The sequence below is a fragment of the Anastrepha obliqua genome, chromosome 4 (assembly GCF_027943255.1).
Source record: "Anastrepha obliqua isolate idAnaObli1 chromosome 4, idAnaObli1_1.0, whole genome shotgun sequence".
Taxonomy (NCBI): Eukaryota; Metazoa; Arthropoda; class Insecta; order Diptera; family Tephritidae; genus Anastrepha; species Anastrepha obliqua.
Window position 1 is genome coordinate 63,620,067 of NC_072895.1, and position 72,089 is coordinate 63,692,155.

At 40.1% G+C, this 72,089-nt stretch overlaps 1 protein-coding gene across 1 annotated transcript; it reads right to left on the reverse strand.

Annotated features, from left to right (window-relative positions):
• Positions 1 to 16,513: 16,513 nt before the first annotated feature.
• LOC129244015 (polycomb group protein Psc) lies at positions 16,514 to 43,116 on the reverse strand. Its single transcript, XM_054881591.1, has 5 exons — positions 41,927 to 43,116; positions 31,408 to 32,592; positions 29,990 to 30,080; positions 20,982 to 21,185; positions 16,514 to 20,781 (listed from the first exon to the last, which is right to left on the reverse strand). Exons 2-5 carry the CDS (start codon positions 32,528 to 32,530, stop codon positions 16,671 to 16,673), a joined length of 5,529 nt encoding a protein of 1,842 aa, XP_054737566.1. The 5' UTR covers positions 32,531 to 32,592; positions 41,927 to 43,116; the 3' UTR covers positions 16,514 to 16,670.
• Between the last annotated feature and the right edge of the window lie 28,973 nt (positions 43,117 to 72,089).

Genomic DNA, 72,089 nt, shown 5'->3' on the forward strand with positions numbered 1-72,089 from the left:
TGTATGTATGCGGAGAATTAGTGAATGTTTGAGTGTCTGTGAATGGCTCTTGTCCCGAATTCACCTAATGATGCCCAAACATACGCGGGGCTTCTTTCGCGTTCATTATTTCCACAAACGCGCACCGACAGGTCAGGTTTCAATTCCCTCCTTGTTAGTGCTATTCGCGTTGGGGTACTTATTATTTCGTCTTCTGTGCGCATGTTTTTAATATTATTCGTTTCGATTAACTTATTCGTTTCACCATTCCATCACGAAGCTTTAATATTATACTCCTTGTGGCAATCACAGGTTTACTCATACTGCGTGCCTTTAATTACTGGGATCCGAAGATGGTATCTCGTAAATATTTTTGCAAATATACATACATACATAAGCACTATATATCAACACTAGCAAACCCGGCCCCCTTCGCTGGGCACACTAAAATAGAATAGATATGGTTTAGAACAGAAAATATATGATTTTCATATTATTTATTTCTTTATTCTTTATTCAAGCGCTTTGGCATAAACAATATTTTTTGTTTTTCTATTTGTTTTTGAGTAAATATAAAATATAAATTGAAAATCAGGAAAAAAGATGATTGTTTTTAAATGTCAAATCAACGCATATGAATAAACAATCGTCTTTTTTCCTGATCCATTGGAGCTTTTTTAACCATTATCCATTTATATTTTTCAAAAAAAAAAACGAAAAAAATTTTTTTTTCACGAACACATAATTTCATTCGAATTTCACATTAAATTCTCAAATTTCGTAAGAAATTATTCACTGTTCCAAAATCCACTCCAAAAAAATTCACAAACAATTTTTACATGTTGCACTTACGTTTTTTCCTTATGGCATCCAAATCAGAAAGAAATATAGACCCATTGTAACTCACACTGTCAATTTGACAGTTCAGTTCCGCCCCAAGCGTTAAAAAAGTAAGCGACATTATGGATGGTTCAAAAGAACGCTGTACCCGTTGCCAGTGCTCCGAATTACAACCAAACTTTACGAAACCCATTTTCAATACTTACTTAACAATGTGCGTAAGTTTGGTTTAATTCGGTGCAAAGACACGGCGGGTCCACGTTTTGGCATATATTTCGAGACCCTAGTCATCAATAGGTATGAAAATTACCCCGTATTAAAGCACTTATCAACAGCTTTCATTTGATACCCATATTGTACATACACAACCAAAGGTTACCCGGGTCCACGTTTTGACCTATATCTCGAGACCCCAGTCACGGAGCGGCATGAAAAATACTCTGTACTAAAGCATTCACCAACAGCTTCAATTTGATATCCATATTGTACAAACACATTCTAGGCTCCACGTTTTGGTCTCTATCTCGAGACCCTAGTCACGGAGTGGCATGAAAAATACTCTGAACTAAAGCATTCACCAACAGCTTCCATTTGATACCCATATTGTACATACACATCCGAAGGTTACCCGGGTCCACGTTTTGACCTATATCTCGAGACCCTATCTACCAATAGGTATTCAAACTATACGGAAATCATCTTCAATATCTACTTAACAATGTGTGTAAGTTTGGTTTAATTCGGTTCAAAGACACGGCGGGTCCACGTTTTGGCATATATTTCGAGACCCTAGTCATCAATAGGTATGAAAATTACCCCATATTAAAGCACTTATCAACAGCTTTCATTTGATATCCATATTGTACAAACACATTCTAGGGTCCACGTTTTGGTCTCTATCTCGAGACCCTAGTCATGGAGCGGATGGAAATACTCTGAACTAAAGCATTCACCAACAGCTTCCATTTGATACCCATATTGTACATACACATCCGAAGGTTACCCGGGTCCACGTTTTGACCTATATCTCGAGACCCTATCTACCAATAGGAATCCAAACTATACGGAAACCATCTTCAATACCTCCTTAACAATGTGTGTAAGTTTGGTTTAATTCGGTGCAAAGACACGGCGGGTCCACGTTTTGGCATATATTTCCAGACCTTAGTCATCAAATTACCCCGTATTAAAGCACTTATCAACAGCTTTCATTTGATACCCATATTGTACATACACATCCGAAGGTTACCCGGGTCCACGTTTTGACCTATATCTCGAGACCCTATCTACCAATAGGTATCCAAACTATACGGAAACCATCTTCAATACCTACTTAACAATGTGTGTAAGTTTGGTTTAATTCGGTGCAAAGACACGGCGGGTCCACGTTTGGCATATATTTCCAGACCCTAGTCATCAATAGGTATGAAAATTACCCCATATTAAAGCACTTATCAACAGCTTTCATTTGATACCCATATTGTACATACACATCCGAAGGTTACCCGGGTCCACGTTTGGACCTATATCTCGAGACCCTATCTACCAATAGGTATCCAAACTATACGGAAACCATCTTCAATACCTCCTTAACAATGTGTGTAAGTTTGGTTTAATTCGGTGCAAAGAGACGGCGGGTCCACGTTTTGGCATATATTTCCAGACCCTAGTCATCAATAGGTATGAAAATTACCCCATATTAAAGCACTTATCAACAGCTTTCATTTGATACCCATATTGTACATACACAACCAAAGGTTACCCGGGTCCACGTTTTGACCTATATCTCGAGACCCCAGTCACGGAGCGGCATGAAAAATACTCTGTACTAAAGCATTCACCAACAGCTTTCATTTGATACCCATATTGTACATACACGTCCGAAGGTTACCCGGGTCCACGTTTTGACCTATATCTCGAGCCCTATTTCCAAAATAAAATATAATCCATGTTACTCGTGGATAATGTAGCTTTCGAATGGTGAAAGAATTTTTAAAATCGGTCCAGTAGTTTTTGAGCCTATTCGTAACAAACAAACAAACAAACAAAGTTTTCCTCTTTATAATATTAGTATAGATAAACATTTAGTTCCTTCAAAAAACTACATATTTGCTGATTTGAGGTAAGTACTAAGGTCGAAGCTTGCAGAATTTTATGTATTGTATTATAACTCAAGAAAAAGGCCTCGTATTTTAAATTGAGGCAAATGCTGAAAATATGCTGGAGCAAACTATTTTATTACAATATAACATAAATTTCGAGAGCTAACTCTGAGAGGCGTCATGTAGCAAAAGGAATAAATTGTCTGGTCTTCTCTAACCAAAATAACTTCAGTATCCCTGCTGAAGGCAAATGAAGAACCTGGCAGTTTTTACAGATCACAAAAATGCGTTACCTCTCGGCAGTCAAGAATCAACCGCCTTAATAAACATTACATTATTTTATTATTTACAGATACCTGTAAAATTTAGAAAAAAAAATTTGTTTTTCAAAAAATGTTAATATAATTCTTTAAGAATATGTCAAAAAATTTTTAGAATGTAAATTTCACTATTTCTTATATTATAGGTCGTCAACCGTGTCGACTCTTATCTTTGCGTTCGAGCGCTGGGAGAGATATAGGTATGTAATCAAACTTTATACGCGTTTTTCTCAAAACTATATTTTTCGAATGGCCGTACATGATAACTCGAAAAGTTATTAACCGATCTCCCTCAAATTTTGCACACATCTTTTTTATGATATTACTTTCTATGTGAATTTACAATTTGAAAATTTTTCGAAAAAATAATTTTTTCGAAGCAAAAATAGTAGGAAAATTCGCCTCAAAGTTAATTTTTTTTAAGCATTTTATTCCGCGAATTTTTAGTTTTTGTATTCTGGTCACTGACGCCGATGCTACAATGCCCGCCGTTTGAGAAGCCCCGCTGTGACCTTCCTGGAAAAATTAAGGGTACATCCGCATTTTAAATGATTAAAATTAAAAAAAAAATTGTATTATTTTAATGTATAAGTAAACTGTATGCCAATTTTGAAAAAAATATATTGACTTCTTCATTTTAAATAATTTTAATAAAAATCAAGAAAAATATGGCCGTTTGCAGGTATCTGCTCCCTTAAATACAGGGTGGCTGATGAAAGCCGCTACCAAAAAAAAATTGAATAACTTTTTTTCTTTTTAAGTTATCTGTTCCATTTTTGTTTTAATTTGCAGATTGATCTTTAAAATTTATTAAAACGGATAACTGGGACACGCAAACAAGAATTTGGATAGTCCGCCGCTATCACGCACTGGAGTCCGTAGTTTTGGTACAGAGAGAGTACAGGCGGATGTTTGGCGGCGATCCCCCGAGCAGATGGACCATAATGAGACTGGTGAATAATTTTGCTGAGCAAGGAACAGTCGCAAGAAGGCCTTATCATCGAAACCCACCAGTTCGGACGGAGGAAACGATCGCTGCTGTAGCTGCAGCTATACAAAGCAATCCAAGGGTTTCAACAAGAAGCTTATCTGCTCAACTTGGTATCAGCCGACAGTCTTTGCAAACAATAATGCACAAAGATTTAGACTTATTTCCCTACAAAATTCAAATGGTTAACAAACTGAATGCAGCAGACTTGCCGATTCGCTTGGAATTTTGCCAGAAGATCCTGCAAATGGTGGAAGAAGACCAAAACATGTTAAACTGCCTTTTCATGTCTGATGAGGCCCATTTCGATTTAAACGGCAATGTGAACAAACAAAATTGTCGAATATGAGTACTTCTAACCCACAGATACTCCACGAGACGGAATTGCATCCTCTTCGCGTGACAGTGTGGTGTGCGGTTTCTTCACGCTGTATTGTGGGGCCTTATTTTTTTGAAGAAAATGGTCACACCGTTGCGGTTACTGGAGACCGTTATTTGAAAATGCTGAAAGAATTTTTCTATCCAGAACTACGCCGAAAGAGAATTCCTTTCAACTCTGTGTGGTTTCAACAAGATGGGGCAACGTCTCACATAGCCCAGACTGTTATGACAGAGTTGCGACGAAAATTTCCCAATAAACTGATTTCAAGAAACTCCGAATTTCGTTGGCCCCCCAGGTCGCCTGACCTTACTGCACCTGTCTTTTTCTTGTGGGGTTTATGTAAACAAGAAGTTTATAAAACAAAGCCAACAAATTTGGATGAACTAAAACAATCCATTTGGGCAACAATTCCGGCTATTCCTGTCGCAACTCTCAAAGCAGCAATGAACAACTTTTTACTAAGATGCCGCACTTGTGTCAACGAGCATGGGGGGCATTTAAATTCAATTATTTTTAAAACTAGTTAAGCTACATTTAATAAAATTTAATGACCTTCAACTTGAAAAAAAAAAATAAATGAATTCCATACACTAAAAAAAAAGTTATTTGAATTTCTTAATGTAGCAAAATTCATCAGCCACCCTGTATTTTAATGTTAGACATAAAATGCCAATGATGTTAAATTGAAAGGCGTTGGCGGACATTTGATCTCGTAGTTACGTGAAATAAAGCGTCCTGGTAACTTGGTTCGCAATAGGGCCAACATTTTATGCTCTGTGTGGTAAGTAACACCATCCTGTTGAAGCCATATATTGTTCGAGTCCATGTTCAGGATATAAAAAGCTCGTTATGGCATACATATGTCGCGCTAACGTTCATCGTTCACCGTAACTGTGTTACCGGCATCATTTTTGAAGATGCAATGACTTAGCCAGCCCAAAAGTTCACAGTACACAGAGAGTTGTTGTGGATGCATAGCTTTTTTTAATGACATGTGGACTTTTAGTACCCGAAATCGGCAGTTTTACTTGTAACGTATCCGTTTAAGTGAAAATGTGTCTTATCGCTCAATGCGCAATTCGCGAAATACATTTTTTGCCGTTTTCATAAAGAGCTTGCGCGTTGTTCTACTGAGTATCGCTCCATGACTAAATTTGTTAAAGCCTATACGTGTTGTTTGAAAAATATGTAGAAAATAATTTAACATACAACAAATAATAGCTGTCAAAGATCTGCAACACCCTTGAATGTTCTTTTTCTTGATTGGCGTGATAATCGCTTACGCGGTTTTGGCCGAGTTTAAGAAAGCGCGCCAGTTGTTTCTTTCTCGTGCTAACCGCCGCTAGTTGAACAAGCCAAGTCCTGCTCCACTTGATCTTACCAACAAAGAGGAGTCCTTACTCTTCCTCTGCTACCATCAGCTGGTACCGCAGCGAATACTTAATCGGAGCATTTGTATCCATTCGGACGACATGACTCCGCCAGCGAAGTCGCTGGATCTTTATTCGCTGCGCTATGCTCATGCTGTCGTAAAATTAAATCTCAGCTGTTCAAAAATCTTCCGCAGTATCTTTCGCTCAAACACTCCAAGGGACGTCTCATCGGATGTTGTCATCGTCCACGCTTCTGCGTTATACGTTTGGACGGGCATGATGGAGTGTTAGTTTTGTTCGTCGAAAAAGAACTTTATTAGTTAATTGCCTACTTAGTCCAAAGTAGCACTTGTTGGCAAGAGAGATTCTACGTTGGATTTCAAGGCTGACATTGTTATAGGTGTTAATTTTGGTTCCTAGATTAACGAAGTCTCTTACAACCTCGAAACCATAACTGTCAACAGTGACGTGGGTGACAACTGTTTGTTTGATGACAGGAGGTACTTCCTTTTGCCCTACTTCACCACCAGACCATTCACTTTGCTTCTTTGTGCAGTTTGGAGAAGGCAGAACTAACAGCGCGATTGAATCACTCTATATATTAACACTCCTTAGAGAGGACACGAAACACCAATTGATATGAAAAGTTGTTCCTGATAGCGGTAGCTCCTCGGCATGGTAATGGCAAACCTCCGAGTGCATTTATGTCATGAAAACGTTTCTCAGGTAGCATCAAAGTGTAGGTCCCTCCATTTTTAGAAAACATCAAGACACACACCTAAAATAGAAAGAGAAGCTCATCGAAATAACCAAGAAGGGTATAAACGCCAATTCTATATAATTGTACATATATCTCATTAGAAGACAATATTTTTTTTATTTCTTCTTGGTGAGTAATAGTAAATTTCAATATATAAGGTGAAGCCCAAACTAAACAAGGCTGAGCTAATATAGAAACGACAGAAGCTTTGTTCTGATAACTTCGAGTTTATTTATTGAAAATAGTCCCCTCTGACCTCGATACACTGTTTTGCGCGATCTAAAAGCTTTTTAAAAGAGTGTTTCAGGTCATTGATCGGAATGTCTTTCAGAAGGTCGGTACAAGCCTTTTGGATGGCCTCTACGGTCGGTAAACGTTTTCCTTTCATGGCCAAATGCAATTTTCCGAATAGGTAGAAGTCACAGGGAGCCATATAAGGCGCATACGGTGAGTGATTGATGGTTAAAATGCAATTTCTATTGCATCGATTGCATTATCATGCAATACGCGCCAGCTTCCTCCTTCACGGTATTCAGGACGAATTCGATGAATGCGTTGCAACACAGGCTTCAAAGGGACAAGATAGAAAATTGTATAGACGGTTTGGCCAGTTGGAACGAACTCCTTGTAATCGTAAAAACAAATGACCATTGACTTGATTTTTGACTTCTTCAAACGCGATTTGAGTGGTGGCTTCTCTGGGGCCTTCCATTCGGCACTTTGTCGCTTATTTTCAGGTTCATGTTGAAAACGCCACGTTTCATGACCAGCTACAATGTTGTAGAGGAAGTTCTCGTCTTTTCTCGCCTCTTTAATGAGGTTTTTCGAATGTTGAATTCTGAGCAATTTTTGATCTTCAGTTAACTTGTGCGGAATGAAACGAGCACAGACCTTTCCTAAGCCCAAGTGATCAGTTAAAACGCGATAAATTTACGAACAATTTCGATTGAGTTTTCGGTGATTTCTGATTTTGGGCCATCTCTGAAACGTGTAAAACACTCATGAACTCTGGCACGAGATAGACAATCATCGCCATAAACTTTGTTTATCAATTCAAATGTTTCGGTAAACGTTTTAGCAATTTTAAAACAAAATTTGGTATTAGCTCTTTGTTTGAAACTCATTTATGTATGTAGCGATGACACAAACATACTGAAACTTTAGACACAATAACTTCGCTTTTACTGGAAGTCAGCTAGGTATGTAAATTCCAACGCACTAACTCATTAAAAAGATGGCGCCGACAAAAAATTTTTATGTCGCCAGTCTTGTTTATGTTGGATTTCACCTTGTATTGCGCAAAAATTCAGTCTATATGACCCCCTGGAGCCCTATCCGCATTCGCCCCTGAACACCAATAAAGTTAACTGCGATATCCGGAACCTCTCCTGCCAGCGATTCCCACTTTGAAAAGGGTAGGAAATCAAGAAGTCAAATCCTCTCCCAATGAACAAAAATCAAACTCTATATGCATACTTGATTAGTCACATGAAAAAGCGAAGCGAAACCGAACTAAACTTTTGTGGTCGAACATGACCGAAGCCGAAGCCGGAGTTCGGTCGTTTTCTAATTACAATCTTCTATGTACAAATATACATTATTGGATGTATAAAATAGAGATGGAATAGATTTCAAATGGACAGCTCTTCCGAGACACGAATGTTAGTAGAGTGTTCATCTAATATCTGACAAGAAGTAAACTTAGGTTAAAGTAACTTAGAGATTCACAGACAAATCTGCATGCCCCCTGCTAGCTGCGATGGCCCCTGAGTCTTTTCAGTATCAAACCAAAGGGTGATCAGATTCGAGGTACTTTTTAAAATTGGGTATTTTTGACAGATCACGCGTGTTTACTGTCAAACAAAATATGTACATAATTTTTTTCAGTATTCATTGGTATTTCATCATGCCAAGACTTACGTCTCAACATCGTTTACAAATCTTACAATTGCATTACGAAAATCGACGCTCTATGAAAAGTGTTCATCGCGCGCTCAGGCCAACTTATGGTGCTCAGTGGTGAAGTCAATTTTTGGCTTAATGGCTGCGTTAATAAGCAAAACTGCCATATTTGGGCTGAAGAGCAACCCAAAGACATTCATGAACAGTCATTACATCCTTTGAAAATAACTGTTTGGTGCGGCTTATGGACTGGATGAATCATCGGCCTATATTTCTTCAAAGTCGAGGTTGGCGCCAATGTAACAGTGAATGGCGAATGCTATCGCGTTATGGTAAACGACTTTTTGACGTCGGAAATTGAAGCCCGTGATCTCCACAACATTTGGTTGCAAAGAGACTGCGCTACTTGCCATACATCCCGTGAAACAATGGATTTACTGCGTCGTCATACCGGTGAGCGATTTATTTCTCGTCTCTCGATTGGCTGCCAAAGTCGTGGGATATCACACCTTTGGACTTTTAGTTGTGGGGTATGTCAATACTAAATTCTTTGTGGATAAACCACCTTCGATTGAGGCATTAGAAACCAATATTACTAAAGTTATTCACAGATACCTACCGAAGTCCTCCAGCGAGTCATTAAAAATTGTTGTTTACGGATGGCCAAATTACTGTGCAGTTGCGGCCAACATTTGAAAGGGATTAACATTGAAAAATAAATGTCATGAATGGTTCTACACAAAAGTAATACCGATCGCCCAGTCAATTTGAGTTTTCATTGTTTTATTTCAATTTAAAATCCGATACCTCTAAACTGATCACCCTATGCTTCATTTTCAGCATATTATTTTATTATTTATTCAAGATTGAAAAGAGAAAAATTAGAGATAATGTTCATAAAAAGCAGTTGAACTAAACCAGCTGGAACAGTTCTTCCAAACATTTTTTTTTGTTTTTGTTTTACGCAAATTGCAACCCACACTCTCCAATTATTATTTTTTTGTTCAAATTAACTGTCTGATGCTTCACTTAAAGGCACTTACTTTTTAGGCAATTTTTCTTAGTCTCTTCTTCTAAAAGTTCTTATTCAATGGAATGAGCAGAACTAAATGGATCTCATTATTTCCACACTACGAGTAATCCAACGGCATTTTACTTAAGTTGAAGTTGTGTTAGCAAAGGGGGAGCTTCTCCCCTATTTACTCACAGTGAGTCACGGCTGAAATCGTTTGTCCCACAGTTAAGCCAGTTAGGTGCATGGGATTTATGATATAATTCTCTCAAGGGAATACCACAGATTTGTATTTATGCATGTGATATGAACGCACATTTGTAAAAGAAGTTTATTTTTATATTTTATACTTTAGAGAAAATGTATGTAGTCATATACATATACGAGTATGTTTATATATGTACGTAAATAATACATATGCATATAATAAACATTCTATGCGACGATAGCAATTGTTCCTCTTTCAATCAATTTACCAAATGTTCGGAACTAGTAATAAATCGACAGATTAGAGTTAGTACGCTCTATATCCTTTTCTGGATGGTTGCTAACCAGTGTTAAATTCGAATATTTTATAAAAGATCTGTGGGCGGGATATGTGCTTTAAAAAGTAAAGTGAAATTATAAATTTAAAATGAGCGTGTTCATCAATTTTTGTTAGATTGTTAACACTGTCACTGTCATCGAGAGACCAGTAACACGAGTAATTTCGCACAGATGATTCTATCGAGCGAACTGTGCGAAAGACTAAATCCCAACATCACTGATTTCCCCTTAATGGTGTGGTTTTAGACTTGGTAAATAAAGCATTGACAAAATATTCACAGCATGCCAAATCTTGGAAAAGACCTGCGGGAATAGACTTGACAGACATCACACCACCTCTTTGTCGATTTCCAAGCTTCCTTCTATAACAGGAAAATGGGTTGCCTATATGCTGCTATATCTGGTTTTGGTAACTTTGCAAAATCAATAAGGCTGTGTAAAGCAATACAACCAGCTCCGACAAGGTTGGAAAGAACCTCCCCGAGCCGTTTGATACCAAGTGAGGTTTCAAACAAGGCGACTGCCTATCGTGCGACGCTAAAGATGCTAGAAAAGATAATACGAGTGACAGAACTGAACCGAATTGGCAGTATTTTACAAGAGCGTGCAATTACTGGCATATACCGATTATTTCGCCATCATCGGCCTTAACAACGACACTGTTAGATTTACCATTTCTAATCTGAAAAAACGAAGTATCTTCTGTCAGCGCATTCGCGCCTAACCAACCCCGTCACTGTTGGCAGTTATAAAACTAGAAAGTGGAGGACATCGTCCAATTGGGTCAACAGGACGTTAGCCTTGAAATTAAAGGAAATCCCTCTTTCACCTGCTACTTTGGACTCAGTAGGCAATCGAGTATTAAAATCCTCTCTCGACGAACAAAACGCGCTCCTTATAAGTCCCCCATCACGCCCGTCTAAAGATCCACAGGCTCCGCAGGCTAAGTCATGCCCTCCGAATGAATACAAACGCGCCGGCTCCGAAAGTATTTGATACGATGTCCGAAGGTGGAGCCACAGGAACCAGTAGGTCTGCACTGCATTGGATGTGTCAAGTGAAGAAGAACTTGGTTCCACTTGGTTTTTGTAACTGACATCGGTTACCAAGCGAGGGGAACGACTGGCGCGTTTTGTTGCTCGCGTCCGAAATCGCGTAGACGGTTTCTGCGTCAATGAAGAAGATTAATTTTTACTTAAAGGGGATCCTCTATGTTGTCCAAAACCCTTGCAAGATAATCAGCCCTTTCAGGCAATTCATCGCAGACTGTTTTTCGTAGAAACTAAGAAATTGTAATCATACAATTCGAATAGCTCCGAAAGTACATTCGAAATTCGTAGAGTAACATTCACTGAATGCACTCATAACGTCAAATTTTAGAGTTTTGTGCAATTTTTCTACGACGATGTGTGACTAGCGAACCAATCTGTATTAATCCTGTATTAACTAAACTATAAATAAAAAGAAATTTTTTAAGTTATGTACTTTTATGTGACTTTCACAGGTGTAAAGTTGTAACAACACGCCAGCAGTATGTCACTTTGTTGGAGGGGAAATCAATTATTGCATTGATACTGCCTTCGAGTTGTAGTAGAGGAATTTTTCTTTAGTGGGGGAAATAATTTTTATGTGTGTCCCATCCACACACAAAATGATGACAGGAAATCTATATTTTTGATGTAATTGCATTTGCCGTTTTTCATTGGCACTCATGTCGAGATTTACCCACTGAGGACATAATCGTGTTTGTAGTGACGCCAATACGTCTTTTAGCGCATAGCTAAATGTCGCCTACCCCATTGGCATGTCGATATCTTTGCCAACTCTGTGCTGATGGCCTCCCTCCGCAAGAAACCATGAAACAGAGGATAGTCGGAGAACTGGAGTTAAGCACGACGACCTTGCTGAGCTCGCGCTGTCTTCAATAAAACTCAAACGTATATAAATGCAGCTTTATTTAACCGATAATTTTTGTTAAACCTGTTTTAAACCGTATTTAAGTAAACTTTTTCTTTAATAAAAAGCAAAGCACTTACATTGGTTCCATATCAAGAGGGTTGCTTGCATCTTTCAATATTTTTCGCTCAATTCTGAGACTCCGTTTGCCTCTCTCACTTTCCTTCTCCATTAACACAGCCGCAAATGTCAAAGAATACATTTTAATTTGAAAATTCAGCTAACTTGACAAAACACTTAAACATTATTTGCTAAATTGTCTCGTTTACATTGAAGTGAGCTGTTGTCGAAATATCAAAATTTGGCATTTGAGTTTGGCAGCACTTTTTTCGTCTGCACATGGAACCCACGGTTACAATTTTTTCGTATTCTTAGTGGTCATTCTATGATAGGGCTGAGTATTAAATTGAATTAGACAATATGATAACTACCTTCATGTTGGAGCTATTGAAATCAGTAAGTGTCTCCAAGTGTTATATTATAGTATCTGTCGCCAATCAGCTAATTTTATAGATCATAATTCGGGTATACATTTTAAGCAAATGCGACTGATTTATTTTTGAAGAACCGATTTTTCGTTTTTAATGTTTTTTTAAAGTAAAATAATTCCGAAATGTTGTGTTAAAATTCCAAGAAAATCAGATAAATACTTACGGAGATATATGACTTTAACCGAACTAGTCTAGCTGAGGAAACTTTAAGGTTTCCTTTGGGGCACAAAAGACCATTAGGTCGAAGTGCAAACCTCATTCATTCATTAAGGTTTCCTTGACATTTTCCTACAATGGGTCGGATCTACGAACGGGGAATGATTTTTTAAAAAAACTTTTCAATTGGCAGAATGCTGAACACTACCGAGTTTAGATACTCTGGAGAACTTAGAACTTATTGCTGATATGTCACACACGCGCCGATCGCCACGTATTTCCTAAGAGGTAATGCACTTTTAATGTTTGAATAAATTCTATCAACAACTATTGAATATTTCGCAGATTGTTTCATATTAGATTACATATTGAGGAATTATCGTAGAGCATGCAGAGGTGAGCTGACTGGCATGGCATGGGTTTGTGCAAAAATCGGTCTCAACATGCTTTAGATGGATAATAATTTTTGAATGTGAAAAGAAGTAGATTATCATTTCCAAGCGCATAAACGTCGTATAGATAATTCAGTTTCCAGTGGTTAGTATAGAGGATATGCTTTCTTAGTAAATAACGAAACAAAAACCGAATTATCTGCTTTATGACTACTGATCGTGCAGCCTGGGGGTTTTCGCTTTTGACTTTACATCAGAAAACAAAGTGAATATCTATCGGCCATAATTAGGGCTCTCAGTAGAATCGCGGTTGTTATCTTTTGGCACCTTTCTCTCCCACCTTTCTCTCCCAGGAGAATTTTAGTTATGTGGAGATACAAGGTTTTTGTTAAATACAAAGGATTTAAAAAGGTCTTTAAGATGTCAATGTCTTTGAGTCTTTACGTATATGAATAATATGAACATTTTTCAAAGTCTGATCGATCCACCAACGAAAATCATTCTATCCACAACAAATAACTTTAAATAACTATTCTTTGAGTCCGACCGAGTTATTTGCAGGTTAATATTTTTATGACCGACACACGATTTTTACTGCTTCGTTCTTCAACGTTTTTGAATTTATATTTAGCCACCCATAAATCGTGAGTGGTCTTTTGCGCTTATCTTTCCGTTTCCCCCAAGTGCTCAATGAGATGGAAATCTGAAGATGGGGTTGTGGCAGCCTCATTCAATTATCTACAAACGAAGTTTTTGTTGTTTTCGAAGTATATTAAGAGCATTATCCTAAATAAATACATCCATTTGCCCATGTTCGAGTTCGAGCATGCCCAGATTCCTGTATATGCTTACTTACCGAACCTATTACCGCTAAAACATCTCCAGACCATGAGTGATCCACCACGGAATTTCATCGTTCTGTATATGTTTTCATCCTCTAAGCCAACTTGATTTTCCATCCATGACCATATGTCTTCATCTGACTCTACCCGATTATTTCAATTATAAAACCTGTTAGCTAACTATTCGACCATAACGCCATAGCCGTAATCATAACCATAGCCGCAACATTACACTTCTCGATTAGTCATGCCGTAACCATAAACAGGTGATATTGAAGTAGAATTCATGACAACATTTGCATCACGGATAATTTTCCACTCATTTCTAATATTCAAATTGTCGCAAATATCAAAACAAATGTAAAGTATTGTATTTCACGGGTGTTTACGGTTACGAGGAAAAACCAAAATTTAATAGATACATATGGTTATGGTTATGACGTTACGGTGCGGCACCTATAATCGTTTACAGTGATACCCATATGTTTGATTAGAACAGCTAATTGCTATGGTTACGGATATGGCTACGGTACGGCACCACTATTTGCAGCTTTAAGCGTGCCTTTCAGTTTCAAATGTTTTATTGTTTCCCTTACCTTAATCCGTTATATTTTACACATCTCCGAATTGTTTTGTCACTGACGTTGACTCGGTCGGCTTTTTAAGTACTTCGTTGGTTTTCACCCTAGTGTTTGAGGCTCCTAAAACGATTAGGCGTCTGGCTATTCGGTAAACTGCTGGAGATAGCTTCTGCGGACGACAAACAACGAAGTACTTTTCATAACTATAGCGCAAGGATTTTCGACAAGTTTTAACACTTTATGTAATTGGTAGATGTTCGGTGGGTAGATAGCGAGAGCAAGGGAACCCTCAGTTCCAATGGAGGACCAGGTACAGATTGGCCTGTATGCGCGTGGTACCAGTAACAGGCGGAACTTCGCAAAGTGGTAGGGCCAAATAAGAAAAAAAACATATATTCGTAATTCCAATCTTCGCATTGAACACAAAAATCGTTCGAAATTAACTATGTACTGACGTTTTCACACACTTAAGAGAACACAGGAGGTATTACAAAGATGATAGATTACGAGGTTTGGCCATCCGAAGCAAAATTGTGAAAATAACTTTATCTGTTACAACGTAACGGATTTGACAGAGAGAGATAGACGAATGAAATGAAAACCAAATGTGTAAAATGAGGTTCTTTGAATACAACCAGTCGTTCTTCAGACAGCAACGAAGTCATATGAGCACTGGCTGCCTTGATTTTTTTGTATATCCCCAATAAAATCCTAAGTTTTGCCGACCTCTGTTGTGAACAAGTCGCTGTCACGCTTCCTGTTACGTCAACAATCCTTCAAAATCGATGCTAGCATGTTAAGGGTCGGATGTTGGCCACACCTTCCATATTCTCTCCACCGTTAAATATTGCATTATCATAGTACCGCTATTCGATTTTCAGTGAATTCGATAGAATCAATCGTTGAGTTGACAGCATTTTAAGTTGTATTAATATATTTTTCTTACAAATAACTTTTTGATTTTTTTTCTTTTCCAATGTTTACTTAAGTAGGTTCATTGTGCTTTAACCCATAGCCAAAGTTACTCTCACAATCTCGCTTCGGATGACCAAACCTTGTATTCAATCATTCTGAGCAAAATCTGCTTATTTTCACACATTTCTCCCTCGCAGCCCTCTAAAATGACGTCACGGCATAAATATTTTCAAAATTCCATTTTCATCTACGTAATCTTGTATTCACATTTTTCTTTTCGTTCCATTTTTTCACTGGGTTCGTGTGATTACCCATGTCTTCTTACCTTCTATTTTGAACTACAAACGTAAACATGCCTGTGTAAACATAGATACTCGCTTGCGCAGGGGTTCTACAGGGGATGTTTCCCTGACTTACAAACTTATGCAGCAATGCTAATGCAATAAAAACACAAATGGAATTTCATTAATATTATTGATAATTTAATTCATTTATTGAAATTCATCCAGTTCCGCATCCATACGAAAATAGGTTTCTTTTTACACTTAAAACTACTGATAAATTTGATAAATTTTGTATTTAACACACACACATATATGTATGTATACACATATTTATAATTCTTCGCAATTCTAAAAATAGTATTTATGTATGTATTTGTGTGTAATATGTATGCACACATTTTTATAAAAATACAAATCACTTTTCTTTGTGAATCTTCAGTCAGGGACGGGGACAGGGTAGCTGGTAGTCTTAAGGTGGACATAGCATAACTATTATTTTATTTTACACTGCGCTTACGGCTAATCATTCTTTACATTGTATACTTTCTGTTTTAATTTTCGTTAGCGAAAACGGTGGTTACGGAACTAACAAGAAGCTTTCAAATATAAATAAGCGACTATAGTAAATAACGAAAACAAGAACCAATTAAACATAAACAAATTTCAACTTACTGATAATACTAATTTTAATCTTATACTTACATATACATAAATAGCAAAAAACAAAAAATACTTCATTTTAAATGATGACAATGATTAGGTAAAGCTAGCAAATGCATACGGAATTCAATTTCAAAAGCGCTGCTCTAATCATTTCCCACATCGCCATCTTCACCTACGCATTCACCTTCATTTGGCCTTGGTCGCATTTGTGCCGTTAGAGCTATTGCTATTACTGGCAGCAGCTGAAGTTGTACTAGTGTTGACGGGGTTCGATTTTGAGGCCGCATTGCCGCTACCTATTGCTCCTGGCGATGCTCTCGGAGCTGTGGCAGTAGCTGCTTTGCCGCTACCTACATTGGGAATATTCTCCAATGTTTTCTCAGGCGCACCATTCTTCAGTTTGTTCATGAAGTCATTTATTGCCTCGGCGCGCTGCATTCGTGAGAACTGATCTAACATGAATGCCTGTTGGTAGCTGTAGTGGTGACTTAGCTGTTGCGCATTCGCATACGGATAGAACATGCTCCCGGGCTGTGCGGCGGCCGCTGCTGCCTGGACCTGGGCGCGTAATAGCTTGCTGATGTCGGCAGTGGACACGCCGCCCAAATGTGAAGGCATACCGGGTAGTCCTGCTGCTAAAGCGGCCACTTGAAGCGCAGTGGGTGGCAGGTTTTGCATGGAGGGCAAGCTCGGCAGGGATGGCATTCCTGTGGGCATGGGCATACCAGGGTGTGGTGGATGCATCATTTTGTTAACACTGCCGTTTGGCGATGAAATGGGTGACGGAGTAGCACCGGATTTAGCGTTCGATGTCAATTTAGAAGACGACTGATGCGCAGGCGAAGGAAATTTGTTCGGCTGCAGTGTGCCACCTTTTGTAGCAGTCAAGATGTTGGGGCTATGCCCGTTTTTCGGCTGCTGATGTGCGACTTGCGGTTGCGGCTGTTGTTGCTGGGCTCCTGGTGATTTCTTAGGCGGCGAGACCTTTTTATTGGCGTGTACTTTGACCGCCACTCCGCTTGGCGCCGAGTAGGTGCCGATTATATTGGCTGACGTTACCTTTGGTGGCACGATTTCAGAGATGGCCGATGAGGGATTTTGTCTTGGCAATATGGGGCGGAACTTTTTACTCGCATCAATTACGTTGGTACTGTTGGGCGACTTGTGTGTAGTCTTGCCATTTGGCGACGAGTTCATATTCTTCTCCGGACTTTGTATAGGCGATTTCTTCTCTGTGCCCGACTTATGCTGGTCCGATTGCGGTGATTTTAAAGGCTCACACACTTTCAAATTGGACTTTTGTTGTCCACTATCATTCGCGTGCTTTTGAAATGTCTGACCTGGAGTAGAGTTAAACTGCGGCGACTTTGATGTAGAGTTTTGGGAAACAGTTGTTGGCTTGTTCAAATTACTTTGTGCATTGCCGAAAGTCGTATTCATGCTACCTTGCGATTTCTGTGACATTTGTGGCAAGCTCGCGGATCCATAAGCGACAGACATACCCTCCATGGTGTCGCGCTTCGTAGGCGAACTCGATGTGGATGGCATAAGCAGTTTAAGCGACGATGAATGATGTGAAGGAGGTAATTTCTGCGCTGGTGGCGAAGCCCGTTTGCTTTGCTCTACAGCCTCGGTTGGTTGATCGGGCAACTTGAGGATTTCAATGTAGTTATTTACAGGGCTTTTGTGTTTCGGATGTGAAGCATTATTTGCCTGCGATTCGCTATCCTCTCGTGTAATAGTAATTGATAGCGATGACGGAATGTTTATGTTGCATGAATTGAGCAGCGACTTCACTTTAAGTTGCTTTTCTGGCGGATCTTCGGGGCTGGGGCTGCGCGCGAAAGGATAAACACGCTTGGGCGCCTGCAGTTGGCTGCCGTCCGTCGACTTTTGGTTTCCGCCGTGGGAAGGCGAGCTATTTCCAGTTGTAGAATTTGAGTTTGTATTAACATTAGGACTGTCTTTTTTGGTTGGAGGCGCCGGAAATAGCCCGGCCATTTGATTGTTTCCTCCTCCTAATATACTTTGTAAGTAGCTGCCGGTCCCGCCAGATGGACGGGGAGTGTACTTGTAAGTGGGCACAGTGGGAATATTGTAATTGGGCATATACTGCGGGGAGCTGGGTGAATAAATTGGCGAATTGGGTGTATACATGGGCGTGCGACAACCGGGTGGTACCTCATTGCCTTTTGTCTTGGACGCATTATATAGCGCAAGATTTAAGTAATTATTCGAGTTATTGGATTTACCATTCTTCGAACCCGACTTATTAGCGTTGTTCGCCCCACCAAGACGTGATTGATTCACATTTTGACCCTGCTGCTTACCAGTTACTGGTGCGGGCGGTGGCCCCATTATAGTGGATTCTGCGGTTATTGTTGTGCCGCCTGCAGTAGTCTTTGGACCATAAACCTTACCTGATGACTTTGCATTGCTGGCAATTGACTTAATCTCGGTACCCGCATCCTTCAATAGCTTATTGACGTCACTGGGAATATTGGCGAACGGGTTGGGGCGAGTAGACTTCGGCAGTATCGGTTGGTAACGTTTTGCAATCGGTGTACGGTTACCAGGAGGGACCATTTCTACGCGCGTGAATGTCTGCGTTGGTAGTAAAGAATTGATTTTATGCACCGCGGCACCCACTTTTCCCGAGGGCTTTTTTGGTGGCACACCAATTGGTGGACGCATAATTGCTTGACTGTTAGTGGTAGAGGTGGACGGCTTGGCACCTGTTGACGTTGTTGTGATTGGGGTCCCAACATACGTTGTGGTATTCAAGGTTTTGGCTGTTTTTGGTGCTGCCATAATCGCTTTATCATTTGAAACATATCCCGATTTTGTAACAGTTGACACACTGGTTTTTGATGTGTTGCTAATGGGGTTTGGCGGCAGCTTAATTTTGAAATCGTCTGCAGGAAGTGGAGGCGACAATTTTGGCTTCTTGGCCACATTCTTAACAGGCTCCCTAATCTTACGCTTAGACGGCGCGGTAGGACCTTTGAAAACGGTACCACTTGCTATTTTTAGAGGGTCGCGGACGCTGCTTGTTGGCGATTTCGTAACCACTTTATGTATGGGACATATTTTTGGTGACTTCGGAGACTTCTCGAGTGATTCGTTCTTCACGCTCTTAGTCGGTGTCAAGGCAAACGATTTGAGGAACTGAGATTTTTGCTCGTCATCATTACATGATGGCGCAGCCACGGGTGACGTTTCCGTTGACTTGGAGCTACTCTTTGCCAAAGGACTTGTTTTCATTTGTGGACTTATTTGTTCGGCTTTTATTGTCAGAGGGGGTACAGTTAGTGGACTAGGAGTACTGCTTTTACGTTCGCTGCTCGGTGAATTCTTGGGACTGGATTCCTTATCTCGTTTGCTTTTCAGTTTCCACTCCTTTTCGGGACGCACGGACTTTGTGATCTCTCGACGATTTGGATCTGACATATTTATAATTGTGACGCTGTTATGTTTCGATAAATCAATTTTCAGCTTTATATTTTCGACTTTTCGTTCATCCCGCGGATGTTCCGCAGCTTGTTTCATTGCTTCTTTGGCCTCTCGCTTCTCTTTGGATGTTTTAGGCGAGCTGTGCGCGTGATGTGCTTGCTGCGCCTTCTCGGCTTTACGATCCAACGCAGAGTTCGCTTGTGATCGCTTACTCTCTGTGCTTGAACTAACTGAGGATGTTTTTGAAGCTTTCGGCGACTTCACGTGTTTCGTCACTACTTCAACAATTGTCTTCGTCTTTGTTTCTTCGATCTCATCTATCTCTTCTTCCTTGATGTTAGGCGGCGCTATTATAAGTGGCTCATTAGCGTTTAATGTCGACGCAACAGGTTTCGGAATTATTGTCATGGCATCCGGCACAGCCGATGGGTCGGTTTGTGTAACTACAGCTTCTGTAATTTTCGGCATATTGATTGTCTTAGTTATCGGCACATCAGCAACTTCGTCCTTTATTTCCACCGGTTCTGGTGCAGCTACAGGCATTATAGGCGCCACTTTGCGCGTCTTTACAACGGGTCGCAGACAACGTTTGACTCGGAAATAAAAGCGCATAGGCGCATCACGCTTCCATGTGTAAATATAGGCGACATCCATGAGCGTGTAGTGATCGAGCAGAACGATGGTCTTCACTTTGTACATGATGTCAATGTTGAAACGTTGTGCATCAATATCGAATTTCCCATGCACGAACTTCTTCAAATGGCCAACAGTGCACATGGCGGGACACTGCAGGTAGCGTGGCTTTAGCAATTCACCATATTCACTGTTTTGACGGGCGAGTTCGCTATACGAGAGAAGAACGAGAAAGGGAAGGGAACATAGTTGTAGCGCTGTGGAATAATATGTAGTGTATGTATTTTTATATATTTCTAATGCAACAAATCGGGGTTCAAAGGACTTTAATACTCCCAACATTTTTTCCTGTTTCGATTTAGCATTTTATAAGAAGCTATAATATGATCCGATTTCTTCTTTTATACTTACTCTGTATCCGCATACTCCAGTGACAATGACATATAGTCAGAGGGGCTAAAAATAAGATGTTCTGTATCTTCACCTCGTTGCTCAGGCGTTGCCATAGCAGCCTCTTCTGGACGATCTTTGTAGAAAGCCCGTTTGCGCATTAGTTCTCTCTCGTATAGACCTGGCACAAGTTTATAGATGATGGCTTGCAAAGTGGTATCAGGTCTGTAAGAAGAAAATCGGATAGAAGAGTTACGTAAATTATTTTATCGACAGGGAGCGCTAATATCTGAGTGCAAAAGTTCGCCAAAATAGTTGTACGAAAAATTTAATTGTCATAAAAAAATGGAAGTAAATCGTGTAATTTTATTATAATTAATATGCGTATATATGTATCTACGCACTATTGATAAAACCGGCTTAAGTCGACTTAGCACTTTTTGCGCCCAGGCACTAAGTTGCTTGCTTTATTCGAAATATTTAATTAATTAATCATTAAAAACTGAAGCTTAGGTAGGTAGGTTTAGCAGCCGCATCGCACATAGGAACAGCGATGTCACTTAGACCACGAAATGGGGCTTGGCTACCAGAGAACTGCAGCGGTGTACTGCTACTGCTTGCCCACCGCTTCAATACTCTGCTTCACGCATTTGAGCGGAAAGCAAAAGAGCGGTGTGTGTGCTAATCAATACCGCTATTACCGCGATTGCTGAGTGTATGAATATCTCGTATACTCGGGTGTTAGATTTGAAAGCAATCGTATATTCAACTTCGGCTAAGCGGTGTGACGTGTGAACTCTGTCAAATGAGGAAAACACCGCAAACACCGCGTCGTCATCCCTTGCAAATAGTGAGATAGCAGCGCACGGAAAAAAAGGATTTTTATAAATACATATGTAGCAGTATTTTTAAATGAAAAGTTTTTTCTTTATTGAAGCAGTGATATTATTTTATTATATTATTGTATATTACTATTAATTATGACAGAAAATAAAATGAACTTTAAAATAAAAATTGAAAACCAAATTCATATTTTTACAAATTACTTATCGTACAAAAACAAATAATAATTTTTCTTTTAACTTACTTCTAAAGATACTTACATATATATAAAAAGATATAAAGAAATTTTCTCAGCAATAAAATTTGAATTCTCCGCCATTATGCCATTATGCCATGCACATTTATATATACATATCTGCAAGTAGAGTGATAATGCACTGCCGACGAAAACAAAGATAAAAAAAAATAAATAAGAAAGTAGACTCTTTCGAGTGCTAATCATTTATGTATTGGGTGAACGCGCGATGCCATAGATATTTTTTAGCGGTACTCTTTTGCTTGTGTGTTATGATCTATTTGTGCAGGCGGTGTTTTCAGTATTTTTGTCATTCGGTAGCGGTCATATGCAGCACCGCATAGCCGAAGTGATCGCACAAGCGGTAGTTATAAACGAAGCAAAGACTGAACAAAGAAAGACTCGGATGTACAAACGATATACATAGAGCATTTACTGCTCTGTTGCGGTTCTGCTCAGCGCAAACACCGCTTAGTTTGCGTTGGTCGTACATATTGATACCGCTTTTTTTGTGAGTGGATCGCAAGTCAGAAAAATACCACCGCTTGCAGTTCTCTGTTGGCTACATTTCCCCTTCCAGATTGAACCATCCTGAGCTTTGACAAAGCGTAAACGGCTGTTGATAACTAAAGTGTATAGATTATTCAAATTCATTAAGAAGTATGATCCTGAATATCGGTTCCTGTTTCTTGCTAGAGACGAGCATGTGCAAAAAAGGTGTTGAATTGTTTCCAACTCCTCCTCATTCCTATAGAAATCATGCATGTAAACGCAGAATTTTCTTGAGTGATTTCCTATGAAACAAGGACCCCTACTAAGGTCCTAATTTGAAGTCAACTCTAGCTTAGTTACCCATCTTAATAAAAATTTAATAAAATACCTAATTTGTCTATGATCAATCAGAATTTATTGACCGCAAAGCTAAACCCTTTAAAGTCAAGTAAGTCAAAAGCCCGCAAACACCTCACTTGGTATTTGTATATAAAAAGTAAATTTATCTATTACTTAAAATAAATATTTAGCAACAGAAAAAGGCGCTAAAATGATCGATTTCCATATTACGAAAAAACTAAAAAAAGACAAACTTCATATTTTTTTAATTGAAGAAAATAAATAACATAATTTAAGAATAGTTTTAATAAAGGAAAATGATTAATCAAATAAAAATTTTAATGCTGAAAATTTGTTTTCGATGTTAGTATTTTGGGCTTTGTGTATCCCCGTTTTTTATCAACTCTTCACATCCTCAAATCTCTCTAAAATCCATTCAGATCTATGCTTTTTGAATTCCGGCCACAAATTATTAAGATTTTTACCACCCCAGGTCATTCCTAAACCTTACTTTCTTCTCTAAGCATCCATTGCTTCACTACCTTTGGGGTGTACTTCAGATCATTATCCAATTTAATCGCATAAACTCATATAAAAATACCTCTAATTTGTTCAAGAGTATATAAAAATACTGAAATTGGACTATTTTACATTTTACAATCGGCCCAAGGTCGTGGCAAGAAAACACCCCTCCCTCCGCTCAGACCACGATGCTCTCACCAACTTGGTTTTTTGGCGTTTTACCCGCCTTTGGTGTAAACCTGGAATTAAGCACTTGACCTTTCGGGCGTCGTATACAAGTTTTTCCATATCGACCCATTTTATTTATCTAGGTTTCGTCAGTTCAACGTTTTTCCAAAATGTATACGGTTTATCTTTGTACTTTGTTTTTGCATGCGTAAGACGAGACTTTTTGGCAATAGTGGCCTTTGCTGCTAATAAGGCCTTTGGCTGAGCTTCGCCGAGACATCTTCGTACAAGCTTCCTGGAAGCATTGCATTATTTGGTAAACTGACTCAAAAGGATTCGCAGTGCTCTTGCACACTATATCCCTACATATACTTTTTATTTTTTATTTATTTAAAAAACAATTTTTTTTCTTTTATTTTTTTTTAATTTTTGTTTTATATTTATGACTGGAAACGTAATTGGACAAAGTGCTTCAAAAACTGATTTAAACGAATGCAAAAGTGTGTTGATTATCGTGGAGAATATTTCGAAAAACAATAGAACTTTCTTCAACCACAAATGTTTATTTTTGGACATTTAGGCCAGAAATATAAATAGCTCGAAATATAAATAGCCCTCGTATTACTCATTATTAAGTTCGGACGCAAAAAATTCAACTTGCATACATTTAAACTTCATTACATCACAATGGGCCTTAGGGCCAGTAGACAAGCAACCTGGCTAACCTAACCTAACTTCATTACAGGAACAAATATTAGTTTGGCGAAAAGGAAATCCAGTATATTTGCGTAAAATTTTTGCGCAGATGGTTTAAAGCTATTTTATGGTCAATCTTTAGCTATTGAGCGATGCTATGACTACTAACATGCCGGTCAACTTCGATTATTTCTGTGATTTTATCGACATTTTCGACGATGAGGAGCTTTAACATCAAAATGTCTGAAAAAAGTCGAAAATTTACTGAATTTTCTCTTTGTTTACCTCCATTGTCAACACTCTATAACTCACAACTGAATGAACAAACAAAAAACAGCAAAAGATTGATAACGAACCTCAAGTTGTTTCATCGATACCTTACGAAATATCGATCACTACAGCCAACTACTGAGAAAATAATGGATTGCTTTCTTTCAAATTTTTATATTCAAACAAAGTTTATGACAAGAAAAATCGAACAATATTAGCGTAAAATTTGTGCTGTTTGTGTACGTACATTATTTACGTTATTCTGGCAAAACTGCTATTTACTCTTTATCCTTTCTGTTTCATGTTCTTTGTTCGCGGCCAAGCCGTCACAACCAATAACTAAATTTCCCTTTTTTGTATACCTTACGGGATCTTCTCTAACAAAAGTTAAGAAAAGCACTGCCCTGTAGCGAATATGATATAAATCATATCGCTCTTTTACTGCAAGACAGATAATCCAAAAAACAAAAATAAAATGGTTTCAAAGTTATAAATTTACCATACCTCCCTAAGTAAAAGTAAGGGCTTATTTTCATTTAATGAGATGCTGTTAGTAGATATCACCATTCATTCTTTACTTAGCATGAAAGAAGAGCTTGTGGTCATTTCTGCATACCTATCAAAAAGATTTTTTTTTTGTATTATACTTAAAGTAAATAAGTCCAGCGCTAATTTCATGGACAAACTTTCAACATCAAACCAGTTTTTTTTAACAAGCCAAGAAACTACTTCTTATAAAGACTATCTGCCATTCGGAGGTGACATGAAACTTTAGAGCCCTGCGCCTCCGTACGTAGTCTGCTACACTGATGACAAACAATCCAGTTTCATTTGAATCACCGTTAATGAAACCCATTCACAATAATGCCAAAATTGTATAAGAATCTTCGCACTTTTATGTATTTAATACTTTTTACTAATATATTAAATCATATTGGGATAATATTTTTATTTAAAAATTATTATTCGATTTCGTAAGCATTGATAATAAATTTATTGAGTTGTGTCACACAAAACTTTAATACTACTTAAAATCGTAATCTCTTCCCCCAATCAAATGAATTTTGGAAGTCAATGCCCTGGTAATCCTAACAGCTACAAAGTTTTAAAAATCTTGTTTAATAGCATCGTTTTTGCCCCTTTCAGAGCGACCCAATGTCTTCTGTCTTGGCGAGTGTAAGGTGCTTTGTGGCCGGGCTGGCTGATAATGTATTCAAATGTAATGTAGTGTGAAAAAGTTTTCGCCTTCAACGAGTCAAACGAATCCACTAAATACAACTAAATACAACGCAAATGTATTTACATATGCATGTATGTATGCATGTTGTTAGTATGTATATAGTTCGCCCTTCCTAATCACAAATATCTCAGCAATGTTTCATTTGAGTACCGAAGCATTTGGCTAATGCAAAGCGCAAATAAACAAATGCTGTGCATACAAATGCATGTATATATGTATGTATATGTGTGTATGTAAAAACGTATCTATGCATACACCTATGTACATATGTATGTGCACTCACAAACGAGATACCAAAGACTTTGCTGACGACAACATCACTGGTGAGGAAACACCAACAACAATAACACTAATGGTGTCGTTGCGGATGGTAATGGTGATGATGCTGATGGCAAGCAACGTGGCGGGTGACTTTATCAGCTTGAAAAGTTTGAAAGAACGCAGGCATAGGAGAGTGAAGCGAGCGAACGAGTGCCTGTTGCCCATTGTCGCTACAGGAATCTCGACAGCAATGACGACAGACAACGCACATTGCATTTCGGATTCCGCGCACATTCGATATAGCAGCACAACAACAACATCACAATGATAACGATAGCAATGGTAAAAATGAAAAACGTAAAACGAAAATCAAGAAATGTAAATAAAACAATAAACAATGCCCGCACTCCGACCCGATTCGAGTCGTCGTCAACGACGCGGGACCAAGCTACCAGCAGGCACAGAGCACAAAAAAAAAATAGAGCGCACAGTGCCAACATATTCTCATTGAGTTTTTCCTTTTTTGCTTCTTCATTCATTGCTATGCATCGTTTTTTGCTTTGCGTTTTGTTCGCTTCTTCGTTCCGTCGCTTTTTAAGTATAGTTCGTTTATTTTTCTACTATTTATGTTTTCTCATTAAATTTGTATTGCTACATTTTTATGCTTACTTCTGTCTTTTCTTCTTCGCACTTTAAACTGATGAAACATCTGGGAATGAAGTGATTTTCCAAAGTGCGGGCCATCGTTAGAGACAAGCTGAGAGTCGAACGGAACCCGTTGAAAACGGCACATTACTGGCAATGCAGCCCATCTCACTGGTTCGTGCGTTTCGTTTACAGCTGTGCTCGCATTGCAAAGGCCACATGGTGATGGCCCCATATCTTCTGATACATACAACATACATACCTACGTGTGCATGCCGTCGGCAAATCGAAGCGAAACCCCGCCCGCCAGTTAATTGCGAGTGTTTATTGCGCTGCATGAGGGCATCGAAGCGGAATCCCAGTACGAGTACAATACAGGAGACGCTTAAGTAACGAGGGTACCAGATGACAACAAGGGAAACTACTTGCGCTTCTCAAAAGTAAGGGCATAATCGCATGAAAAAAAGAAATAAAAAGAAAAAACACACCATTCGTCCGAAATTCACTTAATTGGCATTTTGATTATGCTTCCGGAAAGCGGGATTTATTTTCCCCTCCAAGGTGTACTGACACTTTTGCGCGAACGACTTATTTCGTTTTTTTGGTTTTACCTTCATGTTTTCGCACTCCTAGTAGCGACCTCTGGCTGCAAATCGTCCCTTCGTTTGGTGTTTGCCAACCGCGTTACGACACACACGCCAGTCAGCCACATCCACACATACCACATTACATGGCTGTAGATGCCGTTAATCAGATCATATCAGCAACGAACGAGCTTGGTTCGACATTGTCGGGATGAAAGGATGCAGTGTAATGTCAAGATTTCGGCGTCGAAAAGAGGGTGAGTTTGTGCAAGTGAGTAGTTTTCGAATAAAATATTTTCTGACAAGACGAATGAGGTGCACATTTTATACACTACCGAGTAGGGAAGACAACGTTGATCGAGAAGATCAGAGAAACAAACAAAAAATTTGTTCGGAATGGGGTAATTGGCAGGATTTATAAAAAAAGGTACTAGCTTAAACTCGTAGCGTATGGGAACATCTGGAAATATGCCATGGAAGCTTAAAAACATGTGAATACCATAAATAGGTGATATGCATACATACATACATATGTATTTCATATAATCTGACACAAAGAACAGTTGCATAAAATTGGAAACTTTTTTCTGTACACCAAAAAACCTTTGATTTTAATAGCACACTTTTTTAATTAAAATTTGTTATTTGATTATTTTATTTTTTCTAAATGTGCTAGATTATCCAATTTCGTTAATTTTTAGATCAGTTGGAATGTGATGAGCTGCAATTCGATATTTTTATCGAAAAGTTTGATATTTTTTGGCATAAAATTACATATTTTCACTTACGAGCTTCATTTGTTATATTTTCAGTGAGTTGACAAATTAATCTCGCCCAAAATGATGGAACGAACTCGTGAAAGTTTTCGTGCGATGATTTATTATGATTTTCGACGTGGATTATCGAGACAGGAATGCATTGATAAACTTACTTCCGCTTGTGGCGTTAAAGCACCACACTTAACCAGTGTGAACCGCTGGTACAACGGGTTCCAACGTGGTCGTCGATCCTTGCAGGATGAATTTCGCGAAGGCCATCCAAAAGCGGTTGTGTCGCCAGAAAGAATCAATGCTGTGATATATCCCGAGATAGAGGCATTAATGGGACCAGCATACATTCCATATTGCACGAACATTTGGTCGTCAAGAAGATTTGTTCTGGATACAGCATAATTTGACAATGCCCAAAAAAAACTCGTGTTTACTGGCTTAAAGAAATGTTGAAGAAATTCAGCCGAGGTGGTTCAAAGTATGTAACAAGTGAGAAATCTTGGATCGGAAACAAGACAGTAATCGACAGCGTGGGTGTTTCAATACGAGTGGAAAGAGCACCTCAAATCGAAAGGTCACTTGTTTCGTTGTTTTATGAAAATCTGATCATACCGCAACTGTACCACTAGAAAAACTTAAAACAGTCAATTCTGATTGGTACAAAACCACTTGTTTGCCAGAAATTTTTGTAGAATTAAGGAAAACCAACCGCCACCAAATCATCTTTCACCGATTGGCCAACACAAGAGAGTTTTTGAGTAGTCAAAAGATCGAACTAATGGGTCATCCACCTTACAGCTCTGATTTGGCACTTAATGATTTCTTTTTGTTCCTGAACATCAAAAATATAATGTCAGGTCAAACCGTTAGTGAACCAGCCCCAAAATGTATCTACCCTAGTTCCTGCCGTAAATTCTAATCACATAAACACATCAGGTTCATATAGATAACAAATTATTTTAGCCAGAAAATATACCCTTCAAATGGATTTTGTAAAATTATGGCTGCGCCAAAATTTAAGTATTTTTTATTTACCCAACGCATTTTACGCACTTTTTACTAAAGTAAATATGCATCATTCATTACTGAGATATCATGTTTTCGTTTTTGAAAACTATAGTCATATTAAAGGGAGGCGTGCTTATCCATCGATTTCACCTATTTTCAGTACGAAGCTGCCATTGAAATATTTCAAATTTTGCTCGAATTTTCGAGCCGACTTCTCTCATGATTCTTCAGAGCATCTATCTCAATTACGCTGTTACATGCAACCCTTACGTGAATAAAATTATAATACCCTTCTACACAAGTGCGCACGGGTATAAAAAAACTATCAGATTCCAATCGCACATTATGTTGCGGCGACCAAAGTTTTGTACTTTATAGTGATTAGAAGCCGGCGGCTTCATTACACGATACGGTTTTTGGTATTCAATCTAATATATTTTCTCGCGAGCTTTTCGTGTTGGTCTTGAACCACTCGGATAATAATCCGAACTTCGCGGCTACGATACTTTTTTTGCCCACGCGTGAGAACCGGGCATTGTACGGGTTCGAAACCTACTGTAGGCATGAAACATCAAATGAAAGAAAAACTTTTACTCAATAGAGGGCGCCTTTCGGCTTGCAAGACTCACACCACAAATTGGAGAAGGAGCTCGACATAACACCCAACAAAGGATGTTCTTAAATCTTTTAGTTCAAATAAAATTGCTTTGAGGTTATTATTAATTTTACACAGAAAATGAGCTCATTTCCAAGGAAAAAAAATTGAAGAGTATTCACACGAATTAACGAAATTTAATGATACCAAAAGAAAAATTAAAAAATACTGAATTCGAGCGTATTTCATTTAATTAGAAAACCACTGAAACTTAATTTTCAACTAAGTTTTTTTTTACCCATAGCCCCCAAGGCAAACTAAAATTACTTTAAAAATGTATGTATGGTATTTCTCTACTCACTTGATATTTGGCTTGGCCGTGTTTATCATCATCTCACAGCGTGGGCAGTACTGCTCCGTCCGTAAATGTTTGATGAGGCAACTATGACAAACTAAAAAGACAGAAGAAATTAATTAATTAAAAATTTACATTCCGGTTAAGAAGACAACTTACTATACCAACAACATAACTCTTTAAAAGAGGATAAGCATACTACTTCCGTCTATGTGGCCACCCTCAAATATATAAACATATGTATGTATAATAATATTCTCCCAAGACCACTTAATTGACCAACAACCTACACTTTAAATCCTATTTTTGAAGTTTGGGAAGTCAAGTGCAAATAACCTGGCAGCATGGCACTTGCAAACTACCATAGCAACACAACTAACTAAATGTATATATTTATACATTATAACTGTGAATTGTGCTAATGTTTAACTCGACAAGAGTGCATATTTACGTTTATTGTATGAGATCAGGGGTTTTAGATTTTCCGTTCGAGCGCGTCTACCATTCGCTAGCGCACGTTTTTGAAAGCTCGTGCAAGAAACTCCAATTGGAGGGGAAAAAAATGTTTTTCTTATAGCAGTCGCTCTTCGACAGACAAGAAACGTCAAATCTCTGAGCGTATTTCTGGCATGAAAATTTTCCTCATAAAAAAATAACCATCCGCCGTTCGGATGTCTGCTTAAAACGGCAGATCCCTCTATTTGTGGGAAAACATCAAGACGCAATCCACAAATAGGAAGGGGAAATCGGGCGAACCCCCAATAAGGGTTACATATATGTATATAATTGGCGATTACGAACTTTTTGGGTGTTCGGCTCATTTCCCCTTCCTATTTGTAGAGTGCGTCTTGATGTCGTTCCACAAATGGAGGTATCTACAGTTTTAAGCCGACTCAGAACGGGAAATGGTTTTTTATGAGGAAAATTTACACTCGCAGGTTTGCCATTGCCTACTAAGGGGCGACTGCTATTAGAAAAAAAAAACGTTTTCTATCATCTTGGTGTTTCATGCACGGAGATTCGAACCTACGGACTTCCAAACGGTAGTCCCGCGCCAAACCTTGCGGCTACGGCAAGTTAAAAAAGGTAAACACTGCAATTAAGCTCCCACCGCCCGAGAGTCTTAATCAATGAGAAATGCACCGTTTTCATTTACAGAACAAGATCGGACCTTGGGTTTAGGAATTAAAAGTTGAAAAAATATCAACGCCTAGTTAGTTGCTACTTTAAATTAAAGCAATCCAAATATTAGCTAAATTTTTCAATAATATACTGAAGCAAATTGAAGACGTAGCGAAAAATCTACTCTTTGTTCGTAGCCTTCCTTATACTATATGTAACTATGTACATTTCCCCTGTAGCATTTCCCCTTACTAGTAGCACAGTTACTTTATAAATCGTCATTAATTAGATTAGGTACTTACAAGAATGCAGGCACTCGACAATAGTTGTTGCGTCGATGAGATAACCATTGCACAAGTGACAAATTATATGCGGATTCATAACGCTCAACAGTACTTTACGCGGCTTATCCACAATCAGATTATCCGCCGTCGCATCGTCGGCGGAGATGAGTGGGCCAGCGCTTTTGTTTTTTGTTTCCGCCGGCGGCGCAGCTGTATCCTTACGATTTGTTGTAATTGTTGGAAGCGCTGTTGTTGGTTGGTTCGGCGTCGATGCTGTTGCTTTTGTTGTTGTTGGAGATGTTTCCTCCACCTTAACGATCACTTGTGGATCGCATTCCTCCTTTATTTCCACACTCTCTTGATTTATAGTCGAATTTACTGTTCTTTTTTCAAGTGTTGCGTCTGCTGCTGGTGTTGAAGTGACACCATTACAAGTGATGACCGGTAAGGCCAACGGATCTACAGCTGACGACGTGGACGACGTTGCAGCGGTGGTGGATGGCGTCGCCGTCGTAGTCGGTGATTTAGTGCTGCAATTAGTTTGCGCAGACGACGGTGGCGATGACTTGCCAACAACACTACTATGCGGCGAGGAGAATTGCTCCGTAATCAGGATTTTGGAAGCTGTACCATTAACCGTAGTCGGGGTGGTGGCATGGGTGAAGGGCATTTTTGTCGTTTTAGTTGTTTGTTTTTGCATATCATGGGTTTTAGCCTTCATGCCACTGTTGGTATTTTTGTGCGAATGCACTTGCTTTTGTTGTTGTTGCTGCTGCTGTTGCTGCTTCATTTCATGCACACTTTCCATCCCTTCTAAGCTCATACCAAGTTTACTGTGCAGTATTGTCAACTTGTTGTTAGCATTGTGACCTTGTTGAAATTTGCCAATGTTGTTGTTTTTACAGTTGCTGGCCTTAATGTTGTTGTTATTGTTGTTATAATGGTTCTTCTTACTGGCCATATTGCCATTGCCACTGGCATGTTGTGAAGCAGAAGGTGAGCTCTGTTGTTGCGAGGACACTGCTGGGCCGCGGTTGGGCGCTGACATTGTACATGTTGTTGTTGTTGTTGATGCGGCTATTGATGGTGTATGTGCTGGTGCTGTCCCCACCACTGACGTGGCTCCAGGCACTGGTGACATTGTTGCTCGCTATTGAACACACAGCCAAACAAGCGCAAATTCACGAAAAAGCTAAAACGGCTCTGTAAATAGAAGAACAAGTAGAGGAAATTTGTTAGAAGAAGCGAATGAAAAAGTTGAATTCACGTATTTCAAGGGGATATCAGATCAGTGGAATAATTAAAGAGAAGTGAAATGTTGTGCATCAGTAGTGTATGTATGTTGATATGAGCGTTTGTTGCAAAAATGTAGAGGATGCCCAGTAAAAATAAAGAATCAAATTTAAAGCGATTTAGAGGACGGATGGAAGCATTAATGGCGAAATTCGGAATAGATTTTTAGGAACAATGTATATACATATGTGCATATATTTTTTTATAAAAAGTATAAAAGAAATTGGTTTAAGTGGTAAACAGAAAAACTACAGGAACAGAGGATCTGTCGATCCTTCAGCAAGCACTGAATGATCGTTTCACAACTTCCGACACAAATAAGAGACAAAATCGAACAGTATTATGAAGTAAATTTGTAAATGTTGCAAGTAGGACTATCAGACAAGGACTTTGAGGGAGAAATCTAGTCAAAACAAAAGTATAATATATGGAGATATATTATATAAGTGCTGTTATTTTGTTATCTGTTTTTATTCCTTAATGCAACCCTTATTCTTTTTAGCATAACACGCATGCAACTTTTCCAAAATTCAGTTTCATTTTTAAGCTAGCTCAACAACTTTCGATCGGATTTAAGTCTGGCGAGTTCTCAAGTTACGGGAGCACCTCGAAGTTGAACTTGTTGAGGTGATTAATTATTGGGCGAGCACAAACAGTATTAAGCCATTTCTGCATCCTTCTCCGTACGTAACTTGTGACCCACGTTAGCGCTTCAAACGTTAACGCATAAAAATATTTTTCTAATATAGAATCTTAGTTTGCGCCAAAATATTCAGGCGTAGCCTTTATGCAATTTTTGTGCGCGTCTTAGTCGAATTCAATATATTAGTTTCGTCTTTCGAGGTAAGTTATGGTAAAGGAAAAGTGATCTCATCCAAGAACATGAAATCGTTGAGCCTGCAGCTACTACTTGCCCAGCTACCCAGGGATGATATCACTTTGGTTATTCAATTTGAGAAGAAATTCAGGACCGAACTGGACGATACCACCAGCTCTCGAAAGGAAACTCAAAGAATGTATCCAACACTGATATACAGATGACTCGAATACACCCGAAGGCATATGCGCTGCATTATATGACTCCAATACAAAGTGGCCCATACCGAACATCTTCCGAGCGGAAGTGTATGTCATCTGTCTATGTGCGGAGATTAACACAGCCATAAAGCTCTATAATAAGCGAATTGCCATTCTGAGGGAAAGTCAGGCGTCATCCTTTGAGGTTAAGCCTTCACTGTACTTCAGTGCAACAAGAAATTGAATTTGCTAGGCATGCACAATCGAATATAGCTGATATGGGTCCCAGAACACAGGGGTATAACTGAGAACGAATCAGCGGATGCATTGGCTAGAGAGACTGCGGCCTCGCTTTTAACTCTAGATCACTAAACTCCAATCGATGTTATATATATATAATTGGCGCCTACATCCTTTTTTGGGTGTTTGGCCGAGCTCCTCCTCCTATTTCTGGCGTGCGTTTTAATGCTGTTTCACAATTGGAGGGACCCACAATTTCAAGCCGATTCCGCACGGTAGATATTTTGTATGAGGAGCTTTTTCAAGGCAGAAATACACTCGGAGGTTTGCCATTGCCTGGTGTTTAATTTTGGTGTTTCACCGAGATTCGAACATACGTTCTCTCTCTGAATTCCGAATGGTAGTCACGTACCAATCCATTCGGCTACGGCGGTCGCGTTACTCTGTCACTAATCATTCGTCTCACAGACTACAAATTAAAAACAGGAATATTTTCATATTTCATTTTTTATTTGAAACAAATGAGTATAAATTAAGAGTACTATTATATTATTTCTATTTAACTATTTATTCTGTTAGCGAGGTGGTGTAACGTAAAGTCTATTAGGCGAATGTATAGTGATCCAGGGTAAATAGGACTCGCGGACCCTTATTTGCCATGAGACAGCACAGCATCAAAGAGAATCAAGAACTAAGACAAAAAGACGTGAGCTTTTGCAGGCGAATAATGCCGCTAGCCCAGGTGAAATCCTGGGGGTATTTTCAAAGTAGATTTAGACAACTTATAAGGACGAACTGAGAAGGCTCACGGACATTCACACAGGTCACTGCAGATTGCGTAGCCGTCTGCACAGGATTGAGATATGATCATTGACTCCTGTCATTTCTGCCACCAGTCCCCGGAGGCTCCAACACACATTCTTCTCGAATATGATACTCTAATGCGGTAAGGGTGAGGGGTAAGATATATTAGCCGGATACGGCCAGAAGAAAGGCACATTTGCTAAGCCCAACACAGTTTAATTTTATGTTTATACAGCGAACTGGGTTTGGATGAAGTACTGTGATGAGTAAACCTCATTTTCATTCATTGACTCGTCTTTCGAGCTGGCATCGAGGCATTTAATAACTATAGTAGAGTTATGTTTGAACCACAAACAGTAGGCTGCATATCTATTGGGTACCTGGTCACAAAGTCATTATGGGGAACGAAATAGTAGATGAGATAGCAAAAAGTGCGGTTAGACTACCATTTGAACAAGAGAACGACATACCAAAACCGCTAAATACTATATACAACGAAATGGACGACTACGTGAAAAAACTAGTGGAAGCTAGGTGGACTAATCTGACCAAATGTAAAACAGGAAAAGTTATGCGTAGAACTAACGACAAAAAACTGACTCAATTCGTACTTACGCTCTCGCGAAAAGACTGCAAAACTATCGTAGGTATGCTAACAGGTCATAATCTATTGGCTGCACAAGCGTACAAGATAGGGATTGCTAACACGGACAAATGCAGGAAATGTAGAGAGGATGTTGAGGAAACTTTAGAGCACCTTTTGTGCGTCTCTCCGACATTATTAAAAACGCGTTTAAAATACCTGGGAGCCCCATTGTTTGAGGGTCTGGAGGACGTCTCAAAAGCGGATCTCCCAGCTCTGCTTAGATTCGCCAAAAGTGCTGACATCTTACATGATGTCTACTTTCAGTATTCAAAGAGGTCAGTCTCCATCTGGTATTGCTAGAGACCAAAAGGTCTATGCGTGGCTTATTGCCAACCAGGCTAACCTAACCTATGTTTGAACCAAAGGGCAGAGGCCACCAGGTTTTCAACGCAAACCCTTCTCTCTCAAATGCAGTACCTCTCGCTTCTATAAACACATCAGTGTAAGCATAGCTTTCGTTCTGTTTTTTTTTTTCGTTTTACCAGAAAAAAGTAAGTGGGTCGATACAGCAACGAATTATTGTGAACTTTCACATGAAATCCGCTACTGCAACCAATAATTAATTGAAAAAAGTTAATCACAATGAATGTCTTTCGTGTTTATATGATTTTAAGTGAAAGAATAAGGGAAAAGCAACCCGGTTTGTGACAGCGCAAGGGGTTGTCATTTGCCATGAGTTTTCTAACCAAGTACCCAGTACCAGAGCTTTCAAAACTCTTCGCCATATTGACCGAATATTGTGTCGTGCGCTTGCTATGAGTTTTCTAAGTTTATATATCTATTCAGTCCGTTGACTGTTTCGGACAATGAAAAAGTCGCATTGAGCGTAGTAGAGGAGGTGGGGGTTACGTGGTGTTTAATAAGTAAATGGGTATGAAAGCAAAATAAAATATTTTACCACGTCGGTCTCGCTATTTAAAAGTCGCACCTCGTAGATTGCCTTCTAAAGTTGACTTTTTAAAACGAAAAGAACAAAGAACCAAGTAAATACAATTTGTGTGGCAGGAAAACTTTATCTAATTCTGTATTTATTTTGCGACAGCGAACTAACTAAAGGCAAATATTGAAAAAAAAAAAATTAATGTCACGTTGATGAGCAATTGCGCGCAGAATGATCGAAAAACAGATTCGATAAGGAACTTCATTTCTACTCGTAAACATTCCAAGTTAACTACTTTAACGGCAAGATTGACAATGACGCAAAAATCGTGCATAAAGTATTTAAAGAACTTTTGAAAGAAAGGCAAAGAAGTTGATATGAACGCGCATGGGGAATATAAATGAAAAAACTCATGTCATATAACCGGAAGAAAGGTTAAAGGACGGCACAAAAAAATAGGAAGCCAGAAAGAATTGGCAAAAAAATGAAACCAAAATAAAAGCTGACAGGAAAAGAAAGATGCGAAAAGTTTATTGCAAGCTGCTTGAGGGCAAACGAAAAAATGTCAGTGAGTGACAGGGAATATTAGTGAAGGGACAAAATTTCGTTCGTTCACAAGCAAAACAACTTTCAAGTGAAAGCATGTGAGACAGACAAAAAAATGTACAAGTACACATACAAAGTTGTTTCGCCCCAAGCCCAGTGTGATGGCCCGTGGCCCGTTGGCCCACGCCAAAATACGGGTTTGCCCTTTGAGCACACCAAAGCGAAAGACTGGCAACCCCTGCAGCAAAACCAGACCGAAAATCCAAAGACAGCAACTACGACTACAAGCACCAGGCAGCAGGCAGCAGGCACCAGCACCAGTCAAATAACGACAGTAGCAACTTTGTGCCGAACGATAAGAGAATTTGAAAGCAGTCACAGCTGACGTCGCAATCGCTGCCACTGTTGCAGTCGGCCTAAAAAAAAACCTACATACATAAAGCAAAAAATCAGAAAAGTTAAGGTAAGCTGCAGAGAGGGGTCGAGTCAGGGGACGAGTCAGTCAAAGGCGAAATACAGCCAGTTTGACCAAACTGAAAATGAATCGAAGCGACGTAACGAAATGGAACAGCACAACAGTGCGGATCGGCTGAGTGGAGTGAAGAGCTAAGGGTGGCAGCCGGCAGTATATGGTCTTATGTACATACATATATGCGTGTATAGTGCTGTGGTTGTTGTTGCTATCTATACTGCTGTTCAGTGTTCACTATTTATTTATGTTTCGAGTAAATTTCTTGTTGCTACAGCTGGAGTTCGTTGCAAGAGAGAAGGCCAAGCATTGTGAATGGATGGATATCTGATGGAGTAGTGAGCGGTGGAAAGCGTCGAGTGGCATAATGAATAAGCTGCTATGCGACGGTGGGGGTTGAAAAGCAGTGGCATGGAAACAGATCCGCGTACATACAAACGTATGTATGTATGTATGTACATATATAGGTACCATACATACAGAAGCATAGCAGATAAATGCAGATGTACTATGCACTATGTAATGCTGTGTACGTTTGCATGTAGCTATGCAAGTTTGTAAGTAATTATACATATACATACATACTATATACATCCATATGTGCATGTGTACACACCTATATAAATTTCGAGTTACGTCAATTGCAAACCGGAGGACAAATTAAATGGAAAAGATAAGGAGCAAGGAAAAGTAAAATAAAAAAAATAGAATTTCCTTTTACAGCCAAAATAATGCCATGAGGAGGCTCCTCTGCAAAGATATGTACATATTTACATACAAGCAGATAAAGTTGGAAGAAATGTGAAATGCGAGCTAACAATTCGAATGTGTGACAAGTAATATCCCGTTCCGTGGACAGACGATCGGCAAACCAGACACAAAGCCATAGCGCAGAATGTGCGCACAAGAGAAAATTCGCAAAGAAGGTACAATAGCATATAGCATAACAACAACAGCGAGAAGCATGCAAACAAGCGCATATAAACAGATGCAAAAGCAAATGCGTATACGTATCATTTAATACACAGGCACATAGAGCTACAGATAAGTGCCCATACATACATATATGTATGTATATTTTAATGCATGTACTTCTATGCATTACAAACGAAAACACAACGCACGCACGTACAAGAAAATAGCAAGCCCGCATGGGCTGTCTGAAATGCAGAAGCCAAGACTTGGTGCAAACGAATCGAGCGAAAAAACGAACAAAGGAGCCAGCCAGCAAGGAACAAACACAATCTGCACAGTGTGCCCATTTGAGCTGTCCAGGGCATTAATAGGATTAAATAAGAAGTTCTTTTTGCTGAATGTGAGCAATGAGTTAGGATTTATTTTGGTGCCTTTTCGATGTTAGAAGTACTTAAGAGGTACTTAAGTATAATTTTCACTGAAATTATGGCAAAATACTTGTACATATGTACATATGCACTCATAATGTTGCGGCTGCCGTAGCCGCATGCGTTTGTGCGTGAGTAACATTCGGTCGTGCCCGGATTCGATATCGCTGTGGGCGCGAAACACCGAAATGATAATAAAGGTTTTTTCTAGTAGCTGTCAGATAAACGCTCCTCATAAAAACCATCCGCCATTTGGACGCGACATAAAAGTGTACATCACTCCATTAGTGGAACATCAAGTCGCACACTGCAAATTAGAGGAGGAGCTCGGCCAAGCTTAAACAAAGGGTGTGCCGCCCCAATTCTGTTTATAACAGTGGTTTGTAGTGACAGCATTCAGAGTTCGATGAAATTTTTTTCGTAATAATTGCGAAAATGGATCTGGGGACATTTTCATTCGTTGTAGTCGTTTACCAGACTGCAGAATAAAAAAGTTATTTAAAAACTTCGAGTCGACTCATTCAGTACAAGTTGTCTAAAGGCTCATGTTATAGTTTATGTGTTAATGGGCCATTTTTCTTTGAAAATGTACTTACTGTCGACCGATTGTGATATCGAGATATATGTATATGTATTAGGGTGGTCCAAAAAAAATTTGTATGCTGCCGCCCCCCAAAATAGTAAAGAATGAAAAATAAAAAGACCCGTATTTTTTTTTTTTTTTTAATCAGACCATATTTAATGGTGCCGCCGGGGCTTTGAAATATCCCATGTATTTTGCATGGGAAAAAAATACTTTTTCGTAGATTTCATGTAAAAACCTGGAAAATGAATATATTTTAACCGGATAACTCAGTTTCTCTTCATAATTGGTCAGGGAATAACAACCAATTATGAAATAATTAATTTTTTTTGTCTTTTTATTTTTCATTCTTTACCATTATGGGGGGCGGCAGCATAAAAATTTTAATATAAATTTTTTCCCATGCATTTTTGGACCACCCTAATATGTATGTTAACAAGGTTCATTGTATGCCTATTAAGTTTTTATATTGTATTGCCACAACCACCCAGCCAATGAAACAATCAGTTTATTCCAACCGAAATTTCCGGGAAAAATAATTGATTGACTATATTCAGATGGGCCAACTCAAAATTTATGAAAAATAAACACAATTAAGCCTACATAATGCCATCAAAAATTGGTAGTAATCGACATGTGTAATTTCAGTTAATCAATTTCATTTAATTATTTATAATCCACGTATTGTAGATACACATTTTCCTATGAATAGACAATGAATTACCATTCAAAAAATGTGTTCTATTCGAACACCCGTAACCTCTAACTTCTACAGTTAAATCTAGTCATCAAAAATTAAACCGACCACTTGGAGCAGTGACAGAGAAGCCGAGGAGTTCGTTTGATAATAAACTATTCTACACATAATCGCGGCCGACGCAGCGGAATGGACTGGTGCGTGACTACCATTCCTTAGCACACCGTTTGGAAACTTCAAATGATAGAAAATGATTGCGGTCGCTCCTTGGCATACCTCCGAGCGTATCTCTGTTATGCAAAAGCTCCTCATAAAGAAATATCTGTCGTTTAGAGCCGGCGTAAAACTATAAAAATATCCAGACGCACAATCTAGACGCAAACAGAAGAAGGAGCTCGGTCAAAAATTTACAGGAATGTTTGAAATAAAAACTGAATTAATTGGGTATCTCACGTTGTTGTTGTTTTGTTTAAATTGCTTTTCCTCGCGTTTTTACCCAGTCCCCCTTCATTATTTATAAGTTTGCGCGAATTGATATTCCGCCAAATTTTCTTACCATGGTATTTTTCGGTTTTAAATCCCGACTTGGGTGTAATTTATATTCGCAGCGCGGATTTCGGCTACTATTCACGTCAAGTTTTACTTTTCCTTTTTCGGACTCTTCTTTATTTTTAAACAGAGTGTCGATTTGATTTGGTGATTCCCAGTGAAAGATATATTGTATAATTTTTGATTGTTTGCTCGTGATTCTGTATGCAAATGCGATAAGCTAAAAAATTTGCGCCTTGGTACAACACATTACTACCAAATTCGCAAAAAACATAAAGTGAGTTCCATGTCGAATTCGTATCCTGTTGCATTTTCGTTTGACATACCGTTATATTCATTAACCCGATTTCTTTTAAAATCTAACTTTTTTACTCTGTGAGGTTCACTGATCACACATATTATTTGCTCGTATTTAAGTTTCCTTTCTACATATAAAATATTTTACTAAGTATAACTGACATAAAAATATGAATCTTGAGTTTTAATCATCGAAAATATGAGCCCATGTGCAGGCACACATTAATTTTTTTTCTGTGCGAGGTAGGTAAATACACCTTCCAGTGTATCTCGAAGCTGTTGGAGTTACACACTGCAACAAATACCACCTTTTTAGTAGTTATTTTCCGATTTCCATGCACTGTGCAACGAATTATGCTCGAGCGCCGGCTCTGTTAATGTGCTTCAACTGAATGCATATACAAACATACTCACACACATATGCCATGCCGATAGATGATGTATGCATGTATATAACAGATGAAGGGAAAAACGCAAGCTGCTGCCATGCTTCAATATAAAGTGCAGTTGTTTTTGTGCTAAGTCTGCCAGCGTTTCGCTGTCACTACGACATGCCATGGTTGTTATTTGCTATGCTGTTACTTCTGTTCGTTCCTAACTAATGTTGTCGCGGTCGCAGCCGCAGTCGTAGCGTAGTCGTTTGCTGGTTGTTGTTTTCAAGTGATATGCCACATAGCAGTGGAACGGTCGGACAGGCAAGTACAAGTAGTCAGGAAAGCCGTTACAGAGACGAAATTAAGCAAAGCAAAGCGAACGAAGCACAAAAGCAGAGCGCAACGATAAAAATACACATTAAAGTGACTCGAGTTGGGCGTACATACATACGAATACAAGAGTATATACAAATATATTTATTTAGAAGGCATTGGAATAGAAAAGGGAGCAAATTAGCAGAGCAGTACAACAGCTACATATGCGTATACATATATAAACATGGTTTGCATGACGAAATATGAAACGAGAAGACGTTGATGAATACATTTCGAAAGCAAAAGGGAATCAAAGGTTTTTTGTTGATGGTAAATTGGAAGGTACAAAGGTGGTGGTGGTAGGGAATTTAGCAAGGAAAGAGGATTGCAAAAGTGGTGGTGGGTTTGGTAGCTGATCGTGCACAAGTTTCATATTTCAAAGGAACAAATAAAGGGGCAAAGAATCAAGGGATTTGCCTCTTACCTTCTATGCGCCGGGTAAGCGCCTGCTTTCGTTGCTGCTACAGCGACGGACTACCACCACTGATTGGTAAGCATCACACTGCTGCTGCCAGCTGCTGACGAGGCGAGAATAAAGATTGATGAAGATTCAGCGCACATGTAGTAATCCAAATGTGGGCGCCAAAAAATCCTCTTACAAGTAAATATCCAAATGCACTGATTGCTAATAAAATTACTATTCAGAATTTCTTATTAAATTGGTATCATTCGAATACACATTTTCACGTTGTTAATTCAAAACTTCATCTACAAACTTTCACATAAGCACTTTGAACTTTGTTGTTAATTTTTCTTTTCTTCTTCTTGCTTCAACAAACAATTTAGTTTAAAATTAAAAGTTTTTTATAATACGGCACAAGCATGAGGATGTGTATGTTTTGGTCTCATTTAACTTTCCGGCTTTACGTTCAGATTTACTGAATATAACATCAGCATTAATGCACTTTAAGCTTTTTCAACTCCTTTTTCACTGCTATGTTGTGAGCACACTTTTATTGCTTACTCCGCTTTATTACTCGCGCCACATTAAACACAAATACCAAGCACAGCGAGTGCACACACAGATACGCAATTCACCAAGCAAAACGTCAGAAGCAGATATGCCTGCTGCCGAAAAACGTGACAGTGGTATTTGAAACAATCCGAAAAAAATTATCAGCACAATATATATTTCGTAAATATATACACGCACATATGTATTTATTACCGTACAACGCTGTGTAAGTTAGCAGCGTTGACAAACGACAGTGCGACAAGCAAACCGACCTCGACGGCTGCTGCAGCGACGGCCACGGCACTCAAAAATATAGATATTTCACTCCACAAGCAAACACGCATACATATATACACAACAAAGCGCACTCAACGGCACATGAACAGCTTCATTTGTCTGCCCGTAGCTGCTTCTTCTTTTTTACTTAGTCAGTGCGACTTTAAATTGGTCGCTTTTACAAACTTCTTAATAGTTAATTTCCACTTGGATTCTAATTTTGCTTCAACTAAATTAACGGTAGCAAAATTTTCCTTTTTAAAACATTTTAAGTTTGGTACAATATAAATTTGTTCAATAACACTTGATATTTCTTTACATTACTTTTCTCTTTATTCTCAAAATTACAGTCGCACAGTTTTCCGTCAACAATACCACACTACTTAACGTCTCGCGTCGAAATGAGCTCTGTGCTGTGCTTCAACTTGCCGTAGCCGTGAACCGTCTCGAAAATACTCAAACTGTTTATATACAAGCTGTATATAATTATCTGCAAACTCAGCAGCTTATATTATATATCAATGCAATTGCACGCTCTGTTTTGACGTCGTTGTTGGCCCTCTTCATATCCTACTCATTTATATGCTTGTCTGTTCAATTGATATATTTACTGTAAAGGTCTCTCTCTCTCACCGTCTATGCAAGCATTCATGTCAGACTATACGAGAAACGCAGTTCTGCATTCATCAGCCTCGGCTCGTCTATTTACTGCCCATCCCCTTATTTCGTTAGTTCGAACATTCACTCGTATGTATACGCATATACTCATTTACCATCATAATCTCTCTCTCGCTCATTCACACGCGTCATTGCAATCGCACTCACACTATTGTTCTGCAACGCAGCCATTCCACCAGCCCCAGCCCAGTTACTCGTTCGCCTGCTGTCATTGCGGTGCGCCAGTTTTACTGTTTCTGTCATCTTGTGCTCTTTTGGTTGGTCTCATATGAGTGACAATGTGTTGATTCGCTCTTTTTGCTCAACTTTCCGCCGCCATGTGTGAGTGTACTCGCATGCACTATGTATTTATTGGTGGGTACTAGATTGGCACGAGTGTTCAATATGTGAAGTACATATGTGTACTAATATATAAGGTTTCTATTTTTTTTCTGCTCGTCGTGCAAACAGCTGCTACTTTTTATGGAAAATTCGTTGTGTGCTGGTTTCAATAGCATTTTTCGATTTTTATCTCCCTCTCTGTCCTCTCTGCGTTTGAGGTTGTGGTTAATCGTTTTTGTGGCTGCTGCAATTCTTGTTGTTTTTGGATTGTGGTAAATAAGCGGGTCGAGAGTTGATGCTGGAAATGTAAGATGTACGAACTGGTTTGCTGCTGTCAACAGCTATGAGACTTGCTGCTGCTAACTTTGCCGTTTTTGTTATAATTTGCTGTTCACGTTGGCCCCATGGCCACAATATTCGGCGCGTGTTGTTGGATATGTTAGCTGAGGAATCATATTGTCACAGTAATTTGTTGATGTAATTTAACAACTTTTTGTTAATAGGTGAGCTTTCCAGTTTATATGAATCATGTTTCATTCAATTTTCGCACAAAGTTTTCACTCGCATTCATTGTATCTACAAAAAAAAAAATATGTTTATTCATTTTAAATTTTTAGTTCATAAAAATTCTACTAAGAAAACATTTCATGAAATCTTCCATCAAAGTATGTTAAAACAAACAATTTAGAGCAACATTTCACAAAATTTACATGCATCAAAATAATGTGTATAAAAATACCTAATTTGGCCATGATAAAATATCTTAACGAATATTTCGCAGTCCTCATAATAGAATAAATAAAATGTTTAGTTTGAACAATGAAATGTAAAACTTTACTGAATGAGCTAGGACAGAGGCAGTCACATCCCTCTAGCGCAGATTCTCAACCACTTACGACGGATGTCCGATACATCTACGAGTATGTGCAGCTACACCTCAGTCAGGTTACTAAGGAATGCTTGAGTCACTTCAACTGAAATTCTGGTTACAGTTACAAACTTTTGTTGAGAGAACAGTTGAAGCATTCTTGCAGAAGAACAATATTCTTACTATTACAAGAGGTTTTTCCTTCTTCGTTCGCTTTTTTTTGTGTGCTTGTCTAATCTTGGCGAAAACAACTTTGAAATATCACAGGTGCTGCTATGACAACATTAAACAGTGTTGAAATACTGTTGAAGGGACATTTCTGCGGCGGATGTATGCCCATATGTGGACAGAGAAATACCGATGGCCTAGTAAAACAGTTACTTTTGCACAAATCTATCCTTATTATAAAGAATATTATAAAGAAAATCAAAATAGATTACATTATATATATAAATATATACTCAATATCTAAAATTATACGGAGCTCGAAAAATCGGAATTTTTTTCATATTGGTTAAGTTTGCTTATTTAATTATTTATCTGCTTATTACATTGTTGAGAATCCATTATTGAACTGCTTCACACCTCCGAGGCAAACTTTCTATTAGAGTTCCACGCTTCCTGTACTCCTTGCCATAGTTCATTGGCGTTTTTAAAGTTTTTTAACCTTAGTATCGTGCCAATTCAGAACTAGAATTGTTTCTTTGCAAAACCAATTATTATTCAACACTTTTGCTGTGGCATGAACTCGAAGAAATATCGTATGAAAATATTAAGATAGGCTCACTTATTCACATTGTCATATATTCTCACTATTGTTCCTACTCCATTCCAACAAAATTAACCCCAAACTTCCAAGTTTTGCTCCCACTGTGAGTAACTCCATAAAAGCTCCGAATATAGAATTTGCGAATAAAGCTTTGAAAGCTTAATTTGGATGCTCGTTTGCAACTTTAATAATCTTTTCAGGAATTGTGGTGATCTGAATCAAACAAATTACCAAACAATCTCGAATTATCAATATTAAAGTGAAAATTTAACTAATGAATATTTTTTTTTTTAGAAAAGGTTTTTTTTTTAACTATACGTTTTTCCAAACAGAGGTGTTATTTTTATATTCAAAGAAAAATGCTATTTGTTTATATAAATGATCGGATGTTTATTTCATTACAAAGAGGAAGGTATGCCGTTAATAGTGGAAAATAACATCAGGCAAATGACCATCACGACCACGCTTACAGGACAATATCCTTTTCATGAAATTTTCCATAACCGAAGTGCAAAGTGACTGCCCTATGCCCTCGCCCTCGATAGCCTCACGAATTCCATCTTTGAGGTCCTGAATCGACCTTGGGCAGTTGGCGTAGACCTTCTCTTTCACGTAGCCCCAAGGAAAAAAGTCCCAAGGTGTTAAATCACAAAATCTCGGTGGCCACTTGTGATCACCTTTTCGAGAGATAACACGGTCCGGAAACTTTTCCCGTAAAAGATCAATGATTTCGTGGCACGTAGCGCCCGCTTGTTGAAAATAAACGTTATCCAGATCAATACCATCCAATTCCAATCAATACCAAAATCGTTAATCATCTCTCGATAGCGCAATCCAACACCTGTTATTGGAAAACCCTTACATAGGGGTTTCGTTCCGTGTTTAGTCTGCACAGCTTTCAGCGAATCACAGTGAGTCCAAGAAAGGCTACAAGACATTGGGATAGATATGGGTATTGAAGGGAAGTACACGAAAAATATTAAATACTGATTTAAAATATAGTTAGGGTTACATAGGTTAAGTACGAAGTACTGTGTCAATTTATATTTTTTTTATACACCGACCAACCCTAAGGGGCGTCACACTGAGCTCGTTGCTTACCATACTTTGTTTTTGTAAATCCAAGGAAAACGCTCAAGCGCCAAATAACGAAGCACCGCGGAGGAAAGCAATTTAATAGGCAGTTGACAATCAAGCGCGAAGTTTAAGTTTAAAATATCAAAAAGGTAAGAAAAAAAAGGATGTATGAAAATTTTACAGTAAAATATTTCAGATTTCATTGATATTTTTCTGCAGTGGGTGAAATGAAGCTAATTCACAAGTGATTCAGCTGGTGGAAAAGAGCATTACAAAACTAGCAGGGAGTCAAAAAGGTCATTCACCATAAAACACATTTACCGAACTGCTAACTAGCCAAGCGCCGTAACGAAATTGGTGAGAGTATCCCTACTGCTTTTGCGTTTCATGCTAACGAAATTCTGAGAAGCAACATTTTTTTAACGAAGCTACTCACGGCAACCAAATTAATATATGTACTGATGTATTTCCTGTGAACATCAATAATCAAAAGAAGTTCCTTTGCATACTGACCATTGAACCAAATTCTCCTCAATCATATCCATGCACGAATTTTCCACTAAGCCACTTATCCACTCAGTCGATGATGACGCATTAACTTTTTACACATACATACATACCATATGTACCGTTTTACCTTTGATCCGTATCGCTTCATTATTGTATTGAAATGAAGTGATTTTAGTACCATTCAGACCAAGAATTCGTTGCGATAAAAATTTAGTACTGTACTGGCTGGAAACGCGCCGAGGCCATTGTAGTCTCGCACTATCTACTGGACATTGTTCGGTATGCGGAGTGGAATGGTATGGGCCTAAGTGGGTAGGGACGCAAACACTATATGGTTTGGCATGAAGCGCAACTCACATTAACAAAAAAAATAAAAATAAATAATTGGCGCGTACACTTCTGTTAGGTGTTTGGCCGAGCTGATTCGAACTAACGACCTCTCAGTGAATTCCGAATGGTGATCACGCACCAACCCATTCGGCTACGGCGCAACTCACATTGGAACAAGCTATTTTCTGTGCACACAGAATTGTAGGTAACAAACCTACTTTTGTCACAAACGGAAGACAAGAAGGGATTAATCTTACCAAAGAAGTTTTTCGCGGATAATTTCAAAGGATGGCTCTTCTTGGAAGAGAAATCTCTATCTAGTCATCGATTCATGGGATTTCCGCTAGGAACTGACACTTCTCCAATTCCAAAAGGTCGGACCCCCAGAAGGACGTACTGCTTCTCGAAGTGAGAATACCAAATCTTCCTAAACTCAAAACTCTTAAATCAGTTGAAGAGCTGAGCAGCTAGATCCCATGGTGGAACGAGGGAATTACCAAGTTTTGTAAAGGTCCAGGAGCATTCTGAATAAGGCACTAAAAACTGGGAAAGAGAAACTCGTCCGAATATCATATCGTGCAGAGGGAATATAAGAGGCGCAACTAACCCGGAATATAACATCACGTGTGGCGATTTAAGAATCAGTACCGTTTTTTTAATCTCTCTTGGCGACACTAACTCACCAGACTCGAATGGTGTGTATCCGAAGATAATTAATGACTCACGTTGAGCGGAAGATAAACCGGGATCCGAGGGTTTTAGGACTGTGTCGGAAAATATTTATCAAGGCATGGGATCTGAGACCGACGATGGTACTTAGAATATGTACAGCTCTTGTCATACCAATCGTCACATATTCTGCTGCGCAGCCATAGTCCAAACCACGGTTTCTGTGTTAAATGAGCTACAAAGACTGTGTGCATAAGGATCAAGGACGCCACAAATACAAACTCAGGATCGGTCCTTAATGGTTTGTTGGATGGGCTGCCTCTAGATTCAGGAATCCTAGAGGAGCCAATGAAAATGGTATTTCAACTGCATTCTAATGGATTGTGGGAGGGTTGATTGAAAGGTTTTCAGAGCACCTGTTTTTTGCGCAAAATGACAAACTGGAATCTCTTTTGTAAGAAAATATGTGGTTAGCTTTCCTACAAAGAAGCAATGGAAAGATCTAGATACTGTCTTAGGAAGTTCGATAAATTTTTTTATATTTAGTAACAGAAAAGCTGCTCTAAAAACTTTAGAAACCGTTTGTAACTCATCAGAAATTATTCAGGAAAGTTGATGTCAAACTCTGTTACAAGGTAGAATTAATTGAACTTATGTGCGCGCCGGGGCGCTGTGGGGGTCAAGGTAACGAACTGGCTGATGAATTGGCGAACTGTGGTTCTTTATAGTGTTCAATTGGACCGGAGCCAATTTTAGGGCCAACCATAGCGGTATTAGTCGCCAGTTGCTAAACGAATAGATCAAAGAAAGGTCGGCTTCCATGTACAGGCTGGCAGTGGTCTTAGTAGGGGAGTTTTGGAAGCAAGCCAAGTTGGAGGCGGTGTACAAAAACAACTGCCCATGCGCCTTCAGGCTCATATCTGGCCTCCTTCCGAACTTTCTACTCCGGAGATTAAGGAACCCCCCACTATTACCACTACACAGTTTCCATGTACACCTGGAAGGTAGTTGAGGTGAAGAAGTCAGAGGGACCCTTTCGAAAAATGCTGATTCTGCTAAATGTAAAGCGGCTCGGGCCTTTCGTTGAGAGGGTAGTCGTCTCTACAATTCAGAATGGATATCCCTACAATTCAGAATGTAAGGTAAGGGATAGGCATATTTCAGGGAAAGCTTCTTTTGAATCCACCACGTCGGATGCTGCCACTGCTGGTGACCCTCGTTAGCGAAGTCCATTTTCAGCATCGGCAGTGCGGAAGACGAGGCTTCTGGGCTCGGACAGTGAGGGTGCCGCCCTGGGACCTCTACGGTAGCGTGCTTCAATTTATAACTATTCCTTGAGCTAAGTGGAGCTGATGCAGATCTGATCCAGGAGCCATGGCTGAGCAGTAATGGTGATTCGAGAATCAGGAGGAAAAGTTATCCAGGTGGAGGTAAACGCACATCCTGCATACTCTTCGGAGAAGAACTAAAATTTCAACAGTGAAGGGACTCTTACTGTGAGACTAGAAAACTCGCAAACAGAAAGGAGGCCTTGGCTAAAACGAGGAGAAAGAAAATCGGCGTCATTATTGCCACCGACGCGAATTTCCACCACACTTGTTAGGGAAGTAAAGACATAAATACAAGAGATAGTCATTTTGGATTTTATTCTCGAAGCGAAGACTCTACTATCTGTAACAATTACCCCATTGACTATTGCGTCCTTCCTCCCTGAAGTACGGAATCCCCGACTGGAGAGTGCTTAACGCCCACTCCTTTTCGGACAACAGACATATTCAGAGCTTTTTCAAGGATGCTGCTCTCAGAAGCACAACGAGAATATCTGGATCTCTCAAATAATTGGACGAATTGGTAGAGATATTCACCTTTGCATGCACCAGGACCCTTGAGAGCTCTTCTTCAGTAAGACCGCCTTCCATGAACAAAAAACCGGATTAGGAATCTATAAGTCCGAAATTAAGAGAGCTAAGTGGGACTCATGGAGAAGATTCTTTGAAAGCATGAAAAGTTGCCAAGTGTCTTCAAAGTTCAGGCGAAGGAATTCCGCACCCATAAGGTGCCTGAGGAATAAAACAGGGTGTTGGATATTGAGCAGCGAAGAGTTACTCACGTTACCTTTAATTTTCCGACGAGTCCGGAACCGGGCAATAACAGCTGGCAAACCGCACCAATTTTTTCGTGTTCGCAGCATCGAAGTGCCGCCTGGCTTGGAGCATTAGCTTCTTCATGCCCTTCAAGTCGCATAACCCCGATGGCATCGCTGGCTGCCCTCTCTTTATGTGCGCTTTTTATTTAGACAGGGGTTGCATAGCCAGTAATCTGAATATAAAGTCAGAAACTCCTCAGGGGCGTTTACCACAAGCTCCACATGCTTGCCCTGCGATTGTTTTATAAGTGTCCCTCCTCGACATTGAAGCCCCTATTAATATCCTCCCGGAGGCGACCACAAAAGCTCTGAAAATACTGGGGTCTGAACTGGCTTTAGCACCTGTATCTATGGCCGTTTCAGAGTAGGGAGGCAACTTTCTTGCAGGCAGGTGAGAAGGGGCACTCCGCGAAGCGATGTTCTCTCACCATTAGTTTGAGTTATCATTGCAAACGGCTTGCTGGAGGAGCTACAGAGAAGAAACTGCAGGGTGATTTCCTGCACGGAACACGTGGAATTCATTGTTAGATTTTTCCGAAATTGCCTGTTAGGGTTCTCGGACGCTGCAAAAATCGGTGCGTACTCGAATTAGCACTAACTATCTGCAGGATGAGATGAAATCATCTCAGCATATTCTTCTCAACTGCTTTTCCCAGGGGTGAGGCTTAGACATATTATCTTAATTTGTTTGTTAAACCTGCGGATATAACAGATTTCATCAGCAGTGTAAAAAGATTTACATAACCGTAAGTAGTCATCGTTCGGTCTCCATAATCCGTAAACATAACTTCCCTCCCCAATCCTTTCTCCCCTGTCTTTTTCTCTTTTATCCTCACAATGATGTCATAAAGCACAAAATTTGTATTTCTCGTCGAAGTGGGTCTTTGCACAGCACCTATCCTAACTTCACCTCGTGCTTTTGTTTTTCATTTAATACCACAAAATAACATAACCAAGTGCAGGTACTTTCTTATGTTTCTTATCTTATCTCATGACGTTCAATTCTACCTATTAATATCGATAATGCAATTGTACGAATTAAACAGTAGGAAAACAATTTTCAAACATTCAATGAAAAACATGTATGAGTGTGTGAGCATAGATGTATACATATGATCATATGTGTAGTTGTAAACAGCTAACAGAGTGGTCCAATTCAGCTTCCAAGGTAGGCAGCGCAGCGGCAGCAACAACAAGGTATTCCATATTCGCTCATTCAAGTTTTGATGAGGGCCACTCTCTTTGCCCTTATCTCTTGCTTTGCTTTTGCTTCTGTTAAAAATTTAAGCGCTGCTGTGTGTATATGTGCAAGCGTATTAATATATAGGCATTTAAGTATATGCATACATACATGTATGTAACAAGCTTTGGAGGAGTATGTAATTGCTTCCATGGTTATATAAGCAAATAAACACACGCACATACATACATATCCATGTATATTTCATGTGCAGTGAGCGCTCAAACAAATCTTCATGCCAGTTTATCCTCCCTTCCAAATACATACATACATATGTATGCACGTAGATCCGCTCATCCAACTATGCATTGTTAGTGTATGCATCATTCACCCAAAACCTATATTACAGTACTATAGTACATAGAACATACACATATGTATGTACATTTTACAGGAGACGATGCCGAAATTGAGGTGCCAAAGCAGTTCATCGATGACGAAGTTGATGTAGGTTTCTCGCCCCACACATATTTTCTGCTATTGACTTCAGCTGTCACCTTCAAAAAAAGCTGTTAAAAAATAATAAAAACAAAATATTCACTCAGCAGTGCTTGGCGCTGAACATTCGCACACTAACCCTCTGGTCATGCTCGCTTTACTCTCTCGGTGTTTAATTTGTTTATATGTATGTATAGTATATCGTTTTGTAATATCCTTCGTATGCATTATGTATTCGGGGTATAACACATGGAGTTCGTAATTTATTCGGTGAAATGTTATAAAGCAAATACGTATGTATGTACATACATTCATATGTACATATAGTACGTAGTGTATAAAAAATGTTATATTCGTAAAATGCAGGCCAATTTGCCCACATGCATACATGCATACCTACGTAGCTGCATATCTGCTATTGTATGCATTTAAATCAGGAAAATTCTCACTCGGCACTCCAGTATGTAGCTCACAAGTTTCATTCTCCACTGTCATCCACCCCCTTTGGTGGTGTGCATGCTGCCCATATTAACCAACCAACCTTTGAGAATACATATGCGCATGCATAGAAATATATTTATATGTATGTATGTATACACAAGACTATAAACAAACAGTGAAACTTTGATTAATGGTGAGGGGTAGTGGCACTTTGGTATTTCGTCTATTTTTAATTATCCAACATTTCGTTTTGTGCGAGCCATTCGCTGTTAAAAAAGGTGGTTATAAAATAAGAGAGAGTTTGAGAGTGTACGCTGCAAATATGTATGCTCAAATGTAACCACATACTATATTTGTACATAAATACAATATGTAAGAGTGTATTTATCATGATAGGAGTAGCACAATAGATATGTTCATATGCATATGGATGTACATATATATTTATATATAGGTATGTAAGAAAAAGTACATAAGTTTCAAGCAACCAAAACAGTGTGCACTACATTTCTGACAGGGATGCGGCGATTAGAATATAACGAGCGTACCTGTATATAAGTTAATACACCTATGGACACTAAAATAGATAATACTATTACCCGATTTAAAGTCATTTTGTTTCCTAAATGGTGCTATAATTGGCTCAAAGATCTTAACCGAGTTTAACGACTGGATTCTTCGCACAAAGAGACCTAACCAGCTGAGCTGCTAGATTTGAATTCACTCAAAATACATTCCTGCCATAGGTACATTAGACCGTACCTCCTTATAAGAAAAAAGTTCGTCGTACACCACTGAGTCTAGCCTTGGGTTTACACAACTGAATAGATACTCTGAAAACAATTACGTATTAGCTGTTAAAAACGAGGAAATTGTTTGCGTAGCCTAGGCGTCCAGACAGTTATTAAGACAATTCTCTTTTAAGCAACCGGCGTTAGTGCCTTTTGGTCAAATTACTTGCTTTTACTCTGTTTTGTTTGGATTTACATTTGAGTGAAGTGTAGATTAAGATAATATTTGAACAATAGTTTTCCCAATCTCAAATTAAAATAGATTTGAATGGCTTCCGTTTTTGTATCAGGTTTTACTTTCTTTCGCGAATTATAATGAAACGTCGCCGAATTGGCCAGTTACTTCAATGCATTTGCCAAATTTGCTGCCTTCGGAAATCATAGACATTGAGGAAGTCGATAAGATACTTGTGAATGTATTAGTAAAAAAGGTGTGAATGCCAAGGCCAATGGAAAACCGTCCCGTGCAAACGCCAAATAAAGTAAAAAAAGCTTGTCTTTGGGCGAACGTAGAGGTCATTTGTATATATTTCGTTAAATGTTTTTGTCTTGAGAAGACACTATTTTTAAAATTTCTTGCCCCGTTTCAAGTACACCCACTTGCCGTAAAGCTCGCCAAAAAACATTAGACTCAGGAGTATACAACGAGTTTTTTTGTCTAATGAACAACTTGTACGGGACTATAACAGCAGAAGCATAGCTGTCCTCCCTGATGGCCAAACAGAAATCAAGGTTCTTAACTCTTTTCCAGTTACACCAAAACTGGTGCTTCCAGCATTTTGATAAGCCGAATATCTTAGACCAAAATAGTCAGGTGCGGATCCTATGGGTTCCAAGGCACATAGGAAATACTGGGCACGAAATAACAGACAAATTAGACAGGAAAGGTGCGACGTCCTAAAGCCACATTTGGATTAGGAAAGGGTAACTTCCCCTCCCTTATTCAGCAAGTAGAGGAAAAACAAAGAAGATACTGGAACAGCCATAATGAAACAAACGACCAGGCTTATCACAATCAAAATCAATGATAGGTTGCCTTAACCAGAACTGTTTTAAAGATTGTATGGAATAATATGAAAATAACTACTAGCCTGGGAATATACTCCAATGGAACTTGAAGTTTCTGTAGGGAGTAAGATGAAACCGCCAAATATGAGGTGGCATCGTGCCCAACCCTGATGCATAAACGGGTCTACAGGGTCCGGCCCTCGAAGTGTAACCAACTTCAAACTACTCGCGCAGCTGATGCACGGGCATCAGGTGTCTGTTAATGGGGTAAATAACAGTCCAAAGTATTGTTTACCAAATATTGGCCCATTGTAAACCATAAATAAAAGTATTCTGCTTCTTATTGATTGGCGCGATAACCGCTTACGCAGTGGCTGGTGACACTTTCGAAGATGCTCTGGTCGGCGCACCACCTGTGAGTGAACACGTGATTACGTTGCCGTCTGCTGTAGAGCCCTGCATCCGCAACCGCTCTCTGTGGCGCGGCCGCCTACCACCATCAGGGCGCAACAACAACAGCGGAACGCACAGCAGGTCCAACACAGACAACCTTATGTTTCCCTCACACCTCGCGTTACCACAGTCCTCCCGAGGAACTTCAGCTTCTTCAATTTAACTGTAATGGACTCACGAGCAAGATAGATGAGATAATCGCATTAATGAGCCGACATGGAATACCAATAACTGCGGTCCAAGAAACCAAACTGTACGCTAGCTCCTCCCTGACATAGTCCACCACACAGTCCAGTATCGTTTGATCGACGAAGGCATCGACCGTAGGGACAACACCTTAGAATGTCAAGGTATAGCTGTCCGGTCAGGCGATGCCGAGCACGAAATTTATAACATATATATACTCCATGCCACCGGCTGCCCGGCAGGATATCATCCTGAAATCGGTGCGCTCATCAGAGGTGAAAACCGATTGGTAGTAGGTGACTTCAATTCGCATTACGATCTTTGGCATTCAAGCCTATTAACTGATCGTAGAGGACACCATTTGGCAGAGCAGATAGATGACTCAGCACTGTGAACGACGACGCCCCCACTAGGGCAGTGGGCAATTGCAGCAGCTCGCCTCACATAACAATTGCGAGCGCAAGTATGATAAATAGCATAATCGGGCGACCTATGCCCATTATCGTCTCCCATTGAGAGACCTGCCGACTTCGTTTCCGTGAATCATCGGTCCTACATAAGATTCAGTAAAGCTAATTGGGCCGGCTTCGCGAAATTTACCGAGCACTCATTCGCCGCTCTCCCCATCCCCACCGACGTGAGCGTAGGCCAACGCGCATTCCGCAAGGTGCTCACAGCTGCTGCGACTCGCTTTTTTTATGCTACAAGGATCCGGGACATACGTTCCAATTCCGTAGTTGAAGCAGCCGTTTTAGCAAACGAGCGTGACCACCTACGCCAGGACTGGAGATACTGGTATAAAGGATCTCAGTGTGGAGATTCGATAACTGGTCACCCAACATACGCGGACCAAATGGGTAGAGCACCTGAAGACCCATAACTTCACCACTGGTGTGAGCAAGCTCTGGTCCACTGTAAGGTCGCTGTCGAATTCGACGAAGCACAACGATAAGGTGGCTATCACCTGACGGACTTAATATGCTGATGCTGAAAAACCCGGGTCCACTGGCCACTGTCATCATTCCTGACAAGTGGAAATAGTTAAACCCTCCAACCAAGGGGAATCCTATCAGCCGATAACTATCCTTTCCACAGTAGTGAATACTTTCAAGCCCTCGTAATCCCACATACACGACACATCTGGCCACAGCCTCACATCAGCATGGCTTCCGCCGAGTGCACAGTACCACCATAGCACTCACCGCCATAAGCATCCAGATAAACCACGAGCTCAACCTAAACCGCCTCTGTGAGAGGACTGACTAAGTAGCGCTGGTTCTGAAGAAGGTTTTCAAGATAATCGGTCATTCCACGCTACTAGATGACATTATACAGTCGAAACACCAGCCAGAGAGGTGGTCCGCTAACTATCTGATTGGTCGATATTCGTCCAAATCTCTAAACGGAGGAAGATAAAGTAAGGTATTCCACAGGGTGGTGTCCTTTCTCTCTTGCTTTTCAGCTTCTATATATCCTCCAGCCACCAGAGGGAGTCTCCCTGGACTCCTACGCTGACGATTGCACGATAATGGTTTCGATGGCCTGTGTTCCATAGTGAACGATTACCTCTCCAATCTTTCTCGCTTTTTCACCGCGAGGAATTTATAACTTTCCCCCAGTAAGTCCACGGTGACCCTCTTTCCACCTGGATGAAGGAGGTCAAACAGTAGCTCAAGGTCAAAGTCGAAGACACACCAATTCCGACTGTAAACAACCCCAAAAATTTTGGAATTAACCTTTGACAGTTTGCTCTCCTTCTCTGTGCACACAACCGCAGTTGCCACTAAGGTGCAAAATCGTTACACGGTCTTCAAATCGCTAGCCGGCAGTACTTGGTGCGAAAACAAAGAAATCTAGCTATCGATATTTTAGGCGATTGGCCGGGCGGTTCTACACTACGCTGCGTTTGCTTGTGCCAGTGCCGCCTCCCAGACATGTCAGGAGGTACCTCTTCAACTACGCCGACGAGTTCCAGGACAAAACGAATCGACAACTACTGGACCAGACAGGGTTTAGATAGACAATAAGCAACATTGATCGGGGACCCCTACCACTTTTTGAAGCTCCTGACTCCCGAATGCTGTAATCGGAGTCCAACCACTACCTATAGCAGATGAAGAGCTCCAGCTACTTCGAGAAACCCGCATAATCTTGGCACAACTACGTTCTGGATATTGTAGCAGGTTAAACTCCTACCTATCCAGAATTGACCCCGACATACCAAACATATGTCCGTATGTAGGGTAGGGCGGGTCGATTTAAAAATCGCTCATTGCTCTGTGAAAATCGTATTCTAGGGATCAAAATAAGAAACTTTGCCGAAGGAACCATACCTCTGTAACGAATTCTGATGTCCCCCAATAACAAAATATCACCATTTTTTGCCTTTACATGAAAAAATCAGCTAAATGGCTATGTTTTTTCTTTATTTTTATTTATTTATAATAATATCTATTTTTTCTCTTAAGAAATTTATTTAGTCAGAACATATGTAATATAAATGAAAAAATTAATTTAAGTGAGTTATAGAAAAGAAACTAAAAAGTTCGACCCAAATTGGTGGACATCAGAATTCGTTTTAGAGGTATGGTTCCTTCGGCAAAGATTCTTATTTTGATCCCTAAAATATGATTTTTACAGAGCAATGGGCGATTTTTTTGCCTCCCCACAAATCGACCCGGCCTAATGTAGGGGCACCCCGTATGACACTAACCACCTTTTCATATGCTCCACCAAACCCACTCATCTAACCCCCCTCTCCCTCTGGACCCGATGAGCCTACCGTTAGATGAGCTAGGCGAAGACGGCCGGTGACTTACATTGCACTGACTGGATTTAGTATTGCTGCTATAACAACAACTACAACAACGTGGGTGCCGATAAGCGAGTGCGCCGACTGTCACTAGATCGCCGTCTTCATTTTTACAGGAAAACGCCTCGATCTTCAAACCTTATGTGAGCCACCGAACTTTCTGGTAGAATTTTCGGGTTTATTTCGTATTGGCATCTCAAGTTCCTCCCACTCACGTATTTTGGCCTATCGTTTCTTCCTTCTGATTATTTCTCGTCGTACCAATTGCTTGTGTGGCGAATTCTCTGGGTGAATTTTCCGATTATGGGACCAAATATTCCCTCCTTGCCCACCCTGGCATTGAAGTCACCAAGTACGATTTTCTTCTTCTCATCCGTCGGGGCGTGGGCGCAAACGAGCAAGATGTTAAAGACGGTCGTCCACTGGGGTGAACGTGAGTCCTTGGCGGCAAAGTCTCTCTTCCACAATAAATCAAACACCGAATTTGCGCTCCTTTACATGGCAGCCGTAGTAGACGTCGCAAGGCCCGATATTTTTCTTGCCTTGCCCCATCCACCGCATATCAGGACATCAACCAGTCGGGCAGTGGCATCTTTCCCATTAAGAGAGCATGGGCTCAAATCGCAATCCTTAGTTCTTTCGGAGTGATCGTAATCAATGTAGGAAGTTCTCATCCGATCCTTTGATTTCGTTTTCATTGGGGGGTATTTTTACGTGGCGGGTCCCAAACCCAACGCACATGCAGCTATCAGTTTCATCCTCCTCTCCACATGATGGGCAGATCACACTGTCTGAGATATCTACATTTTCCATGTGCTTCACCCATAGAAAGTGGCCCGTCATCAGTCCAACCAGCTGCCTGCAATCCCCTCCGCTTAGTGACAGGAGGAATTGCGACAGTCGGTCAGCCATGACAGGTAACACCACTTTTGTCGATCTTCAGCCTCTTTCAGCCTGTCAGGTTCGCTTGTGGATTAAAGTAACCCCGTTTGTTAACGGTGGCTTTGATGGTTGCAGAAGGGAGTGGCAAAACGGGCTCTGGGCCAAAGAAGTTCGACTCAGAGCCCATCCTAGCTAAGGAGTCAGAGGTCTCGTTATCCACGATACTCACGTGTCCCGGGTCCCATGTTTGCATCAGGATATTATGTCAACCGACATAGATTAGCCTGGATATACAGGACTCAACTACCCTTGAAGTGGTGGGAGGGTTGACTAAGGCCATGAGCGCAGCTTTGCTGTCGCTACAGATACACATAGATCTGCCTCTCCATCTGTTTTCCACAACAAAGTTCATCACTTCTTGAACAGCATACATCTCCGCCTGAAACACAGATGCATGAATTCTAAGAGCGAAGTGTAGTTTTGTCCCGCTGGATTCCACGTAGACCCCAGAGCCGGAGCCGTGCTCGGTGCTGGAGCCATCCGTAAAAATGCGGAAACAGTGTCTGCCGGGCTCATTTTCAGAGTTTGACCACAATTGAGCCTTTGGCAGCACCACACTGTATCTCTTTTGAAGTATGACTCCAATGGTCACGGTGAGGATCGTTGGAGCGAAGTCCATACCTTCTCTGTTGTCCAAGGACGGACAGGCGCCGTACCAATTCCCATTGTGATTCAGCCTGCAGATGGCTTTCAAGACCTCTCCTTGGATGAAAACATCAAGTGGAGGTAGATTAACCAGAGCATCTAATGCCAGGTAGTCGGAAAAGCTCCGGTGCAACAGATGGCCACAGTGCGTTGAAACTTATTAGAACACACAAAATAAAATTATACAATTTTTGTATCGCGTATTTTAAGGCGTCTTATGTATGATTATTTACTTCTTACTTCAATCGTCTATTCAGTCTAAGTAGTACTGGTTGAAAGAAAGGGAACTGGCGGATTAAGGAGACATTGACGCTCGATTCAAATGCATGCAACTCCGTAGTAAATAGTTTCGCAACTCCTCACGAAAACAATTGTAATTATCTTCCTCTCTTACAGACGCTCAAATTTTTTGCTGACTATTGGAACGAAAGTTTTTTGCATCGTAACATTCCGCATCATATGATTCTTATTTTGCGCTAGCTGTTTGATGGCCGTTCACTGCAGTTGAGTCGTAAGTGGGATATTACAAATTTATGTTGATGAAGATTAGGGGTAGACATTCCTTTATTGCAGTGAATGGTAGTGTTTGGCATCGAAGCTTTTTGATCCAACAAATCAAATTCCTAATTTGAATGGAATCTGAAATAATAGTTCCAAAGGTCGAAAGATTTCGAAAAACAACAAAATATATGTAAACAAAGAAAGCTTAGAGGAGAGAAGCAGAGTACAAAAGGAGCAGCAGAGCACTGCGATCTCCGGTCCTGAGCACGCCTTAATCATCAAAAAAGTCAAAAAAGATTACGGCGGCTCCCGAAGTTAAGCCTATCAAAACAACAGGGGAGATTTTAATCGGTGCATCGAAGCTGCCAACACAATACGCCACTCCTACACAAACCGGAGTACTGTCGTACTATCACAGTTCTCCAGAGCCACCGAAAACGAAAACAAAAGAACGTCAGCATGGGCATAAAAGACGGAATATCAGAATTGGAAGTCTTGTTCGATGTGGTTGGCGGCTACCGATGAAACCGGCGGCAGAAAAAGAAACAAAAACTACTGCCGCAAAAAGAGCAAGCGAGGCTATACGAGCTAATATTGTGGACACACCTAGCACATACCAGGGGAAACGAGTGGGCATAAGTCCTCCAGCTCCCAAAGTCGCTCACAGCACACAAACATAAATGGCGAAGATGACCAATGTCAAATTGTTAGCGAAAAAAGACAGCGAATTAGAAGTGCTGCTGAAGCGGGTTTAAAGACTGGCCTTAAATCAACAAATACGGAAAAAGCGCAAATTCGCGCCTGTTTTATGTTCCACACAAGCGAAGCCCTCATACCGAGGGCTTAAGCAGAAAAGGTTTAAAGATCTCATAAATCTTCATACGGATAGACTGAGAATGCTCACTGGCATTCTTACCTATCATAGCAGATTTGGTAGTCATTTCCACAGGCTCGAGATGTGGTCTAAAGACGCTTATCGATTCTGCGACTTGACTCGATTATGCTGGCAATATTAAGAATATTTTTACAACATCTGAGTTCCCACTGAACATTTTCATCAAAAGTATTAGATTCAAACACGTTATTTTACTCGTTTAAAACTTTTTTCTATCCCATCTTAAATCTTCCATTTAAACCAGCTACCTTTTCTGAGTAGATAGAAATATGTACATGTATGAACATATAAAATATGTACTTTTGCACATACGTATATATTGGAATACATTCCTTGCAGGGAAATTCAGTGGTTTCGCAGTGGAGCTCTTAAAGTAATTCTGATGCCATCTCTGCCTTATATCAGTCAATAGAGCAATAGCCAATTGTCGAAAGTTACTCGTATCATAGATGAATTGTGTGGGGGAAAATATATATCTTTGATAATGGAAAATTAATGGATCCTGCAAAAAACGAGTTTTTATAAAAAATTAATCGCGTTTTATGGAATTGTATTTCGTCATAATACTCACTTCCGGACTAGTTGCTTTGTGAATACATATTTAAGTAAACGAGGTATATTAGCTCTAATACCTAAAGGACTCATCATCAAATGAAATATTCCCTGCCATGCTATGTTTGTGAGGAGCATAGAATACAAACAATACTCACTAGTCGCTTTTCTCGACATAGAGGGCGCTTTTAACAGCGTTAGCACATGATCCATAATTGAGGTTCTTAATATGTTAGGCACAGACATACCTACATATCGTCCCCTTAGTATAACAATAGCCTATGTGCTCATAGGCTATTATTTTTTTATTGAATTTTTGGATTCTCCATCGTCGATTTTATACGTGGTCAAAATTTTGTGAAATTCTAGTTCCACAAAGTGGGTCAAAACGTCAGTCAAAAAATGATAAATATTTACAGACATAACGAGATTTGAGTGAAATTCATTTTCTCAAAACATCAAAAAATTTATAGGCTATTTTAATACTAAGGGGACGATATGTAGGTCTCAACGAATGCATAGCGAACATGCTTAAAACTGAAATAATCATCGGTGAGGTAGGCAGCAAGACGGTAAACGCTCTGTCAACAGGGGAGCCCCCCTTTGCTATGGTTATTAGTTGTCAACAATATCCTTACCAAATTCAACCGAAAGGGAATTAAAGCAGTGGCGTATGCGGAAGACATAGTGATTATGGTTTCAGGAATGTTTCCCACAATAATCAATGAGATTATGGAAGGAACTCTGGGATTACTCAGCAATTGGGCCACAGACTGTGGTTTAAGTGTAAACTCGAGCAAAACTGAACTGATGCTATTCACTAAGATAACCACGATACCAAACTTTAATCTCCCAAAATTAAACAGCCTTAGTCTGATGCTAACCCAAAAGGTAAAATACTTAGGTGTCATCAGGGTAAAGAAAGCGAATATCGCACTTTACACGCGTAAGAGAATGTTGGGTAAAAAGTTGAGTCTGCAACCAAAACTATCCAATTCGTTCTACATAGCCATTTTAAGGCCAATACCTACATATGCGGCACTAGTCTGTTGGACCTTAATAGAAAAGAAATATAACCAAACCAAGCTGAACAAGATACAAAGAACAGCGTGTATCTTAACCACAGGAGCGCTTAGCACCAATCCTACTGAAGCGCTTAATGTACTCACACATCTATTACCAGTAGACTCAAAAACCTATAAAAATAACCGATACTTGCAACGCGATGAGACTCAGAGATATAGGAAGCTAGTTAACAAGATCGTACGGTCACAGAAAGATCCTCCTACAGGGACCTTCACTGGTCAAAAACAAATCAGACTACACAGTCCCCGACCTTAACTTCAAGAAAGTCTTTACGGTAGGTACACCGGTACACCGAGAGCCGAATGGTGGCAAAGGGAAGGTGATTGGAAGATACGATATTGATATCTACGCTGACGGTTCTAAGATGAACTGTGGTGTGGGAGTTGGATTCCATTCGGAGTCGCTCAACCTATCTCAGTCAATTCGACTTCCTCACTATACCAGCGTGTTCCAGGCAGAACTATTAGTGATCAAGAGAAGCATGTAAATCACTAAAACTCTATAAGGAAGTTGGAGCAAGAGTAGCTATCTTTTCAGGCAGTCAAGCAGCTATTAAGACCTTAGATTCCAATTCCACCTCATCCAAACTAGTCTTGCAGTGTAGCGAGGAACGAGAATTGCTTAGTTATTGGCTTGAAATTGCTCTGATATGGGTTCTCGGTCATAGGAACATATGGGATAATGAGATAGCGTATGAGCTGGCAATAAAATCATCCATTGCTTCACTCTATCATGATTTAGCCGAAAGAAGGTGTATTACAACAAAAAACACAAAATCCAAAGGACGAATTACCTATTTGAATGCTTTCGAACAAACATTTCACGCATCACTGCAACCCTTAGAGGTCATTGGAAGGTAGGGGATCATGCAGCCAGACTCAACCCTCCTTTCAATCCCATCTGTAGAAGCTGTTGAACGAAAGGGGTGAAGGAAAGTTTTTTCCACTACTTATGTGAATACCCAGGGCTAGCTAGGGCAAGACTTCGCTCTTTTGGAAGCTTTTCTTACAGCAAATTAATGGGATCTCAGACATCGAGATAAAGAATTCGCTGCTATACTTGGATTACACAAAATGGATCTCACATAAAACAAAAAACACAAGACATAATCACATGAGAGCAGTGGTAGTAAAACGGCACAAATTTCAGTACAAATATTCAACCACTTCAACAACAACATCATTTATTGATGTACACCGAAACATACACAGAACAACAGATCAACATCAGGACGCACTCCCCCTTAAAAACTGTCGTGGATCGATGCTCTATAGTCTGATTTTATTTTATTTCTAAGCTATTTAAGACCTGGCCTTATATATTATATATGTACGTACATTCATTTAACTATTTGCTGGTTTTTCCTGTTGGGAATGTATGGGAGATTTATTTTACGCCGATGTTGTGTGCTTGTGCTTATGCCCTTACGAGCATACATTTTTCCACTTCTTCGAACAATTTGATTTTCAATTTCCTTAAATATTTCAGAGATTACAATTTCGCAACTTCAACTGTCCACGCACCCTTCTTATCCGAGTACCTCCCTCCCACACACGAAATCCGAATACAGCCTCATTCCTTTACTACCCACACAGCTACACCATCAGTGGTCGTAAAAGTTTACAGCTTCGTACACCGTTAAACGTTTCAATATCGTTTACGTTTACGTCCATTGAATGTATTCAGTGTCTCCTGGGTGTCATTACATTCCTCTTAGCCTTTGGCTGCCTGTGGGTCAGCTTTAACTTTCCGCTCGTATTCCAAATGAAATCAAGTCGTTAACACTTTCTTTCAATTTTCTGAGGTTGCTCGCTCGGTGCCTGCTCAGCACTTTTATTTATTACAACGGTCTAGCAGACGTCCAGCAGCGGTCCAGCATTTAGTTATGCTAATCGTCACGTGTGCCATGTATCCCGTTTAATATTTAATATTACTTGGCCGCTTGGCAATTTTGAAAGCATTCGATTCATTTGCATTGGATTTTATTGCAGAAGAGTTTGGTTGCAAAATCAAGGCACGAATGACAATTATTGAATGTTTGTATACATGTGTGCGCATCTAATTTTTTATAAATTCACCGCTTTGTTTACATGTTGTATTTTTAATTTGTGGAACATAAAACAGGCCTTTCAAGTCAACATCTGTCACTTTGTTGAGGACAGTTACAACTAGCTTTTGCGCAGCGCAGGACTGAAAGATAGGAGTCGAGGAATCGATTCTTCACTATCTTCATTCTCTGTTCTCTGTTCTCATCCTGTATAGTGCCTCGAACAAGCCTATTTATAATATTTGCTTTACTTTAATTTATTTTTTAGACCATCGCTGACATGCTAATAATCGTTCAGTTTCATTATCTTCAGGATATGTTAAACTCCGGTCCAAGACAATTTCAAAACTTTTGTACATTTGACTCTGTAATAAGAACTGTGAGTGTTTTATGTTCCACTAGTTGAAATTTTTATCACGTTTATATCAATTCACTTTCTTGTTTACCCGCGATTCCAGTAGGAAACATAAAATTTTGAATATAGCTCAAACCATCTGATTTGCTGACGTAACCGGGACTTTGACATCGGTTTGTTTACAAAAAAACTGGGATTAGGTTGGTTAAATACGTAAAAAATCAACACGATCACTGCTCATGTTATTTCGTTACCGTCTGAACAAATTCATCTGATTGGGCGAGTGTGTGAATACGTGCTGCCGAGTTCCCGATGACGTGGCAACTATTCTCCCAATTTTCAATATTCTCACAATTTCACATGATCTTAGCATTCCTGCAAGTAGAGAAGCTCTCCCATCTTGTTCTGAATTTTTTGATCATGTTTTCGTCTAGTTCCTTGTACATTATTCATATTGACCTCAGGGTTTCGCTGGCAAAATCCAAGGATAGCGTAATCCCGTTTTCGCTATATGGTCTACTATCTCGTTCGCTGCCAACCTTTATGCTGCCTCCCTGCCCGGAAGAACGATCTTGGACATTATACTAAGCGAGGCAATTGCTTTAATGGCTGCCTGACTATCTATTGATAAGCTAGGTCTGCTATCTTTCTAACTGAGAAAATCTCAGGCTGGAATACACTGCAGGCTCCTTAGGTCTAACTTCGGACAGTATATCCCAGCGCCTACTCCACTAGTCATTTAAGAAATACCAGCTTAAAAGTTAAGTGTATTGAGTTTACAGCTAAATAATTTACGTCATCCTTCTTTTTCGATAGTAATCTTGATCCTTTTTCTCCCTTTAAAACTCGGAACCATATAGTCCATATTGAATATTTTTTTCTGGTTTATTGAGCTATGTCCATAAGTCTGAGAGTTCGTTTTAGGCTTTTAGTTAAGTTAGGTTAAATGCTGCCCTTGTGAGGGGCTCACTTGGAAAAAACTTTAAAATTAGTCCGTTGTGATACCATACTGGTGAAGGGGAGGGGAAAAGCAGAAGGAACCGGACAGGTGGAAGAAAAAGGAAGAAGGGACTTGGCTTAGAGGATAACGAACAACAGTGACGAATTACGTTTGTATTAACCGCTTCAAGCTATGGATGAACTTCATCAGATGTCTGATATTTAAACCCGCAATATCCGTCAGTGTAACGAAAAAGTAAGAGCCTAGACGTCTAAACCTTTGCTCGACGAGAGCAGGACAGTTGAGAAGGTTCCACCTCGTTCTTTAGACAGCTTCTGCAGAAAGGGCTTGAAGCAATCCCAAGCCTCACGGCATTAACACCTAACGGACAATGTCTGGGAAGCATATCAAATTCGATAGATGCAGCTTTGTTAGCTTTAGAATTTACCTCGAGCGCCCCTATCTACCCATGGCCAGAAGGATCTCGCGACTTGGCACGTTTGCGTACTAGCCCAGCGCTCGCTGAGTTGACGCGAGTCCCATCTTTCCAGTAGCAGACCACAGGTTCTTAAGGGAACTCCAACCCTGTCTAGCCAGCTCCTCGGCTCAGCAGTTTCCCTCTATGGCGCTGTGACCGGGAACCCAAATGAGCCTAAGGGTGTACAATGTTCCAGCACAATGGGGATGAACTCAAAGTTTTTAAGAATACTAGAGTGTCCGTAGCTTAAGTCTAGCTTATGGTCTGAACACATTAATCTGATTGGGGGGCATGCAGCATCAGTTTTTCCTGCAATATCCAAGGATGCCACATTTATCATAGCGTTGAGTGCTAGAGTTAAAGTGGTCCGAAGTTCCCCACTGATTCCAATGGGGACAGACCTTTGCACCCTCTCCAGCTCTTTAGCTGGTGTCATCCTTTCCAGAGAGAACCACCAGGCAAGGACTCCGTGCAACAAAATTGGCTTTATAATTCTAGCTTTAGGCGAGATGCCCCATTTTTTGCTGATCGCGCCCGTACAACTATACAAGGCCGCTGCTGCCTTCCTAATTATGTTTAAAACTTCTTCAAACCGCCTTGCGGAGTGCCGGAGTGCCTTGCGTACGAGAGACGCTCCCAAGGAATTAGAGCAGATCAATCAGCCTCTCAAAGGCTTTCAGTAAGAACGATGGGAGGCTGATTGGTCTGAAATCCTCAGGGGATACAAGTAAGATTTTACCTGCCTTGCGTATGAAAGTGACTCTGACAGGCCTTCAAGAACTGGATATGTAGCTCGCGTAGATAGGGAGAAGCCAACGACAAGATACCTCCGCAGATTTCTGGAGTTGAACGGGCATAATGCCATCGGGCCAAGGTGACTTAAAGCGCTTGAAAGAGTCAATTGCCCAAGCCAGGTGGCGCTTATTCATCAAGCAGTTACGGATGTGGGAAATGTTTTGCACACTATCCCGGCTGATATTGCTCGTGTTTGCTCGGATTTGCCGGGAAATGGGCGCCGAGAAGCAACCTGAGGGACTCCTCGCTGCCCATCCCTCAGGTACCGGATGGGTGTGGAATTCTTCGACGTAGTACGTCTGAATCTCGCGGACTCATGACAGCCTTCCACACCTTCGCAGAATCTCCCCCATGTGTCTCGCTTCGCTTTCCTAATTTCGGACTTATAGACTCTTAATCCTACTTTTCACAGTTCCCATCTCGAGGGAGGCTTAATTCTTCTGGCTCTATTAAAGATGTGTTTACACGAAGCTTTAATTTCAGGGAGTTCGGTTGCCCTCCAAGGCGGCTTTACCCCGTCAAATAGTTGCCCCATACTGAAGATCCCGTTTGACAGCAGGTGTCGCCAGCACTACACCCATCCGACATAACCGAACCCACGTCCATCTCCACGTGAGCTCCCTCTACCGTGGGCCTATCCCCTCCCAGCACATCCGAAACTGCAGGCACATCCCCCCTGGCATCGGTTTGGTAGACCTTCAGGACTACCCTCTCGAAGCAATAGTTTCAGCGAGCGGCCCGAGGGACAGTTCCCATGATAGTCACTTTAGCAGCACCGTAGCGTTCCAGGAATTTGGTAGCCATGAGAAGGCTCCCCCGCTCTGTCTTAGCCGCCGTGGATAAAGATAAAGTTCTGAGCGTCGACTCGGACGTTTTTCCGCCCCTACTCATATTACCCCACGGATCGAGCTAAGTAGAGAGGGAGATTTCGCCCCTCTTTCCATAAGTGAGGAGGTTATCGGGTTCGGCTCCGAAACCGCGCGGTTTTTTAGAATTGCTGAAAAGGCTCTTCACTCGGAGCCGCTATCCAAAGCCCGAAAGTGTAGTCGTCCATAAATGATTCCATGGTTGTATGTGCCAAAACAGGAAGGCCATACGAGGGTTGACACATGCCCTTATGAGGCATGTGTTCAGAGTCAGATCGAAAGCAAAGCCCTGCCAGGGTTTTAAAGGGGCGGGGCGGTCACGACTTTAGCCCACCAGCCATTTCAGCTGAGTCACCTCAGCATACTCAGGTAGTAGAACTCCGCAAACACCAGCTCAGGGATCATCGATCAAGTTTGGGTTATTAGAGAATAGAGAAGGAAGAAGGTATGATCGTCAGCGTTCAGCTTTGGAAAGGCCGTTAAGGCCACAGACCATTACCCAGGGTGCACTGCGCGGAGGCGATCTGCCTACACCCCTAGGCTTTTAGTGCTCCTGCAGATTTCGCTACAAGGTTTTCTACAAAAAGATCTATCGGTGGTAGGTTAAGTATGTATTCGAAGACCGCCGTTACACCTCAGGCTCAAAATACGAGTTGTACTTAGAAGGTCTAATTCGCTTGTTAACTAGTATCTTACCATAAATATTCCAGTTAGCTTTCCTAGGATTCCTTATTAGTGTGTATTTTTTTGTGTATGAGAAAGTGCTAATGTACCAATGGTCTGAGTATGATGGTGTGCTAAGCACCTTCTAATTCTCTACCCTCACACCTCTTTCAGTACAAAGCGTTATGTCTAGCACGTTGTTTGAGGTGGGACTTTAAACGTAGAGTCCTTACCCTGACTTACTCTAACAAAGCTACTTTGTAGTATGAGGTTAAGCTGTGACCCACCTCTGGAGTTTGTATCCGTGCTCTCTCAGTCCATTCGCATCAGCGCCCATCACCAGCTCCTGCTTCCTTTCGCTATCTGTCCTCCTCAGCCTATGAAGCTCGCTCGTTGGTCGATCGTTTTCGTGCGGCAAGAAGCACGACGCAAGAAGTAATTGATCATTCTTGACGCCACCTATTGTCCCACCGTAATGTCATCTGTTGAGAGATTAGAGTTAAAATAGGAACTTATACTTTTATTAACTAGTGTGGCTGTTCTTACTCTGTTTACTGCACTAGGGAAGTAAGTATGTGTTGCACTTTTTTGATTCCAGTCCAGAAACTATGTTTGTTGAGGCTATCCATAGTTCTTGAACTAAAGCCACGTTATAGGCACTCTCCACTAGAATGACGCGAAGCTCGACTGAAGCGAGTGTAGATTTGCAGTGGCTGATCTGAAAAACACTCATCCCCAGACATTGGTTTCTCTTCTTCCACATTTGTTAACGTCAGTGAGATCTCCAGTATCTCTTCCAAACGGAGATCTTTCGCTAGATCTCTTTCCCAGGAATATGCTGCCTACTCCCCACGCCATCTTCCCAAGCTCGAGTAGAAAATATCCTCTGCCTCCTTGTTTATCGGGGGACTGCAGTGCTGACCTTTCTTGACTTTCACTGGCTTGACCATTTTGAGCACTATCCAGTCACTGGTCGGCACGTCGGGATTTTGGCGATGTAGCAACCTTACCGTATCCTCTGGTTTTACTCCTCTTGGAATGAGTACTTTGGTCTTCGGTATCGCTGCTATAATGCTGCGATCGACTATCTCGAATTCGCCACCTTCCCATGAGCTTTGAAGTGTTTTAAAAGCTTCCTTTACTTAGGTTAGTGTCAGGTCGTCCTTGCAATTAATAATTATAATGCCGCTAAACCATCGTGCATCGTCAAAAGCAAGCATAGGTGTGTTCCCATCGGCATAGATCTTGGCGAAGAGGGCTTCTAGTAGCTTCATTTCGAGTGCGTTCCAGCGCTCCTGCGACATCTGTCCCAGCGTGTTACTACGGTCAACGATCAGATGTCGTTTGGCAATCTCGCTGGCCGTCGCCGCTGCTTTGGACTTTGTCGGTTTTTCTTGGACGTGCTTGACGGTTGATCTTTCAGCACCATCTTTGCAACGTTTCTCGCCAATATGCTGCCATATCCGGTTTGCAAACTTCGGATCTAATACCTTACATCCTTCAGGGGTTGCGAAGTGCGCTCGACCGCTCTGCACTTCCTCTTTCATCCAGGTCAACCGTTTCAATCGTGATTTCGCATATAATCCCTGCTTTGATGGCTACACTCTGGATTCTTTCCTGTCGTCAGAACTGGAACCCTTAGCCTATTCCGGGGAGCGAAGTAGTGCGTCTTCGTTCGCGGTGCTTTCACCCATTACGTTTAAATGATTCAAGTCCTCGAGGACTAAAGTACCATCGCGTCGAGGAGTGGATTTGGCGGCCGTCGTAGCTGAATGGGTTCGTGCGTTCCAGCAGAGATGTGGCCGCTGACGACACAGCTTATAAGCTTGCTGTGTCCGCCGGTGGTATTAGCCGGTTCTCCCACCGACGTTCATTTAAGGTGAAAATATCGTTAACATACATATTTCAAAGGCGCACTCAGGAAAAAATGTATAGAAATTGTAGAAAAATTACTGACTAAACATTTGTCATAAAAGTTTCAAATGTTTTAGTTGTTTTTCAATGAATTTCTCAATATTTTGCTTTCATTTCTTTGCGTACGGATACTTTTTTTGGCAAGTGTAGGTTCCATCTCAAACGGCAACCAGCCAGCGCCATTAACACATACGCTGATGAAGCTGTTGCTATGTTTAATCACCTCGGAGTTTCTTCTCGTGCCAACTGTCTGCCGCCGCCGCCAAAGGCCATGCTTTCTTCTTCCTTCTTTATCTGTTAATTTTCCTTGTGTTCGTTTCTGTATACGATTCCTATTTCATTCCCACGAATTTCAGACAGCATTCAAAAATACTTCAAAATGCGCATATTCTTCAGATACATATACATGTATATGTATGTATGTATGTATGTATGTATGTATGTGTGCGAATGTATTCATACACCAAAACATGCCTTTGACTCCTCAATCACGCTTGAAAACGTAAATACAAAAAAACATCGAAATGTTTATATGTATATGCATGCAGACACACTTCCTATTTACAATTCGAATTTCATTCAAAGGCGTACATCCACACGTATCTTTTCGTAAATAACCGTCCGTCCATTCCCATGGCGTATTTATCAAATTCTATTATAGCCGCCTGCTCCTAGATGCAAGGCACGCACAATTTTTCCCACTATCGCTCTTTTACTTAAGTTTTTCCATTTACTTTACATTCGTTTATTCATTCCTTTCTATTCTATATCATTTATCTATGTATTTGTTTTCCATTCATTCGAATTTCTAACGCCTCAGCTTATTCCTTATTTGGAATAGAGAACATAGATTTGTACATATTTTTCAGCAGCAGGAGCCTCAGCAGCGGTGACATAACAGCAACACCAGTCGAACCGAGGGGAAAAGTTGTGAGGTAGCAATAAAATGCACAAGTTGAGAATACTTTATATAAAATGCTTTTGTGTGTGTCTGTGTTCCTATGCATGTGCATTTGTCTGTATATACATACATACATATTAAGTTAAGTGGAGAAAATAAAGAAAAAAATTATTATATTTTTATGCCCAACAATAGCGAGCGATCCAGCACTACGTTGGCTTAACGCAACGCACGCTACATTCGCTTAGACTTTCCCCTCAGTTCTCCCGTATTCGAACCCTCTACATTCATTTGTTCGTTTGCATGTTCTGCTTCTCGAACATTTCGTTCTGGGTTTGCTGATAACAAAGCAGCAGAGTTAAATTAAGGTATAGAGTGAAATAGGGATGCCATCCCACTCATACTTTTAACTAAATACAAATAGGAAGCAGAAGCCGCTAAAAGTACGTTCACATATGCGGTAATTAGCAAAAAATCTACCTAAAATTAATCCACCCGTTCACATATAGCAGATTGATTACCTGCAACATTAACTATCGGCAGTCAAGATTATTTTGAAAGGGACAACCTTCATATAAATTGGTTTCGTAGATTATTTTAGTGTTTTTGGTTTGCTTAATTATTATTACCGATAAGAAGAAAAAACAAGGAGAAGGAATAGCTAAATTAATTGGCCAATTGGCTGCTAGTAATAAACAGTTGGAGGAAATCCGTAAACGACGTCTACTGGGTTGCAAAAAATTATGCCAGCGAAATTCGATATTACATTTTATAATAAGTAATAAGAGGACAGAACGTTTATGGACACACGTGTTTTCTGTAATACGAATGAATAATTAATAATAATAAAAATGTCTACAAAACTGTTTTCTTTGCCGACGCCCATTTTATTAAGTTTTTACTTTGACTTTTCTCTTTACATTCGTAAAAATAATTTTCGATAACACAGGGTTGTTGTTGATAAAAAAGAGTGATAATAATCTAGAATTTTTTTATAATCTCAGATTTCTGGAGAGAAATTTTGTAAGGGTAATCTCGC

What these genes read in the sequence shown, in the direction of transcription:
- LOC129244015 (XM_054881591.1), bottom strand. Translation starts at nt 32,530, where the DNA reads ATGTCACCAGTGCCTGGAGCCACGTCAGTGGTGGGGACAGCACCAGCA. An exon ending in ACGGCCAAGCCAAATATCAA is followed by an intron (nt 21,186 to 29,989) that starts GTGAGTAGAGAA and finishes TTCTTCTTACAG; the next exon opens with ACCTGATACCACTTTGCAAG. An exon ending in CTGGAGTATGCGGATACAGA is followed by an intron (nt 20,782 to 20,981) that starts GTAAGTATAAAA and finishes TCTCTCGTATAG; the next exon opens with CGAACTCGCCCGTCAAAACA.